The 69,106-nt window shown below is 54.5% G+C and overlaps 2 protein-coding genes and 1 long non-coding RNA gene across 12 annotated transcripts in view; 1 reads left to right on the forward strand and 2 right to left on the reverse strand.

The window, feature by feature from the left end:
* The first annotated feature begins 16,556 nt into the window (after positions 1–16,556).
* On the forward strand, positions 16,557–49,898 carry VIPR1 (vasoactive intestinal peptide receptor 1). Of its 6 annotated transcripts, none has more exons than XM_081825180.1 (13): positions 16,557–17,189; positions 28,814–28,925; positions 33,356–33,469; positions 39,416–39,522; positions 40,733–40,836; positions 41,288–41,420; positions 43,669–43,822; positions 44,354–44,414; positions 44,616–44,682; positions 45,049–45,140; positions 47,598–47,727; positions 47,975–48,016; positions 48,522–49,898. In XM_081825180.1, exons 2-13 carry the CDS (start codon positions 28,865–28,867, stop codon positions 48,711–48,713), a joined length of 1,257 nt encoding a protein of 418 aa, XP_081681306.1. In that variant the 5' UTR covers positions 16,557–17,189; positions 28,814–28,864; the 3' UTR covers positions 48,714–49,898. The 6 variants fall into 6 exon arrangements, with proteins under 6 accessions (XP_081681306.1, XP_081681314.1, XP_081681322.1 ...); XM_031018921.2 differs by lacking the exon at positions 16,557–17,189 and adding an exon at positions 18,107–18,251; XM_081825177.1 differs by lacking the exon at positions 16,557–17,189 and adding an exon at positions 18,107–18,251 and having other exon boundaries at positions 40,736–40,836.
* Positions 49,899–53,848: 3,950 nt separating this feature from the next.
* On the reverse strand, positions 53,849–59,207 carry LOC145722362 (uncharacterized). Of its 5 annotated transcripts, none has more exons than XR_014146591.1 (3): positions 56,410–59,207; positions 54,659–54,816; positions 53,849–54,196 (listed from the first exon to the last, which is right to left on the reverse strand). It is a non-coding gene; the product is annotated as an uncharacterized LOC145722362 (long non-coding RNA). The 5 variants fall into 5 exon arrangements; XR_014146582.1 differs by having other exon boundaries at positions 53,849–54,157; positions 54,659–54,871; XR_014146585.1 differs by having other exon boundaries at positions 53,849–54,157; positions 54,659–54,874.
* A 5,094-nt stretch (positions 59,208–64,301) lies between these two features.
* Positions 64,302–69,106, reverse strand: part of SEC22C (SEC22 homolog C, vesicle trafficking protein) — an 8,130-nt gene continuing 3,325 nt past the window's right edge. Inside the window, exons 3-5 of the mRNA XM_081825207.1 lie at positions 68,405–68,523; positions 66,945–67,010; positions 64,302–64,835 (exon numbers count right to left, since the gene is read on the reverse strand). Of these exons, the coding sequence (XP_081681333.1) occupies positions 64,635–64,835; positions 66,945–67,010; positions 68,405–68,523 (386 nt within the window). The 3' untranslated portion in view covers positions 64,302–64,634. The remainder of the gene's footprint in view (positions 64,836–66,944; positions 67,011–68,404; positions 68,524–69,106) is intronic.

Genomic DNA, 69,106 nt, shown 5'->3' on the forward strand with positions numbered 1-69,106 from the left:
TCTAGGAAAAGCTGTTACACAACTTCAGGCTTTGTGTGGGTGTGGATGGGTGGGGCTGGTCAGCACCCCCGCCCTCCCAGGTGCAATGTGTGCCCTTTGTTCAGAGCCAATACTCGGCCTCAGCCCTGAGAGGAGAGGAGCTGATAACCCTCCAACAGGTCCCCACACTGCCACACCTCCCCAGGGCAGTAGGTGGTGGTGTTCTCGGTGCTATGGGACCTGGCTGCCTCCACAGAAAGGACTTAGCCATCCTCTAGGTCAGTAAGGCTTTGTGGGGCTCTGAGTTCATCTATCGTCAAATGATAGCTCTCCATTAACCAAAACATTCAATTACCCAGAACCTCATCTGCCAGCCGGGAGAACCTTCCAGTGTGGGTCAGGGGCTTGTGGGTGCTTCCTGGGCCCCTGGGCCTCCAGAGAGGCCATCAGAAGAGGAGGACGAACCCCAAGTTCTAGCCCAGCCCTACTCTGTGTACTTGGAGATCTTCTGAATCCTCTCTGGGTTTCAGCTTCCTCAGAGGTGGGCAGACAATCTCTTGGGCTGTTCATCTGGAGACTGCCTCTTGGCTCTACCGTGTCTGCCTTCTGTTGACTCCCCAAGCATCCCCCTGCTCTGTGCTCTGCCTCCATGGAGTGGGGTCCGGGGGGTTAAACCCTCCTCCAAACCACCAGGTGTCTTCCTGAGGCCCTGAAGCCCCCAGCCCTCTCCAAAGCAGGGACACCTTGCAACTCCCCAGAGGTAACTGTGCTCCTCAGTCCTGGGGCCACCTGGATCTCTCAGCCACATCTCTTTTCCCCAGACGGGTAAAAAACACAAAGTACCAAGAGGGTCTAAGGGCCATGATATCACATAGTAGGAGGGAGGGCAGGGACTGGGAATGTTCAGCCTGATTCCTCACGTGACCCTCCCCAGGACCTTTCCTCTTCCCCAGCCTCAGTTCCCTCACCAATAAAATGGGCACAAACATACACATCGCCCAGGGCCTGGCCCAGACTCCCCTTAACACCTATTTAGTTCTGCTCTCTGCCCCAGCGGTCCCCTGATCTGTCACCCTCTACTCATTCTCACGCCACAGGGAAAACTGGGCCAGCTGACCCCTTCTCACGGGGAATTCGTGGAATTCCATCTTAAGGTTGATGATCAAGCCCAGACACAGCCCTCACCTACAAAGGTCTGGTCCAACAGGAATTGTGCATTCCTTTTTCTGAGCCAAAAGGGGCAAAGGGACTGAACGGCCCCTGAATAACTTGCAGTTTCCCTAGATCAGTAAAGAGCTTTGCTGAGTATGAAAAATAAGCCCCTGCTGTCAGCTGGGCTGGACCTCCAGCCTTCACTGCAGTTAGCAGCCACCGTATTTCATGGCCAGAACACAGAGTCTCAATAGTTTTGGATGCGCAGCTTCTGAAAAGACTGGTGCTAGTTTCTGAAAACAAATTGATCCATTCTCATTGGTAGACCTAGGGGAAAAAAAAAAAAAGCCCAGCCCCTTTCTAACGTCAGTAGGGCTCCATTCTCAAGCCTGGCCTGAGACCAAGCCCCAACCCTGACCTAGACTTGGCCCTGACCTTGGAGAGGCCACGAGCCCAAAGGAAATCTGAGCCCATCAAGGCAGAAGTGTTTACACCAATCATGGGCAATTACGGCATTACACATGGCAAAGGAGCAAGTATTAAACCTATGAGCTGAGAATTCTGGGCAGGGAAAACTCGATGCGCTGGACTGTCTCAGTCATGTTGGTACCCCCGGAATCCAGCCCAGACGCTGGCATGGAGTAGGCGCTCAGGAAACATTGGGAGGGAGGGAGCAAGTTGGACCCTGAAATGCAGAGAGCCTTCCAGACAGAAGGAGCAGCATGAGCAGAGATAGAGAATGGAAGCCCGTGGCAGACAGGTGGCCCCCGAGATCCCTGCCTCCTGGTGCTGACGCCTTCCTTGTGTGATCCCCTCCCTGTGAGTTTGGGTAGAACGTGTGACTTGCATCTAACCAATAGCATCCCATCCCAAAGGTGATGGAAAGTGTGTGAGTGTGTAATATAATATTGTAGTGCCCATCTTGCAGGCACCTGGGGGGCTCAGTGGGTTAAGCATCTGCCTTCAGTTCAGTCCTGATCTCAGGGTCCTGGGATGGAGTCCCCGTGTCAGGCTCCTTGCTCAGCGGGGAGTCTGCTTCTCCCTCTCTCTCTGTCCCTCCCCCCCACCCCCGCTCATGCTTGCGCACACACACTCTCTCTCTCTCTCAAATGAATACATGAAATCTTAAGGGGAAAAAAAAGAATGTAGTGTCCATCTTGCTATTGTCTGTCTCCCTTCCTGGCTTTGAGGGAGCAAGCAGCCATGTTGTGGAACGCCACATGGCAAGGAACCCAGACAGCCTCTAGGAGCCGAGGACAGCCTCCCCCTAGCAGCCTGCAACAGCCTCCAGCAGCAAGCAAGAAAATGAGGCCCTTAGTCCTAAGCTACAGGAAACTTAACCCTGTCAACACCCCTGTGCGCTCAGAAGTCAATCCTTCCCTGGTTAAGCCTCAGATAAGACCACAGCCTTGGCTGACAGCTTGATGGCAGCTTCACGAGACCCTGAGTTAGTGGACCCAGCAAACCATGCTTAGACCCGCGACTCACAGGAACCGTGAGATAATAAACGTTCATTGTTTTAAGCTGCTAAGTTTGTGGTCATGGTTACACAACAATAGATAACAAATAGAGGGCTGCACTGGGAAGTCTTGATGGAACTTCTGGTCATTGGCATAGTTGAGGACGGCTAGCAGGTGACAAAATATTGGGTCGCAGTGGGAGTGGGGGGAGGGCAGCATGAAGCAGGTGATAACTGCTACCTTTTACCGAGCACATACCATGTGCCAAGCACTATGCTATGTGCTTTACATGTGCTATCTCATTTAATCCTCACACACTCCAGGATGTGGGCACTATTACTGTCTCCATTTTACGGATGAGGAAATTGAGGTGCAGAGAAGTTAAGCACCTTGCCCAAAGTCACACAGCCGGTAAGTGGTAGAGCTGGAACTCAAGCCAAGACGCCTTACTGCATTGCTCCCCCACTCACCCAACCCCCTGTTTTAAAGCATTTTCCCACGTGACTTCAAGAGCGAGGGAGCTGGGATGTCAGTCCAAGGAACTGTGTTCTTGGGCCAGTGGGAGGCCTCGATTGGAGGGACAGAGGAGTGGCACCATCCGCTGTATGTTTTGGAAAGTCCTCTCTGACGGGGCAGGAGAGAGGGTGAGGAGGCAGGCTGTGGGAAAATTTGGAGGCTGGGGCAATTTGTGAAGGATGGAGGTGTCAGAGGGGAGACCCAGAGCCAGGCAACCTGCGGATGGGCTGGGGAGTGGACAAGAGACAAAGCCAAGATGCTGATAAAGAGCCACTGAGACCAGCAAGCCTCTCTGGGGTCAGGGCTGGATTGAAGTGATCCAGTCTGGTCCCTGAGCTTTGTCACCTCTCAGGCGGTGCTGAGGCTGAAGGAGGCAGGGCCTCCCGTCCACAGCCCCCAGCCAGTCGCTGGGCATGTTCTTCCCTCCTCCTCCAAAGGCTCCTGGGAAGTGCATTCAGGGGTGCACATGGGAGGCAGACATAGCCAGTGTCACCAGGGCACAGACCCCACCCCCTCCCAGGCTTGGCCTGGGTCCCCTTGAGCTGTCCCTACAGCCTCCACAGCCCCCACCAGAAATGACATGACACTGGACATGGACAGGAATGAGCCAGGCTTAGGGCAAATGCTATAATTCGTTTTTTAATCTGGTGATTTACAAACCTCTACGGCATCCGGGCCGCTGAGCCTCAAAGCAGCTGATCCCACACTAGCTCATGAGGGCAGTGGCTTCCAGCTGGACACTTCTGGGGCTAGCTGTCCTAAAGCCAAGACGCGGACTGGTGGCTGGACCGGCTCTCCCGGTGGTGCCCACAGGAGGAAACGCCTCGAGGGCTCAGCACCGTGGAGCTGGGGCCCAGCCTGCCTGCCTGCTCATCTCTGGGCCTGTTCTTACTGTCCCGCCCTCCCTGACTCTCCAGCAGCGGCCTCACAGAAATGTGCCCTGTCCAGAGTCTGGACAGCTTCTGGGTTTGCAAATACATCCAGGTTCTGGCAGGGTGACGTACCCCAACTCCACAGGGACAGAGGCTCTTGCCCTCGGGACCCTCCCAGACCTCACCCTATTTATCTCCTCCTCTGGCTGTTCATTTGAATCCTTTGTCATATCCTTTAACAAACTGGGGAATGTGAGTGTGTCCCTGAGTTCTGTGAGCCACTTCATCAATTTAATCCAACACAAGGAGGGGGCACGGGAATGCTGATTTATAGCTAATTAGTAGAAGCAGAGGTGACAACCTGGACTGGGCAAATTGGCATCAGAAGTGTGGTGGGTGGTCTTGTGGGACTGAGCCCTTAACCAGTGGGATCTGAGGCTATCTTCAAGTGGAAGTGTCAGAACTGAGTTAAATTGCAGGACACACAGCCCATCACAGAATTGCTTGGTAGGGAACCCAACCCCCAACCTTTGGTGACCAAAAGCATCTGAAGGGAAGTGTTCCATGTGAGTAGTAAAGGAGACCTGCAAGGAGTGGAGGATTGGGGTTTCCCCTACTGACGAGGGGAAACCTGGCTTTTTCTTTTTCTTTTTTTTAAAGATTTTATTTATTCATTTGAGACACAGAGATACAGAGAGAGAGAGCATGAGCAGGGGGAGAGGCAGAGGGAGAGGGAGAAGAAGAAGCAGGCTCCCCACTGAGCCAGGAGCCCGATGCGGGGCTCGATCCCAGGACACTGGGATCATGACCTGAGCCGAAGGCAGATGCTTAACCATCTGAACCACCCAGGCGCCCCGAAACCTGGCTTTTTCTATCCACTGTCCCAGGTCCTGCTCTCAGAGAGACTCACACTAAGACATGCAGTAACAGAATTTTGAAGCAGGGCACATGCTTGCCCCTGATAAAGACCACATTTCCCAGCTGCGCCTTGTCGCTGCGTGTGGCCGTGACTAAGTTGTAACAAGTGATATCCCGCAGAAAGCCAGCAGACGTGTCCCTCCAGGGGACTGTGTTACCTCCAGGTCAGTCTATCACCAGGAAGGTGTGCTCTCTCCTTCCCACTGGCTGGAAAGCGGAGGTGGTGGGGAGCAACCATGGGCCACGTGGACAAGGATCTTCACCTCCTGTGTGTAAGCCATTATGTGGCCTCCTCCCACACTGAATCAGGAGTGGCCGGTGTGACCCAAAGAATGTGGCAAAAGTGACTGGGTGTGACTTCCAAGACTAGTTAGAAGAGGCACGGTAGCTTCCTCCGTCTTGGTCTCTTGGACCCCTCACCTTGGGGGAAGTGAGACACCCTGACGTGAGGACCGTCAAGCAGCCCTGTGGACGGGTTGGGGGAGGGGGTTGGGGGGGTGGAGATGACTGCAGCCACATGAGTGATCTCAAGCCAGAACTGTCCAGCCAAGTTGCTCCTAAATTCAGAAGCCAGGAGAGACAATAAATGAACTACCTAAACCACTAAGTTTAAGAGTAATTTGCTACACAACATTGGATAACTGTTAGGGGTTGACTTGCATCCCCTCAAAATTCATATGCTAAAGTCCTACCCCCCAATACCTCAGAATCTAATGTTATCTGGAGACAGGGTCTTCATAGAGGTAATCTAGTTAAAATGGGGTCGTTGGGGTGGGTCCTAACCCAATATGGTTGGTGCGCTTATAAAAGGGGCAATTTGGAGACAGACGTGCCCACAGGGAGAGCACCAGTTGACGACAAAAGCAGAGATTGGGGTGATGCTTCTACAAGCCAAGCAATGCCCGAGATCACCTGCTGCCACCAGAAGCTAGGCCAGAGGCATGGGACAGATCCGCTCTTGCAGCCTCAGAAGAAACTGACCTTGACCTCAGACTTCTAGCTTCCCGATCGGTGAGATGATACACTTGTGGTGTTAAAGCTACCCAATTTGTGGCCCTGTGTCACAGCAGGATCTCCCAAGCTAATGCTGCGACTGACCCAGGTAACAGCCAAGGGACAACAGGGCAGCCAAACGGAAGGATCTGGGCCCTTAACATTTCAGGGAGGACCTCCACACAGCTCTGGCTTCCATGTGCCAAAGAAACAAATTTCCGTCTTATTTAAGCCACTGTTTGGTCTCTACCACATGCAGCTGAAGCTATATCCTAATTAATCCAGCATCGAAAACTTCCTCCCCACATGAAAAAAATGCTAATAATTTTAAGAAACAAATACAACTTCCTTCCCACATGCCCTCCCCTCTCTCCAGCACTCATACGGAAATGATTTCCGCCAAATAAGTAAATGGAGACCCGCGCTCTCATCGACGGGAAGCCTGCCTGCCTTCCACACGCAGACTCTTAGCGTTTCTTCCGCAGGACAAGCAGGTGGGATTGGGCTGGAGGAGATGCAGAGGGCCAGCTCCCCACTCTCCTCGCCGTGAAAGGGCAGCAGGTCCAGGCAGGGGAGGCACCGGGGACCACCTGCCCACCATTTGGAGATGCAGCAGAGCATCTCACAATGGGAAAATGAAGAAGTACCAGATGCAGGACAGACTCCAGCGATCAGGAGCAGAGGCCAACATGAGAGTCAAAGGAAATGCGTCTCTCGGGCAGAGCAAAAATGTACAGGCACATTCTCACTCCTGGGGGAGGCGGGGTTGCAGTACTAGAATTCTTTCTGATTCGTGTCACAGAGAGCCAGCACACACTGGCTTAAGCCAAAGAGGAATGTATAGCTCAGAAACGGCGAAGTCCACAGAGAGACAGGTTTTCGGTGCAGCTGGATCCAGGGACTCAAATAATGTCATCAGAAATCTATCTCTCACCTCTCTTGGATCCGATTTTGTGTGTACTGGCTCAAATCTCAAGCAGGTAAATATGGCCACCACAGCAGCCGGCTTATAATTTCCTGACCTATAGCCAAAAAAAGCTTCCTTCCTTCCCAAAGTTGTGGCAAAGGTTCCAGGGCTGATGCTCATTGGCTCAGCTCGGGGCATGTGACCATCAGCTTGGCTCTCATTGGCCGGGTCTGGGACGCGTACCCACGGCTGGAGCCAGAATGGCCGAGGAACCCCACCCGACCCCCGAACCGCATAAGCCAAGAGTACAGGAGCTGTGGTTTTCACCCCAACCACCAAGGGGCTGTTACCAGCAAGCGCCTGGATGATGATGGGTGTGGGCTACCTGGATGTTTTCTCACAGTGACAGAGGACTGAGGAGATGACTGCGGTAGCTGAGCGGCCACCTTGTGCCGGGCGAGAGCAGCCCGGCCATGGTAAAACACAGCCAGCCCATCCATGGGGAGGGGAGACCAAGACCCCCACCCAGTTCTGGCCCCAGGTGAAGCAACCTGGCACTTCCCCTAGACCGGGGGTGGGACATTTCTTTAATGCAAACAGTTCTGTACTTTCCTGGGGCAGAACCTCTCATGGTCCTCTGGTGGTGCCCAGTTACCCTCAAATGTGGTCTTGGCTCCAGCCCACAAGGCCTCTCTGCTCTCTGGCTCCTTCCTGTTCCCCCACTGTAGGTTACACACTCGCATGTGTGTGCACGCACACACACACACACACCTTTCCTCCATCACCACCTCCATCACGCCTCCCTGGTCCTCCATTCCCTTCAGTGCATGGTTCCCACTGAACCCCTCTCTCTGGCCTGCATCACCCCAAGAGGCCAAGCACGGCCTGCAGCCCCCACTTAGACACTAACTCGTCCCTGTAGAGGATTCTGGTCTCTCCAACTACCCTTGCTTCTTCTCCCCAACCAGATCCTCCCCTGTCAAGGCAGAGAATAGACATGTCACATATAACCCAAGGGGAGATAAGTAGTCTCATATGTGGAGCCACCACAAAGCAAGAGAGCTAACAGTCAATCAGGGTGGCTTCCCAGAGGCAGCAGCAGATGTCAGGGTTTACTTGGGCTGCAGCAGAGTTGCTGAAGTTGCCTGGACCCCTGTCCCACCCCAGGCAAGAAGAGGCCTAGGGCCAGATAGAGCTGGCAAGTGACTTGGGCCTGGGCAGGATCCAGGATAAGGAGGAAGTGAGAGAGGCTTGCGTAGCTGAGGCTATTTTTACCCAGACCCGTGCAAACAGAGGCGTGGGCTGGTCCGGCCAGTTTTCCCCTCCCCTGGTGCCTGACCTCAAAGTCTCTTGCCAGGTGAGCAGCAACCCCGGGTTGGGAGCCAGAGGGGAAGGATGGGTAGAGGACCGCCCCCCAAGTGCCCCAAGGCTCCCAGCTTTGAGGCCCTGGCCTGTGGACTCAGCAGCTCACACACTGCCTGCTAGTAACCAGCCACACGCTTTCACTCCCTAAGACAGGCAGTGTGGACTGCGGCAGGAGTCAAAGTCAGGGGTCAGCCTGGGTCAGAAGTCAAGCTGAGCTAAGCCCTGTAATCAGAGTTAGATATCACCCTGGGGTCATGGGCCACTCTGGGCTGGGATTCATGATCAGTGTCAAAGGTTAGGCTGGATCAAGATCCATGATAAGGGTAAGGGGTCCGGCTGGGGTCAGGGAGCAGTCTGGGTCATGAGTAACTCTGGGTGGAGGCCCAGGATTGCAATTAGGGATCAGCTGTGGTCAAGGGTCAGCTCTGGCCTAGAGTCAGGATAGGTCTAAGCAGGAAAAGCCTAGAGGAGATCCGTTTCTCTTGCTAACCAACTTCCACTGACACCCACTCTGGGCCTATCATCCCCAGCAGAGGTCCCCAAAAGTCTTCCCAGAAGGGATGACTGACATGAATTCAAGCCCAAAAGCATGACAAAGTCACCCCCAAGCAATGTGTGGAGGAAATCATTCCTGGCAGAAGGAACAGCCCAGGCAAAGGCACAGAGGCACAAAAAGCATGGCGTTCTGGAAGGCTTGGGTGGTGCAGGACCAGCCTCCAAGGCCAGGCTAAGGAGAAGGAAGAGACGTTTCCCCTAGAGCCGTGGGAGGGCCGCGTTAGAAACCTGGGACACAGAGGGCTATGGGTTGTAGAAAGAATCACTCACTCACTCACTCATCCGGTAGATATGAATAGATTGTACTGTGTGCCGGGCACCACTCTAGGGACTTGAAATAAGTTGAGAACAAAGTACCTGAAAATCCCTGCCCTTGGGGAGCTTCTGTTCCAGCAGGGAGAGATAGACGATAAAATGTAATAAAGTAGATTCACAAATAATTAAAGGGCACGGTACCTTGGAAAGTGGTGAATGAATGGGGGAAAGTAGACTGTGTAGGGACCCAGGAGTTCGAGGGGGGAGCTCTTTGCAGGATTCAGGACAGATACTCTGGGAAGAGCAATGCCAGCGAAGGGAACAGCCGGTGCAAAGACTAAAAAGCAAGAGTGGGCCAGCAGTGAGTTCTTGGAAAGGCAGGGAGGCCAGTGTGACCCGAGACAAGAGGAGAGGGGAAGGGCGACAACGGGGCACTTACTCAGGGTCCGCAGGCACCTGGAACTGCGGAGCAACAGGATCTCACTTGTTTTCAAATGTATTTTAAAATCACCAGTCTTGGAGAGATAAGTTAAATAACAGCACAGGGATACCATCAGCACACTCGGACTGTGGGAAGCAGGTGGACAGGACCAACCCTGTTTCTTCCAAAGAGAGTTTGCAGGGGACGGAGAGGTGGAGGGCACCTCTGTATTAAATTATAATGTGTGAACCTGATTTAAACAAACAGCTGTTTGAGTTTTTTTGTTTTTAAGCATTTAGGGGCACCTGGGTGGCTGAGTCAGTTAAGTGCCCAACTCTTGATTTTGGCTCAGGTAGTGATCTCGGGGTGGTGAGATCAAGCCCCACATCAGACTTCATGCATGATGGAGTCTGCTTAAGATTTTTTCTCTCTCTCCCTTTCCCCATCCCGTTCCTATGCGTCACTCTTGGACAGGTGCTCTCTCTCTTTAAAAGAAAAAAAAAAGCATTTATAAAGCAAAAAATAGATATTAAATAACAACAGAATATTTAATGCTATTAAGGAATGGAGGGTTAGGTGTAAAATTGTACTGTGTGATCACGCTATTGTGGTCATTTTTTTTCTTTTGAAAGAAAATCCTTTGGAGAGACATACTGAAATGTTTACAGATAATATGATAGATCTGTGACTTGTTTCCTAATGATCGAGGTTGGGATGGGGACCCAGGGAAAGAACTAAGTCATGGGGGAAACGAGGGAGCTGATTATATTATTTTATCTACTTTGTATATTTTGCAGCTCTTCTTAATAAATTAAACAAATAATAAAAATCAACCTGGCTGCTGAGATAGGAGGGGGGGGTGGGCCAGGGAGAAGCCAGAGGTTATGAGGAAGCTACTGCCCTGAGCAGGGGAGGGATGAGATGCAGATGAACTGAATGAAACAGGAAGGGGCGGGTAGCAGGGGTGGGCTTGCCAGAGAAGACTTCCCCTTGCAAGAATTCCCCCTGGCTCCAGCATTTGGCTTCCCCCCTCCTGCCTTGCTCATTCTTTTCCTCCCTCCCAAATTTCCTTCCTCTGCCCCGACTCCTAACCACCACCCCCTGCCCCCCCCCGCCTGCCTTCCCCATCCCTCCCCCATGTTTCCTTCCTCAATTCTCTTCCTCCCACCTCCCTTCTCCTCCAGCTAGCATCTTCCTGGCCTGGTTCCCAGGCCTGCGCAGGTGGTCCCACCCAGCTGCTGCTTCTCTGCAGTGGGGATGCCAGTCGCCACCCCCTTCTAGCCTCCCAGGCCTGTTCTCCCCGTGCTGAGGGCTACCCCCTCCAAGTGTCTTCCAGAGAAGAAAGGCTGTTGGAGGAGCTACTTACACTCCTCAAAACAGTACCTCAGCAGTTCTGGCCCAGCTCGGGAGGGTGGGGTGGGGCCCAACTTGGCAAGGAGACCATGACGTGGTTTTTGCTGTTCTTCTCCCTGGAAGTGAGTCCTCTCTTGGGCAGGTGATCTCTCCCCACAGAGCAGGGCTGAAGCTAGGAGGGAGCTGACCCTGCAAGGGGAGGAGAAGGGGAAGACCTCCTCGGGATTTCCTGGGACTGCCTTCCTCGAGCAGCACTAAACTCCTTGCCTGCACCCATCGCTCCCCACCTTGAGAAGGGGACTGCAGTCTATACTGGGAGGCTGGACCCTGGACACAAGACCACCGGCCCCGTCAAGATTCTCAGGCCCTGAAACCTCAACACCACAAAGGCTGGGCTAATGAGAGAGTCCTGGAATCAAGCAATAAGGCCCAATAACCAAGGGGGATAGAGAAGGAAGGGACTCCCTAATACTTTCCCAGCACAAGGCACTCTGGAACCAAAGAAAGGCTGAAGTTGTACTTTCTGCCAATCTGGTGTGATGAGGGGATCAAGTCGATATTAATTTTAATTTGAAGAAAATAAAGACAAGCTGTATTTCACGGACCTGGGACTTTGTGGACTGAGAGTCCCACCCACGTGAAGGGGATGGCAAGGAAGGGAACTGAGGGCTTCTGGCTCCAGTGAGGCCCCAGCCGGGCTGCACCAGACCGCAGACCTCAGACGGCGGTCCCTGCCCAGGGGCGGTACACCAGCATGTGGGCTGCCATCGGGATCTCTGCCCCTCTCACGAGGGCCTGGGGACCCTGACATAGCCTGTTGCCACAGGAAGGCTGTCCACACACAGTCCCAGAGAAATCAGAGGGCACAGCCTGTGGTTGGGGTTCTGATAATCATCACAGTAATAAAGATGATAGTAAGATGCATTAAGGAGTATGGGTGTCCACCCATGGGCAGAGTCAGGCCGTAAAGACCCCAGAGGCCTCCTTGCTAGACATCGGTGGCTAGGGTGGGGGACAGAAGAGGGACCAGAGACAGGCTGTCCCCACCCTCCCCTTAAGTCCCTTGCTCTGTTTGCCCAATGTTCAACCATAGCCAAGCCCCAGTCCCCGAGCCCACTCTTTGGTCTGGAAGTCACACGGTAGCTGCGGCAAAGGCCAGGTCAGACTGTAGGTCTTGCTGATGGGACAAAGGAAGCCAGCTGGCTGCTTTCCCCCTAGCCCTGCAAGGACCAGGATGATGGTCATGCCTGACATTTTCCAGGCCCGGGTTGTGCTCCGTCTTCTGTGGCCCACGTCAGCCCAACTTTGAGCCCATTCCTTTCTGGAAACACCTGGTTTCTCAAGAGCACCCTCTGTGTGACCAGCCAGGGTTCCCTCCTCCTGTCTCAGCTCCCACCTGGCAGGTGAGACTGGCCTCTGCAGAAACACCTCCTGGGCCCCGGGGCCCCCACCCCACCAGGCAATGGCTGGCAGCATCCTGTCTGAGGGCGTCCACTGACGACAGGCCTGCCCCCTCCGTTCCCCACCCCAGCGGACATGATGTGCCTCCTTTGTCTCCATTTTTGCTTCTGTGTGTATGTAGGAATGTGAATTAAACACTAAACGCTAAATTGAGTTATGTATTAACATAATTCGTAAAATTCCTTATTTGTTAACATCCAGCACATTATAAAACAGAATTATGGTCTTCTCCACTGGTGCTCTCCGTGTCTTGTTTTAATATCAGCATGATGATACCCCATAAAATATCTTGGAAAACAGTCTGTCTTCTTTGCTGTTGTCGAGCAGTTTGATTACATAAAAATCATCTGTTCCTTACAGGTTTTGGAATTCTCCTGTAATAATCCCAAACATCTTCTTGATAGACTGGACATGCTAATAACATGAACTAGCTCTCTCAAATTTTCCGTCTTAAATTCTCCTTCATTCACATGGACTGTGGTGATTAGTGTTTGTAATTATTCCTGATCTTTGATTCTTTGTTTTTATTTGCCATGTATTCTTGTCTCTAACCTACCCCCTCCCCTGTACATATGATCTTTTATTGAATTGGTAGCGTTTTCTTAATTTTTCCTTCTTCTAGCTGTTTAGGAGTTACATAGAGACCTCTTTTTTTTTTTTAATTGATACCCTTACATTTTGAACACACACACTATTCTCTCATGACATCGATTATGTTACTTACCCCATGTCTGTCTTGTCCCACCCACATTATCTTCCTTTTCCAGAATCTCTGCCTGAGATCAGCTACACACCGATTCACAGGAACACAGGGCCAGGAAGTGGGGAGGTGAGTGTGTAAATTTAGATCTCCTGTGGGGTTAGTTTGAGCTCTTCCTGGGGTGGGAGTGCTCCAACCCCCACAGGAGTCCACTGCCCCAGGAATGAGCTCTGAGAGACACCCTGGTACTGTGGTCCTGGGCACTCTCCATGACATTCATTCCCTCTGTGCCCCTAGTTACCCAGAACCTTGCCCCTGACTCCACCTCCCAACACACCCTGGCCAAGCCCTGCTCTCACACGCCATGCTCTTATAGACGGACACGCTCACATGCGCTCCCGCGCACAAAGACGTTGCAGTAAGCATTTGACCAAGAGACTGTAGCTGCTGTTAGAGAGCAAATGGGGAGTCCTCCCCTTCTAGAGTCTCCCAGAATCCCTGCACCATGACCCGCATGCCAAATGGCACGATGACAGACGGCTGACCCCTTGGACTAAACTGAGCCTTGGGATTTTGAAGAAAGGAGTTCTTTCTCAAGTCATCCCTCTGTGTGCCCAGATGGACTTGGCTCTCCCTGAGAGTAGGACCTAAGTCTCCTCTTTCTGACTCCGCAGCAGGAGTGCTCCGACTCCCTTCATTATCCATGCCTCAGTTTCCCCTCTGTGGTAGCCTTAGACACGCATCACTTGGACCTTCCTTCAAGAAAGAACTCGCCAGGGGCACCTGGGTGGCTCAGTCGTTAAGCATCTGCCGTCGGCTCAGGTCATGATCCCAGGGTCCTGGGATCGAGCCCCGCATCGAGCTCCCTGCTCAGCGGGGAAGCCTGCTTCTCCCTCTCCCACTCCCCCTGCTGTGTTCCTTCTCTCGCTGTATCTCTCTCTGTCAAATAAATAAAATCTTTAAAAAAAAAAAAAGAAAGAAAGAACTCGCCATTCAGCTGTGAGGAACGCAGTGAGCTGATGCCCCTAGAGGTGGCACTTTCAGGATCTACCCCAGCATTGGAGCTGAGGTCCTGCTCTTCACAGACAGCTCCCAGCCGTAGACTGAGCACAGTGGAGTTACTAAGGCCTCTGTGGGCCATCTCTGCTCTGGAGCTGGCTGACAGGTTGGCAGAGGCTCTGCCTGATCCTGCTCTCTCCTCCGTTATCTTTCTCAGGGTTCCCCTGCCACCTACCAACTTCCACCGTCTTAGTTCCATCGTGGCATCTGCTCATGGGAGGGCCTGAAATGATGCACCGTCCCCTCTGTTCCCTCTGAGCCCTGACCTCCAGGACCAAGGGATGGTAGAGGCCATTCCAGAACTGGTCCCCACATGTCATGTCAGGACAACTCTCCCTCCATCACCTGTGCTCCCGTGAACTTTGGTTTCTTCCTAGGTGCAGCTCTAGCACGGCCAGAATCTCCCCCCAGGGTCCCCTCCACCAAGCAGGGCTAGGTTCTCCTAGAGGCATCTGCAGAACCCGTCACTGTCCAGCACCAGTGTAGGTAGGCGATACACACGGGATAAAGGAATGCTATTTGCTGCCGGCTGTTAGGGAAGGGACAACGGATGGAACATCGTTTCTTTAAATACCTGTCTGGGCCCCACTTGCCCTCCACCAAACCACAGCTTGGGGTGAAAATGCATCTTCTCACAGGAAGAACGGGCCCCAAAGAAGGGCAAGAGAGGCTGCATGCACACAGCGATGTGGATGCTCTGGAAGGGGAATCCTGGAGCCGTGACCCCCCCAGGCCAGATCCCTGCCTGCCCAACACCCACCCCCACCCCATGCAGGCCAAAACTACACTGTGGTGCCCAGGCGCCCTTCCCACTCTACCGCAGCACCGCACCACCAGGGAGTTCCTGAGCTGGGAGCCTTGAAGCAGTGAGCGCACGACTCAGGGACGTGGGGAAGGACTGGGGGAGGCAAGGGTGGCACTCAGTGCAGGAATGAGGCAGGCAGCCAGGAAGCCAGGCAGGCTCCAAATGAGTAACTGCAGATTCTCTCCTGCCGTGCCTGTCGTCACGGGGAATGGCAAGTGACTGCCTCTCTCTCTTTCCCCCCATCTTCTGCACCCCTTGATTTCCGGCCGTCAGCCGGCAGCCTGGAGGGCTCTGGGGTTTGGGCCACAGACAGGGGATCCAGGAAGGGACACCTCAGAATAGGAATCAATGCAAAAAGATATGGGGGAGCGGGGGGCAGAGGGTGGCTGCCGCCCCCTCCCCAAGCCTGGACTGCTGAAGCAAAGGACAACTCCAGATGGGGAACAAAGATCCAATCCCCGCTTCTTACCCCCTTAGGTAATCTGCCCCCCACCCAACCCTCAGCTTCTGAAATTGGCCCCCTCCCCCCAGAAGCCTTCCCAGACCACTGGACCCGTGAAAGGATGGCTTCCCTATAAGATACCTCAGGACTCTCAGGTGATGCCCCCTGGGCCTCCGAACACAGAACTGAACAAGCGGAAACCGTTAGTAAAAAACGTGGTCAAATCTAACCTGGGCTGAATTCTTTAAGTTTTTGTTTGTGTTTCCTCTTTTCTTTTTTTCTGCTCCTTCTTTCCCTTCTGAATTTGTTTTGTGCCTTTTGATATGTAAGGAAGGGTGGGTCCCCCAGGGGAACAATTCTGACAGAACAAAGGAGTAATTTTCATGGCAAAGAATCTGCAGGGAAACTATTCTCCCTTAGTCACCTGCTTCCTTCCTGGGAGCCAGGGGACTGCCTGAGCGTGGAGAGGCCCTGCCAGTCAACCTCACTGCCACTAGCCTGCCCAGGAAGCTAAAGAGGTTTCTTGTGGACCACCCTCCCGAGCAAGGGGAAAGGCAGCCCGTCTCTGGTTAGGAGCCTTAAGATTCCCTGCTAGGCCAGTGTCAGGTGGCAAAGTGGGGTCTGGCTCCTTCCTAATTCCCCAATCTTCACCCCCATCACAAAGGACTCTCAAGTACCCAAGATCCCGGTCCTCGGAGACAGCAGAACTTCAATAGACCAAGAGACAAGCTTTAATGATGGGATTTCAGCATTCTGTGACTGGCTAGGCGGTGTGTGTACATGCGCGTGTGCATGTGTGTGTGTGTGTGTGTGTGTGTGTGTGTAGAGTGAGCAAGGGTTTATGAGAGCCAAAGCCCACGGATTTGCCATTCATGTCTAGGACTCCTAGGACACTGTGCCAGCAGAGGTGACTCCCCAGAACTCGGACCCAATTCCACTGTCCTGCTGGGGAACTGAGGCCTGAGAAGGGGTTCTGTCAGGGTCACAAGGGGAGGCAAGGACCCCTAGCTCCTGAGCCTAACCTGGCCCCCAGAAGCAGAAATGGCCAAGAAGCCTGGAGATTCTTCAAACACATCCTCCACTAAGGGGTTGGGTCCAAACCCTAGAATGGCCAGGTCAGAAGCAGAGGCATCTCCCCTGTTTCCGTGTGGCGGAAGGGCTTATGTCCAGGCCATCTGGAAGGAGGTGGAAATTGTGGAGAGTACAATAGCTCTCCTCTGGCAAGAGGCCCCAATGTCTTACCCACAGCACAGAGCCTGGCACACTGCAAGCTATTAATAAATGTGCAAGGGGGGGGGCAGGGAGAGAGGGAGAGAAGGAGGAAGCAAATGCTAGCACCCCAAATAAACCTAAATTGAGGACGGGCTGGGAGCTCATCCCTTTCAGGCTTTTCCCTGATTCCCCATAACTTCATCCCACGCCAGAAAGACAGCGGCCGGAGTGTCCCCGCGCTGTAAGGAGGGAAGCCAGGTGGGTCTGCAGGGAACTCTGACGCACCTGCTGGTCAGCCAGCTCCCGGATTTGGACCTCCTTCAAGCAGCCTTGCATCCCGCTGGGAGCCCGGGGAACTCGCCAGTCGTCCCCGCCTCTCCACTGGACACTGTCATCCCCTTATCACATTCATCCACCATCCACCCTATCTCTGCCGCCACCACCGCAACCTCCAGCCTCCATCACACCGTTCCGAGCCCTCGGAAAGAGGGCAAGGCATCCACCTGCTCTTGGTCTACAAGAAGACCTCCCGGGGCGCGGCGCTGGTTGAACCGTCGCCTCATTTTAGGGACGAATAAAATTGAGCCCTGAGGACGCGAGGTGGAGACAAGCTTGGTCCGTTGTCACCCAGCGGCCGACCCGCTCAGGCTTGGAAGCGAGGCACCAGAGGCAGGCGGCCCGAGGCCAGGCCTTTCTCTGCACTTCAGTTTCCCCGGCTGCAAAGCAGGGAAGGCGGGAGGAGGAAGTCTCCTGCTTCATTTTAGGTAGGTTGTGCAGCCTGGTCTTGAGCACCAGGGACAGATCTTCCCTCCCCGCGCGGGGGCGCTGGAACTTCGGCCCAGCCTCCCTCGGGAGGTGCCGGGGCCGAGACGCGTGAGGGCGCGGACGTGCCATCCTCCCTCAAGCACGACACTCCACTCTCTGGTCGTGAAGGGCCCGGGAGCCCAGCCAGTGCCAAGCGCGCCCTGCCGGGTCGCCTGGGCTCGGGGGGGCACCGAGGAACCCAGAGTCGGGCCTCACTCGCGCCCTTGTTTCCCCTCGCTCGGCCCGTCGGGAGGAGGGATGAGCTGGGGCGATTGAAAATGGATCAAACCACGTGCCCCACCTCCGGGTCGCTTACAACCTAGGACCCTACTCAGGCCGCAGCTTACAGCCTGGGGGATAAGAAGTGACATGTCCTGTCTCTTAGTCCGGCCCGCCCGCAGCAGTCTTCCGAGGCGCAGAAATGGGAAATGGGGAGGCTGGCTGGGAGGCTTCCTGGAGGAGGTGGCTCTGAAGGTGGACGTGGAGAGCGTCCCGGGGCGGGGCTGAGGGGGCGCGCGGGAGTGGGAGATGCCATCCAGGCGCTTGGAAACGTTGTGAGCTAAGCAGGGAAGGATGCGGCGTGTTGGGGTCTCGAGACTCCCGAGGATGCGGTCGGAAGGGGTGAAGGCTTGTGAATTCCAGGCGACTGAGGGCTGACGTGGGGGGATAGGCGGAGGGAGCGCGGGGACTCCCCACTGGCGGGAGAGCCCCCAGCCCCGCCCCACACCTGAGCGGCGGCCCCGCCTCTGCCGATCCATTGGCCAGACCCGCCGCCTGTCAGACGAGCCCCCGGGGCCCGCCTCCAGCACCGAGCTGCGCCTCTTCGCGCTGGGGCCACCGCGACCGCGCCACTCTGCCGGGGCTCCCCGCCGTCGACCGCGCGGTGCGCCGCCTGCCCGCGCATTCCCGGCGCCGGGCCGCCTGCCGCGGGTTCAGGGCGGACCATGCGTCCGACCAGCACGCCGCCGGCCGGCTGGCTATGCGTGCTAGCCAGCGCCCTCGCCTGCGCCCTCGGCCCCGCGGTGAGTGCCCGCCGGGCAGCCCAGAGCCCCGGCCGCCGCGGGTGGAGTGGGGGCGGCGGGAGCCGGGCCGTCTGTGCGCACGTCTGTGTAAGGGGAATGCGGGGCACGGAGCACCGGGTCTCGCCTCCCAGCTCAGCCTCGGACCGGATCCAGACCCGAGGGGTGGGTCCTGGTCGCTCCTAGTCCCTCCCAGCGGGGCTGAGGGCCCGCTCAGAGCGGCGATCTGGGACACCGGTGGAGGGGCGCCAGGAGAGAGCGTGCTCCATAAACTTGCCTTCGGTGTAGTGGCTGCGTTGTGCGTGGGGCGGGGAAGTCAGTGCTGGTGCAGGGTGGGGGACTGTGGTCGATTGAAATGGAAGGCCTGGTAGACAGTGGGTGGCAGAGAGGGTGGCTGTGGGGATCGTCGTTGTGTGCTGTGCCCCTCTGGAGGTATCGGCGGGGCGTTGTGTGTTACGTGTAGGAGTGACGTCTCAGCCTCAGACCCAGCGCTGGCAAAGGGCTTTTGGGATAAGGTGGCTGACGGACAGGCCCTTCCTGCGCCCTCCCACTGAGCAGAGCTGACAGGTAAGAGCCCAAGGTGGAAGGTGGTGGGCAGTGAGAGGTTGAGGGCGGTGTTTATGAGGAAGGGCCGGACATGTGCTCGGAGAAAGCTGAGCAAGGTGCACACAGCCAAGAAGCAGTGGCGTCCTCTTTCTCCCACTTCTACTTCCTCCCCACATAGGTGTCTGTATGCCTTTGATGTATGTGTGCCAGTGAGCCCCCCCCCCCCACGTGGCTGTACCCTCGTGTGTCGCTTTGGGTGGCTCACCTGTAGGACAGATGCTGATTCAGGCGGGAGATGCATGGATCATCTCCCTCTAAGATCAGGGAAGACCTCAAGACTCAATGAATCCACCCAAGCCCATTTTACAGATGGGCAAAATAAGTCCCAAAGACACCTGTCCCCCACTAATCAGTCCTGGACTGAGGTTGATTTTCTCTCTCTCCCTATCCCAAGACTTGAGGAATCTGGGTTTGCTGCTTAGTCAGAGCCTAAAAACCAAGTGGGTCTCAGATCTGACACCAGCTCAGGTTGACTGGTGGGTGGGTAGAGTATATTGATCACCTAGTGTCTTCTATCCCATGATTACCTCCCTTACCATCACCTCCATCGAAGCAGGAATCTCTGTGTTCCCATCTAGCTAATGTCTTGACATCCTGGGGATGAGAAACTCATTGCCTGTCCTGGGAGCAGAACTTGATAACAATTGGTAGGAGCCTCGCCTCCTCGCACTGAGAGGCATGAGACCCACCTCCTGAGCTCTCAAAGCCTCACCGGGTTTTGGCCCTAAGGCCACAGCTCCAGACCTCTGCACCACTTAGAGCCTCTCAGGGTCATGGAGCTTCCAGGCCTTACCCACAGCCCTCTGGCTTACCCCACTGGGCTCTGACCACTCGCATTCTCCTTGGATGAGCCACAGTTCTTGGGACTACCACTGGTACCCCATTCCCCAGCCTTGGAGGCTTCTCAGCCCAGGGGCAGGGTGCTTTCAGCAGGGTCTCCTTTCCTTCTCGGCCACATCTGCCCCCACCTCTTGAGGCCATCCAAGCCGCTCCTCCAATGCCTACGCCCCCCCTGTCTTTCCACATTTTATTCATTTAATACCCTACTCCATCACCTCCTCCAGACAGCCTTCCCTGATTGCTCCAGCCCACTCAGCCCTTCCCACTCTGACCCCACTCTTCAGCCCTACCCACCTCCCAGCCTGGGCTCTTCTGACCATCCTGTCATCCTCGCTGTCCCCCACAGAGCCGTGCAGGGCTGGGCCTGCAGAGGGAGAAGGGACGCACCCAGGACTGGATGAGGGCAGCCTGGAATGAAGGAGTCCCCACATCCTTCACCACTTCTCCCTCCTCCCCACCAGCTCCCACCCTGAAGGGACACCAGGCAATCCCGCTCCAGCCAGACTCAGGGTTGAGGGGGGCTGACGTTATTGGAGCCATAAAATGGCAGCTGCAAAAGTTCAGTGTAAAGGCCCAAGGTCTTATCACTCCTGTTTATGGTGCCTTGACCTCAGTCAAGGAAGGGGGAATCTCTGAACACGGAAGCAAAAAGGAAAGAAAACCTCTAGTGTCTCAGAAGAGGAAGTCTGCCCCAAGGCCACCTGTCAGGCCTTCCACAGCTCCTACCCCCTGGACAGCAGGCACAGGGGGCAATGCCCAGCCCAGGGACGGAAGGGGGGGGTGTCAGAGGAGGAGCAGATCCAGGTCCTGCCCTGGGAAGAGTCTCAGGCTGGTCAGGGAGAGCAGAGCCAGTGGCCCACGAGGAAGAGCCCAGGGGTGTGTGGGGTGCAGCCTCCCAGCCCTGAGGCAAGGGTCTCTGAGAGGAGCAGTCAGGGAAGGCTCCCTGGGGGAGGCAGGACAGTGCCCTAAAGAGTTTGGCCAAACGGGCCAACCTTCCACCAGAAACTATAAAAGAGCCTCTGTTGGCAGGACCAATGGGCCTGGTCCCAGAAGGAGGAAGAAGCCCCCAGCTCCCCCCACGCCCCCAGAAGCTGGGATGGCCCAGGGGTTGGGAAAGGTTTGGCTCCTCCTAACTCCTCTCTGAGGCAGGTTGCTGGCCACCTGCTCCTGAAGGGCTCAGCCTCTCCAGAGGCTGTCCACAGCTGGCCAGACCCTCTTGGCCCCCAGCAGACCACCTTGTGGGCTTTAGGGAACACGGCTACAGTGGGGTCCAGCCTCCTCTTCGAGCGGAGTGACAACCTCAGGCCCACCCGGGGCTCCTAGGGGACTGTGCTGGAAGAGTGACCTCCCCTCAGAAGTTTCTAGCCTCCCATCCTGGCGCCCTGAGTCTCAGCCCTCCCTGATGTTTCTGGAGCCATGAGAATTGGTCCTCACCTTACTCCATGGCAATGGCCAGTTGCCCTTGAGAACGTGTTTGATCTCTGTGGAAGGGCCTCGGTTTCCTCATCACCAAAGGGAGGGTGGGAATCTTGCCCCTCCCCTCCCCCCCCCAGGAGAAATAGGAAGAGAGGGCTGGGCTGGAGGCCAGCTCCACCCCGTGACTGGGGCACAATCTTCCCCCTTCTGCAAGACTTGAGGGAGGACCAAGTGCTGTGTGACCCGGGATAGGCCATCTCTTCTCTTGATCCCCCGCTCAGGAGCCCTGGGGACAGGGGTGTCTTCATGAGGTAGCCAGGCAATGTGGGGGTGCGGCTCCAGGCCCAGGTGGGTGATGGGTCATCTCAGGGAAGGCCAGGAGGAAGACAACAGCCTCCTCACATGGTGGGCAGCCTCAATGGCAACCCAACTTACGTTGAGGCTGCCACTCGCAGGACCCCTCGCTGTGGCCCCTCTGGCCAGGGATGCAGGCAGGGGCTAGGGGATTGGATGAAGCCCTGTCCCTCTCTCCCTGCCTTTGCTGCTCAACCTCCCACACTCTGCCCTCCCCAGTTGGACTTCCCAGCACAGATGTATAATATGTGCAGAGGTGCTCCCATACCTTAGATGTATTTCAGAAGTAAAAGAAACACAGCTTCATCTCTCCACCACATTATGGGTTTTTTAAATTAACGTTTTACTGTGAAAAAAATTTTCAAACATACGAAAAAGAGAGAGAGAGAGAAGAATATAATGAGCATGGAAATAGCCAGTCCTTGGGGTGATATCAGCAAAATGGCAGAATAGGAACGTCCCGTGCTCGTCCCCTCCCAATCCCTGGGTTTGACAACCGGTAACCCATAACAGTTAATATTGGCATCATTTCCCTTTTTTTGGCTGAAGTATTTTAACATCAAGTATAGACATTATGACCTTGCGCCACACGTTATTTTAAGATGCATTCTCTAAAACCAAAGGACATTTTCCTTTATCACTATGGTACCACCACCACACCGAACAAAATGAACAAGCATTCCTTAATATTTTATGTTTGGATATCCCCAAACAGCATTTGGTCCAGCACCCCAAGCTGCGTGGTGGTATTAGGGGTCTGACTGCAAGGATCCTTCTGGCCTGGGTTGTGATGAGCCTGTACAGCGAGCTGGTGGGTGGGTGAACATCAAGCCCTTCCCTGGACAGGGCCCCAGTCTTTATCTGTACCCGAGTTTCATGTGGCTCATGATATGAGGGTCTGTATCTCTTAGGAAGTGCCTCCTGCTATCTGAAAAACAAGTTCTTCCTGTATGCATCAGAAGGGGAAGAGGTCACCAACCGACTCTGTATGTCTGCCCATGCTGGCTTACAGTGCTCTGCAGGTGGCCCCCCCACACACCGTGTGTGTAAACTGAGTCCTCTTTCCCCCCGGGGTGCCCAGGATGGCTTTCAAGAGGCAGAGGATTTAAACCTGAGCCCCTACTGCTCCTGCTTCTCTGGCCATCGCCACAGTGATCCTCTACAAAGAATCCCCGAGAGGCTTTGTGTCCCTAAGGACGCCCCGCCAGAAGGGCCCTTAAAGATGGGGCCAGGCTTAACCCCCGATGGAACCTCTTTAAGCTTGTATTCTAATAATGAGAGCCCTTGCGCTGGGGCCACCCTGAGATGTGGAAAGTTCTTTCTTGCCCCACGCCCACACCAGCATCCCTGGGTCTCCCTCTTTGTCTTACCCCTGCCCGCCCCCCGCATACCACCCAGAGCTCGGCCTCTCCCAGGAGGAGGTGTGGTTGGCAAAATTTGGATATTCAGAAAGGGGAGGCTTCAGATTATTGGCAAAAGGATGTAAAAATAGGGAGGGGGGAGAAATCAGCAGTAAGGGGTGAGGGAATGCCCGACTCGAGGCCTCCCCTCTGGTGGCACAGCGGCCACCCGGCAGCTGGCGGGACCTGCAGACTGCCTGGCGTTCTGCAACACGTCCAGGCTGTGGCGAGGCCCGGGTCCAGACGCAGATGGCAAGGCCAGCCGGGCGCGAGGGGCTGGCTGGGCCCTTGGCAATGACTGCTAACCTTTCTTGGTGGTCCCCTGGTGTCCTTGACATGTGACCCTGGACACAGCCCTGGAAGTAGATGGTGCTGTCATTGTCCCCCTTTTACAGATGAGGTGGGGAGACTTGCCCAAGGTCACCCAGCCAGGAAGTGGCGGGCAGTCTGATTCTGGGACCTCTGGACTCACCAAGAGGAATTGCTTCTACCAAAGCAGCCGTAGCTGCTGCGGGCTGCCCCAGGACTTCAGAGACATTTTTTAATTTGTAAAATGTGCAAATCTGCAGTGACCGGTCAGGAAGTTGTCACACGGTGTGCACACCTGTGTAGCCACCACCCAGATCAAGCTAGCCCACGTTCCCCTCACCCCGGACGTCTCCCCTGTGCCCCTTCCCAGTAGGATGAGCCCTTATTTCAACTTCTTGGAGTGCCCTCTGCAAAGCTGGGAGCATGTTTCTCCTCTTTTTTGTGACTTCTGCATCCCATGATTTACCTCACCTTCCTGTGCCCCACCCCCCACTGCCCCCTGTCTCCTTCTCTCCTTCCCCCACTGCACCCTCTCCATCTTCTTACCAATTCAAACACAAAAGCCAGAATGAAGGGCATAGCCTGGGAAGCTGGGTTGGGGTCCTGCATGCCTTTGACCACACTGCTTTCTCTCAGGGTCCTCAGTTTCCCTTTGTGGTTCTTTGTTGCCCCATTATTTCAATGGGGGTAGGAGGCTCAAATAAATCATGGGATATGAGCTGGTGATGGGGGAATGGTAAATGGGACCACCCCTGCTCTTTATTCCCCCATTCCCCGGTCATCCCTGGCAGGGGCAAAGGGCCCTCCTCCACAAGCCTCAGAAGCCCAAGTCATTCAGGGTAGCTCCCAGGGCTTGGCAATTTGCGGGCAGGAGGTTCTTTCTTCTGTCTCACCGAATCCAACAGCCTGCTGCATTTTAGACCCCTCTCAGAAACCAGCTGCCCCTCAGAGGGACTCCTGCTCCCTCACCAGGCTCCCTTGGCTTCTACTGCCACAGTTCTCTGGCCCTGGATGAGGCTGAGGGTTCTGATTCCAGGCCAGTAGCTGTGAGCTCAAGCTCCCGTTGAGGGGTGGGTAGGACACCCACAAAACTTGAGTCAGCCCCTCTCCCTGTCTTTCAGAGCCCCGAGCATCTAACAGCCACAAATCCCAGCATCTGCACCCTACCCCAGCTCTCAGGGAGCCCCACCTGGACTTTCTCCCAAGACCCTCACAGTGAGGATAGAGAGGAGGAACCCAGGTAAGCAGGCAGAATTAACGAGATTTGGTTAATCCCTGCCCCCAACCAGAGACTCAGGATTCTCCTGCCAACATCCAGTCCGTAACCTCCCACATCCAGCCAGTACCGTGGCAGGGGACGGAAGAGGACCCAGGTGCAAGGGAGCCTAAAGACTTCCTTACTCTTGCCCGGGTCTCCTCTTCTGGGCTCAGGAACTCTTGTGATAGGGAGGGTGCTGGGGGCTCCATCTGGCCTGAAACTTCCACCTCAACCCACCCACAAGGTCAGGTGACTTGAAGCTCACTGGAGCTCAGCCCAGCAGGGGAATTAGTGAGGGCTTGAGAGAAAGCCCTGCTTTCTCCTTTTCACGTGGGGCATCAGGAGACAAGTCAGGAAATGTAGGCAATAGTAGAACTAGGGAAGGCCTTGAATGCCAGTGGTGGTGGGGCTGAAAGCTAGTACACTTGTCCAGGCAGTAACTGATGAGGCCTGGCCCCTGCCTGTGTCCCACAACTTGTCTCCCTATGCCTCAGGACCCTTTGCTGCAGCCACACCGTGTATTTGCAACCTTGTGTGTATTAGGCATTTTCAAACCTCCATGCTTCTGTACACACTGCTCCTACTTTTTGGAATGTTCTTATTCCACCTCTAATGATCAAATTTACACCTCTTCAAAGATGCACCTCTACTACCCATTCTCTCTGAAGCCCACACCCCAGCTATATCCCACCCTGGAACCCTTTCCTAGAATCAGTAGGCTTGGCTGTATCTGGCTGGGAATTTTCCAACTTAGTGTGTCTGGAGTCCAGAGGGATAATGAGGATGTTTAGCATAGGGAAATAAGTGGAAGTTCAAAGTCTGCCTGAATTCCTCAGTGATAAGGGCTACAGGGAGCTGCGCTGGCCCTGTCCCCCAAAGAGCAATGGTAGACCAGATGGCCCAAGGCAAGGTCATGGAGCAGGATTGATGTAGTCCAGACTAGTGGTCAGAGATGCAGGTCCCATCTAGGAATGTGCACTTGCTAGGGGATTTCAGGTCCCTCATTGGGTCTCTCTTTCCTCTACCCTTCTGCAGATGGGGTCTAACACTCAGCTAAATTGGGGTGAAGACTGAGCATATCTTCCAAACTACCCTCACTTTATTCAGAGACAGCCCACACTGCCAGATTACCCCAGGGCCTCCTGCCCCTCCTCTGCAAACTGCCACTCAGGAAAGGCTTTGTGGCTATGCTGCTGAGTGGGGCAGGCAGAGTTGGCTAGAGAAGTTGACCCAATATCCTTCCACCGTCAGAGAGTGGTAAGCAGAAGCTGCTAGGAACCCTATGGTGCCCTTGGTGATTGAAAAGGAATTATCTCTTGGCAAACAGCATGGCCACAGCTCTGGCTTAAGAGGACCCAGCAAAGGGGTGCCTGGGTGGCTCAGTTGGTTAAGCATCCAACACTTGATTTCAGCTCAGATCATGATCTCAGTGCCGTGAGGTTGAGTCCTGCATTGTCTCCACCCTGGGCATGGAGGCTGCTTGAGATTTTCTCTTTCCCTCTCCCTTTCCCCCTCCCCCTGACTTGCGTGCTCTCTAAAAAAAAAAAAAAAGAAAAAGAGGACCCAGCAAATGAGGGCATCTACTGTCCTGTCCTCAGAGCACAAGTCTGGACTTTTTTGGTTACAGGGATAGAAACTCAACTTACTCAAGCAATAAGCAAAAATATTGACTCATGTTGCTGGAAACAGGGTTATTTTCAGGCATGGCTGCATCCAGGGACTCAGATAATGTCAAGAGGACCCAGTTTTTCCTCCATGTCTTTATTCAGCCTTTGCCCGTGTGGCCTTCATTGTTGTGTTCCACAACAACACAAGAAGCAACAAGATGGTAGCAGCAGTTCCAACCCCTGCACCCTTTGAGGTTTCCAGTCTAGTTGGAAAGACCAAATCTACTTGTCTAATCGCTTAATCCAAAGTCCCAGGAATGAGCCTGATGGCTCTGAGCAGCCTGACTTGGGCCATGTGCGAGGCACTAAGGCCAGGAATGCTCTGATGGGCTCAAGTCTGATCACCTCTTAGAAGACACCAAGAACCCCGAGAACCAGGAGTGGGGAACCCCAAGAACTAGGAGTGGGGAACCCCAAGAACTAGGAGTGGGGAAGGAGGTGGTTTCCCAGATAGAGATGAGGATATGGCACCAGAGGAGGGTAAAGGATGGTAGAAGGCAGCAACAAGAGATGGTCTACTACCATCCATCCCATGTTCATGTTGTGGGTGGGGGGTGGGTTGTGGAGAATGGGCAGGAGACACAGGCGAGGCTGGGAGGGGGCCAGAAGGCAGAACAAACTGCATTGCTGGAGGGCAGTAGGGCTGGGAAGGCATTTTGGGGAGAAGCGCGTTCCAGACAAGACAGACCAATGGTGGGACATGAGCCAGTCCCCAGGTTCTTCTTCCAGAAGTCACCTCTGGGGTCCTCTGGCCACCCCTCTTCCCATGTCTGAGCAGCATGCGCCGGCCACAAATCACTGAAGACAGAGCATCTCGAGTGTTTGAGTCTGAGTAATGTTTTGGGGCAAGAAGGGAAGCATGTGACCCCAAAGAGGGACCACAGCTCATATCCTTCAAATCCCATGTATTTTCTTTGAAACAATTATATGAATAACCATATCCTGCTCTATAATAGATCTGTGTTACTTTCCATATGCCAAGTTTTAAATGATTTACCAGCTCATGTCTTTACCTCCATTGGCTGATAAAGTTCACAGTCCAAGATGGAACCCAGGTTCACTGTGGGGCTTCCAGGCCCATGGCACATGGGCAGGTGAGGCCTGGGTGCTGGGAAGTCTGAAAGGCATCCTGGACAATGAGACCTTCCCTTGCATCTGGGCTAGGCCAGCTGTGGTTCTTAGCCAAGTACGGGAAAGTTGGACATTGAGGACTCTGTGACAATGAGGCTCCACCAAGGCCTCCACAAGGGACAGGAGTGTTGAGTGGAAGGGACTCAGCTGTGCAGCCTCTTGAGCACTGAGTTGTCCAGCTTCTGTTTGGACCCCATTCCTCTATAGCAATGGAGAGCTCTCTGGCACCTGGGATGCTTATCCCTCTGTGGGGTCACCTTACTTAGAACAGTGGTCAAAGTCACACCCTTGGTACCAGGCCAGAAGGCAGGAAATGCTTTCCTCCATAGCCCCACTGCAACATGCCTTTGAGTCAGCAGGGGAGCTGCTTGAGGCCCATTTGAGGGAATTGAGGACTTTGTCCCAGGGCAGGAGGGACAAGATGGAAGAGACGCCAAGAGTATTTGATTCTGGAGCTGCCTTGCTGAACTTTCTCCAACGGCCCTGTTGGGGAACTGCGGCATTCTCTTCCCTGAGCAGGGAGAAGGAAACTGATATGGGGTTGCCCAGGGGTGGCAGCCACTTCCCTAAAGCCAAAGAGACTCGCAGAAGTTTCCACCGGCTCAGTGGTTCCTCCATGGAGGTCTTCACCTGCCTTTGCCCACCCAATGGTTCTCAAGACCTGTTTTTTCCTGTCTGTCCCTGGGCAGCCATCACCCATACTCACATGTTGGCCCCAATGCCGATGCCTGCCTGTCCCCCACGCCAGCAGGCAGGTCTAGTTCCATCCCTGATCCCTGGCCAGGGTGCGGCAAAGGGGAGGCTGGGAGGCGTGGGCCTTCCCATCCCTTGTCCCCACCTCCCAGGGGCAGGGACAGAGGCAGAGGCAGAGGAGGTGTGGCGGGATGGCAAGCCATCCTAGAGGGGCCTCTTGTATTTCCTGAAACCTCCCCTCCTTCATTAGATCTGATACAGCTGGAATCGTTTGGAAGCTAAGAAGAAAGCAGGTGAGGTCTGGGCAAGGAGGGCCAGTGTCCTCCTCCCAGCCTGGCGACCCAGGAGACTGAGCACAGCCTCCTGGAATGGGGACAGAGCCTGGAAGATGCAGCCAGACTCCTGGATTCCTCCCAGGCCTGGCTCCAGGGACCTAACTCCTCATAACCCGGTAGCACTAGCTGGGCCCCACTCATCCAGAGAGACTGAGGCAAGGACCCAGGACTCCCAACCCAGGCTGGAGGGTGGCAGAGTCCCGAGGGCCAGCTCTGGGCCCCAGAGAGAGGCCCTCCAACCTTCGTCCAGAGTAATGCCATAGTGCCCCCCACCCAAAAAAAGACCAAGTTATTACAGCTGCAGCACTGTTAGAAGCCACCAGGAAGCCATGACAGGGCCCTCCAGGCAGACCCAACTTTGGGGACGGCGGACAGGAGTTCTGGGTCCAATCCAGGTCTGGGTCGGGTTTTAGTCTGGGGTTGGGATTGAGGTTCTGTCTGGAACTTGGGTCAGTCAAGTGACAGGCCTTGCTGGGCCTCACGTTCCTGGAGTCTGTGGATGCGAGGTAGGCCACTGATGAGGATGACAGGTCCCCTCCCTGTCTCTGTCCCCCAGGGTGGCCAGGCAACCAACCTGCAGTGGGAGGAGGAATGTTACCATCTGCGGATGATCGAGGTACAGCACAAGAGGTGCCTGGAGGAAGCCCAGCTGGAGAATGACACAGCAGGTGAGCGCCAGCAGGAAGAGAGGGCCCCGGACCCCTCGGGGAGCCCTGCTTCTCATCACACTGTGAGCCCAGATCCAGGCACATTCTTCCCACACATGTCGGGGGGGGACGGCACCGTGGAGCTGCTGGGGGCGAGGAGAGGATGCTGGGAGAAGCTGGGGGACCAGATGGAAGCGGGAAGCCCTCAACAGGCCTCTCTGATCCCACCACCTGCCCCAGGTCTGGGATTTCCCTGCTGTTAACCAAGGAGAACACACTAGGTTGGGGGTTCTGAGGTCCAGCTCCTTCCTCCCAATCCCAGACTCTGCACCCAGGCGGGCCACCTACACACACTTCCCTCCCCAGCCCGACCCACCTTCAGCAGGCCAGATGAACCATCAGCTCATTCACTGTCCAGCTGATGAGACGAGTCACAGTCAAACCTAGAGGCTGAACACATGGGGGCCCAGTTCCTCCTCCTGAGGGGGTGTGGGAGAGCTCCAGCCTCATGGTGGGAAGGGTGATGCCAGGGGCACCCTTAGGCCGAGGCTGCCCAGCTGCCCAGAGCCGGCAGGACCATCCCATCAGATGACAGACAGCACCCTCTACCCCTGGTGCCCCGCACTTGGCACGGCTGCCCAGGGAAGGAATGGGAGGAATTAGAGACCTTCCTTTGAAAGGTACCCTTGAGCCAGATTCTGAAGGGTGGGCAGGACGTGGAGAAGCAGAGCGACTCGGGGGGGTGGGGGTGGGGGTGGGGGGTGGGAGGTGCCTGGGCAGACTGCTTATGAGGAGTGGGGGTGGGTATGGAGCTCGAGGCTCCCTGAGGGCAGAGAAGGGCCGGAGCAGGAGAGGGGCTGTGCCTGCTCTGGGCGTCCCTACCAGGTCACCTCCCTGAGGCCACACTTGCAGTTATGTAACCACCTTGCTCAGGAGTAGGGAGCATCTTTACACCCCCCGGGCTCCCCAGTCTCCTGTCACCTCTCTGAGGCTGACAGTTATGCAACCCCTCCTGGATCCCTCCTTCTTGGCCCTGGTGCCCAGAGTCTCTGCCTCCTGCATCATAAGGGAGTGTCCGTAGCCTCCTGGAGGGCCTTTACCTCCCCCGGCTCTTAAGGAAGGGCAGAGCCCTGCCTCCTGGGCCTTCAGACTAAGCCCTGGGTGAGGGGTGGCCAGACCCCCCACTGCCTATGCGCCACCCTCCACCCTCCAGGGCAGGGAGGCAGGAGATGCGGCAGACGGGCCTCAGCGGGCCCCCGCAGTGGGGTCTGGGGCTGCAGGCAGCCCAGAGAAGCCCAGACCCCAGAATTCCAGGCCCCACTGCAGTGCCTCCTAGGCCCCGGGGGCAAGCCACCCTCGTGATCCCAATGAGGTCATTGCTGGCACAGGGCACCTGTCGGGTGCCAACATCCTGTCACCAGGAAGGCGGCCTGGGATCCGAGGAGGGCGAGAATGCGTCTGTGGGCGATGAGTCTGCCCGTGACCTTGTGGGGCTCTGTGCATGTTCGTGCATATCCAGACGTGTGCTCTTGGCCCACGTGGGTCTGGAGCTGCCTGTGCCTCTGGGATCTGTAAAGCCCCATGTCGGACTCTGAGTGTCTCTGTGTGGCAGGGGCATGTGTCTCTGTCAGCCTGGCTAGGCCTGGTGCACTGTGTCTTTGTGTGTTGGTTTGTGGATGTGTGTGTACGAGTGTGAATATCTGCAGTATGCCCACTCCTATCTCTGCGTGTGTATCTCTGAGCTGCATGGGTCTCTCTGTGCCTTTGTTTGCTTGTGCCTGGTCTTTCCATGTCCAAGCAAGCATACGTGTATGTGTATTTGCATATACGGCTGTGGGTCTTTGCGTCTGGGAGTGCGCGTCTGTGTGTCTGTCGGTGCGCACATGCCTATAAAATGGCAGAGCAGAAGCCCCCCGCCCTGCCTCACCACCTCCCACCCCAGGCTCCAGGCTTGCTTTCTTGCTGATGTGGCAGTCCCCAGGGGGCACACACAGCCAGCCAGGGCCCTGCATCTCTGTGGGCCTGGGGACATATGTGGTGGGGCCTGTGGAGCCTCTCTGGGGCATGCACAGAGACAACAGGCTCTCCAGATCGCTGGCATTTGCTTGCCTGTCACTCCCTTCTCAACTTCCTGAACCTGCTGCCTCCTCCAGGAGGCTTCCCTGACCACATGGCCTTTCTTCCCTGGCTCCCCTGCCATGTCACAGTTCACAGCCCAGTCTGGTGGTGTTGAGAGTCCTTGAGGCCAAGTGCATCCTCCCGAAGGGCAATGCCCAGTCTCCCTCTCCCTGTGCCGCTCCTGGGGAAGCTGAGCTCAGGGCCAGGGACCCAGCTCCGTGCTGAGCTCGAGATCCAGAGAGCTCAAAGTCTGGCGGGGACCCAGACACAATAACTGGCCTACAAAACAAGGTGTGCCCAGCATAGTCAGAGGGCTAAACAGTCCAGCAGAGCAAAATTCCCCACAAGAAATGGGCCTGGAGCCCTTCAGAATGGGAGGAGTGCAAGAGGTTTCCTGGAAAGGGAGCGTAGGAACGTGTGAACGGGCTGCACCATTCACCAGCGATGTGACCTTGGGCTAGTTACCTTATTGCTCCATACCTCAGTTACTCCTCTGTAAAATGGGCGGGTTAAATAAGTTGTTTATTTAAAGAGAGTAGAACAGTGCCTCCCAAATACAAAGGCTATGTAAGCATTTGCTGATATTATTAACAGGGCCTTGAACGGCTAGCCGGAGGTGCCTGGCCTCGTGGACCCCTCCAGGGCCTCCAGAGAGGCTGGCACAGGAGTGCAGGAGGGACTGGGAGCCAGAGGGAGGCCACAGAAGCCTCAAGACAGAGTGGACAGAAGTGGTTGGGGCCCCCAAGGAGGGGAGGCTGTGCTCTCTGGCCAGGCCCCGCAGATCCAGGTGCTGTCAGCCTTCAACCTCCGCCCTCGCCAGGCTGCTGCAGCCCCAGAAGGCCCCCTTCCCCACTACCAGCCCATCTGGCACTCAGGTCCAGCCTCCACTGCCCCCCCACTGCTGCAGCCCCAGAAGGCCCCCCCTCCCCACTGCCAGCCCATCCGGCACTCAGGGTCCCAAGTCTCCTCCCCAAGTGGGCACATCCTTTCAACTCCTCTTCCCAGGCCCCCTTCTTGAGAACTTATGAACCTTCGGACCTCGGCTGGGCTGGGCTGGATGCAACTGGCACTGACTTTGGCTTGGGGTTGGGTTTCCTGAGAAAATCTATGGGCCCGGCAGGGTTGCAAAGAAACAATGAATTCTCCCCCAGGCAAGGGGATCCAGAGGAGTCCTAGTCCCTCACTGGCACCCAGACCCCGAACAGGCAAAATCATGCATCTGCCTATTATAGCAGACGCCTAGGGACCCCGCTGTGCACCCTTCACCAACCAGCCCTCGGGGCTCACCTGCAGGGCGGGGTTTTCTCTGAACTCACCTCCTGAACGCCACCACCCCCCAGTGCAAGTCACAGTTTGACTGGGTTGGGGGCATATGTGTTGCTTTTTTAATTTTCTGAAGACGCCTCAAGACCTAGCTGAATCCCAATCTCCCCACCACCCCATCGTACCCAGCACCTCCTTTTATGACAAATATTTTTTAATGTCTCCTTTACTATAAAACGAAATTCAGGACATGTGCATTCATTTTTTTTTTTTAAATGAAGTTCTGGTTGTAAAAGAAAAATAAAAAGGGAAGTGATTTAAAATGAAATACTGTGCACGTGTTCAGGCACGATCACACTGACAGATAAGACATAGTCTAAAGATTGTATCTGTCCTTGTACATTCTGGAAATGTGCCAGGTAGGTTGACCTAGACGGTGGTTGCTTCCCTGACTCAGGTCCACGGGCAGCGTTGCTGGAGGTAATGTGATTTTCCAAAACCTTAATAATGTTCAACATGCAACAAAGCACAGTCTTCCCTCCCTTTACTCAGTTGCATTTCTGGAAAACCCCATGTATGTTAAATCTGTACAGTAAGTACCTGGTGTTTATATGCGAAATGGAGTAAGAGTCTAGGCTCTGGTCATTACAAAAGGTTTTCACCTACACAAATGCCCAGGGGCTCATCTGAAAGTCTTGCAGAATACTACACAATTAATTATTGTGTGACACCTTGCAGGATGTCTGCCTGACATCCCTGGCACTTGCCCATAAATGCAGGGTGAGACCCTCAATCTCAAACAAACAGAACCCCCACCACCCTTCCAAACACCCCCAGGGGCGCTCCATCTCTCGCTGAGGACCATGGAGCTGTAGTCCTGCAGCCCATCTGGACAGGCCCTCTGCAGCCTGGGCAGGGTGGGGCCAGCTCTCTCAGACTGGAGGTTCCTCCAGGTGGGACCCTGGAGGAGGAAGAAGAGTGGGCGCCTGTGGGCTCAGGCCCCAAGGCTGGAGGAACCCGGTGACCGCGCTGACCTGTGTGTCCTCTGCCTTCCCCCCTTCCGCCATCAGGCTGCAGCAAGATGTGGGACAACCTCACCTGCTGGCCAGCCACCCCTCCGGGCCAGGTGGTCGTCTTGGCCTGCCCCCTCATCTTTAACTTACTTTCCCCAGCTCAAGCTCAAGGTAAGAGGCCTGGATCGAAGCCAGGGAGGTGGGGCAGCACAGGTGGTTCCAGCTGGAGTGGGTCCTCACCTGTCAAGGAAGTGAGAAGGCAAAGGGCAGTGGTCAAAGCGGCTCGAGCCATCGGTGGGGGGCTTCCTGGAAGAGGTGTGCTGGCATCAGGTCTTCGAAGGATTCATGGGATTTGATGAGCTCTTCACATAAAAGATAAGCACGTGGGAAGGGCTCACTAAATATTTGTTCAGCAATTGATAACCGATTGACTGACAGATGCATGACTAAATTATGGCTCCCATGGTGCCGACGACATTTTGGGCTTTGCTTACACACCTTGTCATGTTCTGCTTCAGTAAATGTTCTCATAAAAGGCAGAAAAGAAAAGGAGGAAAGGAGGAGCCTCTTTAGGAACTGGGCTTTCTTGCTATCCACTAGCTAAGGAAGCTTCCAGCATATATTCAGCCATTCTTTCATTCCGTGAACGTTTCTTAAATATCTACTAGTATGATACGCATGGGCTAGACAAACACAGGGCAGGGAGCATTAGAACAGCCATGCTGTCTGCCTGGCTCTAGTTGAAGAGACATTTAGCATGAAAACAAACACATGTCATAAACGGCGAGGAGTCCTGGCAAGGAGAAGGGGGTAAGGCACAACATTAAGGCAGGTGTTCATGGGTAGAGGCGGTGATACTTCAGCTGCCGCCCGAAGACCTGGAGGTAGGAAAGGTCCTGGGTGGGGCGATCACGGAGAGGGACAACCAGCAGCCCACGGGATGGACACCAAGGAAATGCAGCGGAGGCCCCAGGGTGAGCAGAAAGAGCTAAGGGGAGGGAGGAGAGGAAAGAGACCGGCGGCAGAAGCCCTGCTGGCCCTGAACACGGACTGAGGACTTGGACTTTTTCCTAAGTTCACTGAGAAGCCACTGGGGTGGCTCCCCCTCCTCAGTAGGGGACTGACGTAGTCCAATTTAGGTTTAGGTTTTTAACCGATAATTCAGATTTCCATGAAAGAAAGGATTCTGGGAGTGCAATGGGAAGACCCAGTCACAAGGTAATGGTTTGGACCTGGAGCATGGCAGAGGAGAGAAGTGGGAAACTTGCCTAAGAAGGGTGTGCGTGACTCATGGCAGGGAGTGAGGGATCCAGCATGTCCTCCTTGGGTCTAGGTTTGATGAGCTGGGAGACTCATCAAAGACTAAGGGAGGAGCAGGTCTAGAGTGGGGAGGACCTGAGGGAGGAGCAGGTCTGGAGAGGGAAGGACCTGAGAGAGGAGCAGGTCTGGAGGGCGGAGGACCCAAGGGAGGAGCAGGTCTGGAGGGGGGAGGATCCGAGGGAGCAGCAGGTCTGGAGGGGGAGGACCCAAGGGAGGAGCAGGTCTGCAGTGGAGAGGACCCAAGGGAGGAGCAGGTCTGGAGGGGAGACGACCCAGGGAGGAGCAGGTCTGGAGTGGAGAAGACCCAAGGAGGGAGCAGGTCTGGAGGGGGAGGACCCAGGGAGGAGCAGGTCTGGAGAGGGGAGGACCTGAGGGAGGAGCAGGTCTGGAGGGGAGAGGACCTGAGGGAGAAGCAGGTCTGGAGGGGGAATGACCCAAGGGAGGAGCAGGTCTGGAGGGGGAAGGATTAAGAGGAGCAGGACCTAGATAAGAATTCAGAGGCTGAGCAGAAAGACTCTTGGACATCTCTTATTCCAGGTGGCCTTTCCCTCTCTGTACCTGTTTCTCTGTAAAATGGGGACAGGTGGTGGGCCAAAGGGACTCTTTGTTGCAGGCTGGTTTTGCACACCCCCCCTCCCCCTCCGCCCAGTGCTCAGTGTCATGACCTCAGCAGTGAGAGAGATATGTCGGTGCCCTCCCTGAGGAGTCTGGGAGCAGTCAGAAACGTGCCGTAATCCAGGCCAGCTCTCACCTAGCCCAGCTCTCCGGGGGAACCCAGCACCTGGGCAGGTAGGCGATGAACTCCGGCAGCTCTGGTGTGTCCAATCCGCAGAGCCTGGCAACCAGCCTTCTCTCAGATCCCTGGAAGTGCCTGCTACTCGTGTTCCTCCCTGACACTCGGCTAATTGCATTCCTCCCGACGGCTTTTCCTTCTGTCCCTGCTGGAATTGTCAAGGCAGCTCCTTCACTTAAGAACCTGGATGGTTCTGGCTAGCCCCCCCCCCCCAAGGCTGCCAGCCTCATCGAGGCCCACATGTGCCTTTGTGCAGATGAGAAGGCAGCCCCTCCTCAGCCTCTCACCAGAACCCACCTAATGACAAGTTGAATATGAGGTAGACTGTAGCCACCATGTTTATCAGCCAGATCCCCTTGTGCAGTGAACAACCTGCACAGCTATACCTGGTGGCCTTAGCCTCTGAAAAGGGTGGAGAGAAATAGGAGACCAGGTTAGGGGCTAAAAATGGAAGGGAAAGAGGGCGTGTTTTCCTGGGAAGAAGGTGTGAGCCAGTGACCTTAAACTCCAAAGAGGGAGGTTTGCGAGAAGGCAAGTGTAGAGCGGGGACAATGCCAACCCCAACTCTCACCCCTTTGGGTAACAGGACTGGGGAAGGAATGTCCTCCCTGGAAGTATTGGAAGGGTCGTAGTTCTACAGGGAAAGCTGAAGACACCTGAAGAGGATAAAGACTGTAGAGTTAGAGAGAAGCCATCTCCCCAGGCTGGGTGGTAACAACCGTGGAGGAGGAGTGTTGGCCAGGCAAGGGACTGCTCATCAAGGCACCAAAATGTCTATGGGGGCTTAGTCCTTTGATTCCTGGTCTTCACGTCTTTCATCTGTGGTGTTTTTACCTTGAAATATTTGAAGAGACATTTTTTAAGAGTGACAACTAGGATCGATGTTTTCGTTGAGAAGACTCCACATGGGCTGCATTACCCATGTCTGTGGGTCTGTGGGACACCTCCTCGCCCCACTCCACCCCCTGCATCGTGAAGCCCTAGATAAGAAAGTCTTGACGCCAACCTGAGACGTTTGCCCCGGCTCACTGGGACGGGGCACCACTGACAGGATTTCAGCCGGAGAGCACCATGGTCAGAGCTAGGTTTGAGAGCAATCTCCTCAGCTATCTCGGGGTTGGGGGCGGGTTGGAGGGGACAGGAAAGCAGGGAGACCCATCAGGAGGCTCCTGCCTAATTCCGGAGAGAGAAGATGGTGGTGGTGGTGAGGAAGGGTAGCTGGGATGGGACTGGTGACTGATGGGGGAGGGGAGGAGAGAGCAGCAGGAGGAAGCAATTCCCGTTTCTACTTCCATTCACTGAGCTGTGCTTTTCTCATGGAGAGCCCAGGGAGGCGGGGAGGGAGGGCAGTGACTTCTTTGTGTGACCCAGTGAGCCGCAGGAAACTGGGAGACTGTGGGGTTAAAGTCCCTAGCCCCTCCCTTTCCCCCTCCATATTTCCCTCTACACACACAAGTTCTACTGGTTCCCAGGCCCAGGCTGGAGACAGACTTTGGACTGCTTCTTGGGGTCTCATGGTGGCCACCCTTGAGAGCTCTCTTCAAGAATAGTTCCCTTGGAGACCTGGGCCACAATCCCAGGGCTCTACAAAGAGGCCACCCAACCCTGAAGATGACCCGCTATCCGCTCCCATCCCCCGATATCTGGGGCAGCCAGCCTTCCAGGGGACAGGGTGCCCCTTCAGCCACTCTGGGAGCCCAGAAAGATGCGGAGCCAGGCTAACCCACGACTGTATCCCAAGCCTGCTCCCTCCTTGCTGTGTGACCGTAGGCAAGTCACCCGACCTCTCTCAGCCTTGGCATCCCCCTCCTTCAGTGAAACTCGTAATAACTCCTAATGGCTAGCTATAACACAGTCACATTTGCTGTCCCCAGCGCCTGCGGTGTGGATGCTGATGGGTCACCTAATTCATGATGGCACCAGGTGTCCGCTATGTCACGGGCCTGGCCTCACTGAGCCCTGGTCCTTCTGGCCAGTGAGGAGCTCAAAACTTGAGGCATTGGTGTCCCAACCTCAAGGCTGGCTGATGTGGCCTTGTTGCCTTTTTTGACTTGCCCCAGGCCCCCGGTTGGTGGGGGAAGTCCGCACAAGAATCAGATCCTGGGAGGGGTCCTCGGTGAGGTCCTGAGATCTGGGGCTGAGGCAGGCCTGGTTGAAGCCTACCCAGGCTGCATGGGGGGAAAACTAAGGGGCTGAGTGAGGCTGTCTCTCTTGCCCTGGGAGCCTCTTGCAGCAGGGCCGTTGGGAGGCCGGCACAGAAAAGGGCTGCCAAGTCAGGAACTGGCCCAGCCCGACACCTCTGCCTCAGCGGAGTCTCTCCTGCTGGCTCCAGGACCTCGCAGTGGGAAGAGACCCAGGCCGGGCTACTCCTCCCTGGCTGTCCCTCAATTCCTTGGCCATCAAGTAGGGTGGTTAAGAACCTCTTTCAAAGGGTGGCCAGGAGGATTTCCAGAAATAGCGGACAGGGAATCACCCGGTCGGGTGTATTCCAAGCCAAGCTGAGAAATATTAAATGCACATGCACAGTGACCCTCCCCGAGCTCTCAGGATAGCTCGACTCCTCCTACAGCTCTGCGCCTGGACACCCGAAACAAGTCCTCAGGTCCCCTCAGTGCAGGCGGGGGCAAGGTCGCCTGGGACGACTCTGGGGATCACACCTGCCGTAGCTTCTCCTCTCCGTGTGGCCTGGGGCAGGTGACCAACCTCGGGGAGCCTGGCTTCTCCAGCGGGAAATGGGATTCCCTTCCTCACCGGAGGGTTGAGGGAATCCAGTAAGACGCTGGGCCTCAAGTGCTCTGTCCGGTAGCAACAAACGAAGGTTCTCCAAACTTGCCATTGTGCTGGAGCTGGTGGTGGTGATGCCACTTGGTGCTGATGCTGGTGACCCCAGGGATGAGAGCGGCTGGGCTGCTGGTGGGGAAGGAGCTACAGGGCGAGGACATTAGGGACCCTTCTTCTTTCTCAGCTCTTCCTCATCTCACCTCATCATACTCTCCCTCCTCCTCCATCCCTTTACCTCCTCCTCCTGCCCCTTCTCTCTCCTCCTCTCCTTCTCCTCTCCCCGCCTCCCTCCCACCCCAACAAGCCACCTTTCTCCGGGACTCAGCCCTGGGTGCTCTTTAGTGAGTCCTGGGCTCTTCTCTGGCTCCCCCATTTTCTCTGCATCCCCTCCCCAGGGCTAGAGAGCGGGCCACCACATGGGTAGCCCTCACACCACAGGCCCCCTTAGTAGGTCCTGTCCCTTTGCTTCAGCTTTGGGCCTCTGAGGACAGTGGAGGATGCCACAGCCCTGGAGCCCCAGCCGCAGCGAAGTTCAGCCCCAAGATCCTGCAGGGCTGTGCTGCTTGATCAGCCCTCACACACGCCTCTGCCTTTCCCTGGCCAGGACTCCCTGCTTCTCCACTTAGGATTTCAGACTTGCGCCCTTATCAGGCGTCCTCCTTCCTGCCTCACCTTTGGTCCCTCTCCAGTGGCATGTCTGAGCCACGCTGGGTGAGGGAGGAAAGCAGGCCCGTCGGCCCAGGCAGACTGACCCAGGAGGAGCCCCTCGGCCCAGCCAGAGGGCACCTGTCAGTACCCACTGGGCAAAGAAACCCTCTGCCACACCAGCGCCTGTGGCCCTGTGACAAGGGTGAACACTCAGCTCATGACGAGGGCCACAGGTCATTCTGTACCAAGAATCCAGGCTGTGACGAGGATCACTTTATTTATTTTGCACCGGGGTTCAGTTTCAGACATGACAAGGGGCAGGGCTGAGCCCAGGAAGGTCTGCTCTGACTGTCACTCGTGTTGGAGGGTCCCCCTGGGCAGCCCTGGAGGAGATTTTCCCCACCCCAAGTCCCCCATGATGCCCCGGGGTCTAGGGCAGGGCGGCTGGAGCCCATCACAACCGGGGGTGGCAGGGATAAGGTGAGCTCAGAGACAGCCAGGCCCCACGCCTACTCATGGACTCACCCTGCTCCCAGCCTCAACCTCTCTCTTCTCCACCCCCGCCCTCTGCCCAGGCCGCAACGTGAGCCGTAGCTGCACCCACGAGGGCTGGACGCACCTGGAGCCTGGCCCCTACCCCGTTGCCTGTGGCTGGGATGACAAGGCATCAGATTTGGACCAGGTGGGCCTCAGTGCACCCCTGCCCCACCCCCCACCCCCCAGCGGGCATCCACCTGCAAGGCTCCTCCCACTCTCTCCTAGCAAGGAGTAAGGTTGCTGTCTGTGTGGAAGCCAGGACTCCAGGTAGGGGGGGAGGCTCCGCCCTGCCCAAGCCTCCTCCCTCACCAGACCTGCACTTCCAGGGGCTCATCCCCTTGTCTCTCCCTGACCTGGAACAGGAAGGGGGCTTTCACGAGGATGACGCAGAGCAGCAGAAGCTGAAGCAGCATCCCCCGGCTGGGCCACCCCAGCGCCTCGTGGGAGCCTTGCTCCCTCCCTAGAGGGGACAGGCCAGGCAGGCCTCATCTTCCCGTCTCATGCAGAGGAGAAACTGAGGGGCAGATCCTGGAAGGACCACCCTCAGATACCCAGCAGCCAGCCAGGGACAGGAACAGGGACAGGACCGTGGTCCTGAGTCCCAGGACAGGGAGATGCCCTGGAGCAGGTGAAGATGTGCTCACTGTATGGATGTGGGCCCAGGAGCCAGGTAGGGATTCTGACAGGAAGGTAGAGTGTAATTGGAGTCGTCAGCTAGGAGCCCCTCACTGCTTTGGTGTGGGGACACAGGTGTGTACATGTGTCTGTCGGCTGTGATGTCTGTCCCACCCCCAGACACTCTTCTCAGAGCTTTCACTCCTCCCACGAGGGCAACTTCCTCAGAGGCCCTCAAAGCCCACCAGCTCCTCAGGCAGGATCTAAATCCCCTAAATCCCACTTGACCACTTGCCTGGACTCCGGCAGGGGTGGGACGTGGAGAGTGAGAAGGGAAGGGCCCAGTGACCAGGCGTCTGCATGTGTGTCCCTGGGGAGGGCACTGGGGAGGCATCCAGCAAGAAGCCCTTGGATTCTAGCTTCGTCCTGCCACCCCCTGAAAGGCCAGATTGCCCTCACCCTGCAGACCGCTGCCTCTGAGCCCACGGGGGCAAATTACCCGCGGTGTCTTCTTTGGCACCCTCATGCCCTGCAGCCTCTCTTGCTGCACAGGGAAAGGGCCTCATATGGAGTTTGAAGGGCGAGAGTGTTGGGCTGTTGGGGGACCAAGCCCTGGGCCCCTTCATCTGCCAAGGCAGGGATGGGAGGCAGGGTGTGTAGGGCACACACCCCTGCCAGTACCCCCTAGATGAGCCCCCCACAACTCCACCTCGGACACCCCCCCCCGCTCTCCCCTGTAGCAGCAGTCCATGTTCTACAATTTCGTGAAGACCAGCTACACCATTGGCCACAGCCTGTCCCTCGCTGCCCTTCTCGTTGCCACAGCCATCTTGAGCCTGTTCAGGTGAGGTCTAGCCCCAACAACAAGCCTCAGAGCGGACCCAGCCAGCTCGCTTCTCTGCTCGAGCCCAGCCTGGCCCAGTCGTGCTCTGGCCCCCTCCCCGGTCACCCCCCTCGCACCCAGGCAGCACACAATCCCTGTCCCCGTCCCCTGCCAGGCCAACATCCTGGGGAGACAGCAAGCTGCTCAGAGTGGTCCACCTGTCTCAGCCTAGTCCCCACAGGATGGCGCCGAGCCCGGGATAGGGCACCAGAGGGTGGGGCCGGCCCTGGAGGCTGAAGCACTGGGAGGCCAGGCTGCCCTGGGGCTGGGGTACCTGTGGGCGGGGCCTGCACTTGGAGGCCACATGCTGCCCCTGCCTTACCCTTGCGCGCGTGCGCAGAGCACTGGACAGTGTGGTTGGGGTGGGGGTCCAAGGCCCCTGCAGCCGCCCAGCTCTGCCCGCCTTGCTCAGGAAGCTCCACTGCACGCGGAACTACATCCACATGCACCTCTTCATGTCCTTCATCCTGAGGGCCGCCTCTGTCTTCATCAAAGACTTGACCCTCTTCGACAGCGAGGAGCTGAACCATTGCACCATGGGCTCGGTGAGAACCCTGCCCAGGGCCACCTCTCTCTCCCTCTTCCCCTTCACCTTCTCACACTTGATCCCTCTTCTCCCACTTTCTCCCCCTTTGGTTTCTCCTCCTTCCTCTTCTCTCTGTCACCAAGGATGGCCAACCCCCCATCTGCTGCCATCTGCAGCTCCTTGAATCCCACTCCCCTCCCAGCAGCAGGAGATGGTGTTCAGCTTCCCCGGGAGCTCACAGATCTGCCCGTGCCCATGACAAATGCCTCTCCTGGGTGGGAAATGCGACATTTTATGGCCAGAGTCCACAACCCCCCCGTCCCGCCACTGTTGCTGACTTCCCAAGTGACCTTCAGGAACTCCCTGCCTCAGTTTCCCCATCTTGCAAGGACTTCCAAGCTTCCTTCCTACACCCCTCCACCCACCACCACCACCTGGAGCCAGTCCAAACACACAGCCCTTCTATTCCCTTTTTCCCCTGCCATCAGCCCCGTTCTGGGCCTTCCTTGGGAAGGGAAGTTAAGAGAGTGTCTAAAGAATTCATTGCCCATCACTAAGGGGTCCATCTCCAAGTGATCGTGAGCACTGGGCCCCCTCTCTGAGTGCCCCAGAGCTAGGACAGAGAGCTCAAGACCAGCCCTGGCTCCCACCTATTCCTATGATTTTTATGGCCAAGGACTCATTGTTTCATGAGGGACGTCAAAGGCAGTGCATTATTTCGGGGGTCAGCAATACCTTCTCCCCAGAGAATAAACCTATGATGGTGGAATCTCGGGCATCTTGACAAGAGGGAGGGAAAACCCAGGGTGGCCACCCTGGCCAATCCCAGAGCTCCTCAGAGGATCCCACCCAGGAACTGGGACCCTGGGAAGCCAGGAAGTCTCCAGCACACTTGTTAAGGAGAGTTGTGGAGACTGGCTTCCCAGTTCATTAGCAACTATCTGAAGCTTTTCTAAGGCAAGAAGCAGAGATAGTTGTCCTGTTAAAGAGATGAGCTATTCTAGTTGTAAAGCAAGTGGGGGAGGATGGGGGACACCAGCCCCCCTGTAGCTGACAGGACTGGAGTGCCACCCGAGGAAGGAGCCTGCAGCCAGAGGGACAGGAGAGCAAGCTGCTATCTGAGGATGTCTTAAAGCCAAGGGCACAGGAAGGAAGGGTGGGCACCTGTGTTCCAGGGAGGCGTGGAATCTAGAGGGCTTCCTGGAAGGGGATGGCTTTAAGCTCTGGCTCACAGCTCTTTGGGCTTTCTCTGAAATGGAAGACTGTTTCTGGGAGAGGACAGAGGGCCCAGAGGACCTTCTGGTCATGCCAGGTGGGCCACCCAGAGCCCCTGATTGCCCTACTCAGGGATCCCCTTGACTCTCCCGTTGTCCTCACCTGCCTGGGGAACCCACTCTCCTGCCAGCTCCTCTGCCCCCAGGAGGAATGACCATCCCTTCCCTCTCCTCTTCTTCATTTCTACTTCCTTCTCCTCTTGCCTCTTCTCTGCCCTCATCTGTCCTCAACACTTCCATCAGGGCCCCACTCCACAGCCCGCAGTGCATAGCCCCACACACTCAGGCAACTCTTGCGAACTCAAGCAAGAATTCTCCCTTCTTCCAGCTACCTTCAATCCTTATTGCAATAAGGTGAATGAGTGGGTGAGGAAGGGGTTAAGTGAATGGGTAGGTAGAGGGATGGCTGAGTAAGTCGGTGCATGGATGGCTGTGTAGGTGGAAGGATAGATGGGTAAAACAAGAAAAATTGGATTGATGATTGGTAGGGGGTGGGTGAGTAGATAGGTGGATGGATGCATGACTTGCTGGATGTTTAGGTGGATGGATGCTAGTGGGTGTCTAGTAGGTGGAAAGGTAGAAGAATGGAGAGATGGATGGGTGAGTGCATGGATGGATTGATAGATGGGAAGATGAATAAATGATCAGTGGATGCATGGATGGTGGATGGACAGACGGGTGAGCTGGTAGTGGGTATCTTATGGGTAAAGAAATGGATAGGTGGGTGGGTGGGTAGATATATAGAAGGAAAATGAATAGATGCTAAACTGATGGATGGATAATTAAAATTGCAAGCTTATCCCAGAATATCAGATGATCTAAAATCAAGGATAATGGGAAAACCACCGGGGACATTTCTAAGGGGACAATGCAAAAACAACAGAGAGATTAAGTTGGCCCTGCTGCACTGTGTTTGTTGCCCCAAACAGACTGGGGGAAGGCAGGGGACTCCTGTGAGCCCCAGTGAGCCCCTTCTCTGTCCTCCCCTTGCAGGTGGGCTGTAAGGCAGCCATGGTCTTATTCCAGTACTGTGTCATGGCCAACTTCTTCTGGCTGCTGGTGGAGGGCCTCTACCTGCACACCCTGCTTGCCGTCTCCTTCTTCTCTGAGCGGAAGTACTTCTGGGGGTACATACTCATCGGCTGGGGTATGGTACCAGGGAGGGCTTCCAAGCTGGGGACAGAAGGGGCGAGGCCTGGGGAGCTCACTAGGGGGTGGGTGCCAACCCTGCCTGCACTCTTAGGTCTCCCTGGGCTGTGGGTCCTGCCTGCCAGGCTCTTGGCCAAGAGTTGACAAAAGTGCCCCAAACATCTGACCCTGGGGCAGGTGCCCTCAGGCTGCAGCTGCACCTAGGGCTGATCTGTGGGACAGGTTCTGTGAGCATCCATTTCCCCTTCAGCTCCTGAAACACAGGGTCACTGCTAGTCTGTAAAGTGCCTCCGTCAAAATTAGAAAAAGATTCTCCCTTTGGGTGGACACAGCCCCTCAGGCATAGAGCTCCACCCCCTCAGTGGAGTGAGTATCTTTGCTCAGTGAACAACCTATGTAACTGCAGGTGGCAGCCCTGGCAACCCACCCTTTCCTCCCTCCCTCCCTCCCTCCCATTCTCCCTGGTTCTTTCTCCTAAACCTCTCCCTTGTGCCCTCTCCTCTCTTTCTCTCGCCTTTGGCCCTGACAGGGGTGCCCAGCACATTCACCATTGTCTGGACCATCATCATGATCCATTTTGAGGATTATGGGTGAGCTGCCACCCCACCCCCTCCCCCTGGCCGCCATCGCTTGGGGCAGATCCCCTGGGTGGGATGAGGGGGACCTGGGAGCAACAGACTCTGGGCCTGTAGTTTCTAAACGGTTTGGGGGCAGAGCTGGAACACCAGGGAGGGTCTCTGAATCCGGCTACGGACAACTGCTTTCATTCTCCCCCACCATGCCCTGTCCAGATGCTGGGACACCATCAACTCCTCATTGTGGTGGATCATAAAGGCCCCCATCCTCACCTCCATCTTGGTAAGGCCTCTTCCCACCACTTAGAGATGGGGAAACTGAGGCCCAGCTTGGGTAGTCAACTTTCTTCAGGCCACACAAGAGATCCATGTCAGGGTCAGACCTGAAACTTAGGCTTCCCAGTGCCTATGCAGGATTATCCCCATCCCTTTCCCCATCAGTTCTTCCTCTAGGGTAAAGAAAATGGACTGGGAGGCCCATTCCTTAGAGATGTGAAGTAGAGTTCCCAGATGGCCTGCCCAAAGGGGGAAAAGCTAGGGAAGAGATAAGATGGACAGGCAGCAGGGTCCTGGGGAAAAAAAACAGGCCATCAGCCCAGGGAGCTGGACACCCCAGCCTCCCCTCTCTGACCTTGACCTCATCCACCAGGTGAACTTTATCCTGTTTATTCTCATCATCCGAATCCTGGTTCAGAAACTTCGGTCCCCAGATGTTGGGAAGAGTGACAGCAGCCCGTACTCGTGAGTATGCCCTGGGTCCCCCAGTGTCCCCATCCCTGGTCTTCAAATCTGCCCACATTTCCTTGAAGTTCTCCAGGAACTTTGGTGACTCCGGAGTCAGCAAATAGCCACCTCCCTCTTGCCCACCTCCACCCCCATGACCTGGCTCAGCCCACAAGTGTTGCCTGACCCAGGCCCCCCCCCTTCACCAGGGCTGCTTCTCCTGCAGTCACTTACCTAGCAGGTGATCTGACCCAGGTATGCACCTGCTGCCAAGCCAGGGAGCTTGAGAAGACAACAGATAACCTGTGCTTTATTCACACCATGTGCCCAGTCCCTGGCATGTGCCTGGCACAGAAAAGGGACACGGTAAATGCACAGTAGATGCATGCCCCGGGGGAGCCCCCAGGTGCACAATGAGGTAGCCACATTCAGGATGCGGCAGTCCCCAGTAATAATAACACCTGCGGTTTATGTGTCAGGCGTGTGCTAAGGGGTTTCCACGCATCGTCTTATATCATCCACACAGTCCCCTATAAACTGTTCCCATTTTACAGGTGAGGAAACAGACACGCGCTCCCTCCTCTTCAGGGGTCTGGGAGCGTATCGCCATGGCAGGGGAGGGCATGGTGTCCATGGGACAGTGGTCGTGCTCCTTGCTTAGAAAGGTGTGAGGGCTGTCCTCTACTCCCGGGAGGACTGGAGAACTAGGTAGGGTTTCATGAGAACAACAGGGCTCGAGGACAGAACTAAAGAAACATGGACATGGTGGCTGTGGGGAGGTGAGTAGGGGTCTGCCTGCCTACAGATGGGAATAGGAGATGGCTTATCAGTGCTGCGGAGACCAGACAACCCTGGGGCGCCCCATAAGGGCCTTCCAGTCCTGGGATTCTGGACTGTTCCTGGCTTGGCTTCTCTTTGGGGAGTCTTGTGCTGTGGTTCTAAGATTCTTGTCTAGAATGTCACGAGCTGCTGGATTTAGGATTCTATTCTGGAATCCTGTGATTCTCTCTGATGAGACTAAGGCTCACGTTCCCGGTGTGACGGCATTCTCCCCTGCTGGGTGCGTAGGAGGAGCTTCCCTTCCAGTCTGAGAACAGAAGGCCCTGCAGGGCTCTGTCCTCTGCCAGGGGGCAGCACATCAGGCCTGTGCATCCCTATCCTTTGCTTTGCCTGTGGGGCCCTGTTTTCCCCAACGTACAACTGCTCCAAAGAGCTCGAATCGGAAGCAAAGAGAGCTGGTCATCACCAGGTCCCTGTGGGTGAGACAGAAACAGAACAGCTGTTGGCAGGCAGACGGGGTGGGGGGGAATGGGAGATGGAGCTCCCCGCTGAGGGGCTGTCAGCTCCCACTCTCCACCTCCCCATAAGCCTTCAATTTAAAGAAAGCCTCCATCTGTCAACCTTGGGCACGTGGGATAGGTTTGTGGCCCAAGAGGGATGGGCAGTGCTCAGGATCTTGGCACGGCTGGGAACCGGGTCCAGGAAGGAGCAGGAGGGGCATTGCCAGCTTCTCTGCCCCCAGTCGGCTGTGGGACCTCAGACCCAGGACCAGGGTTCCCCAGACTGACTGCCAAGGCAGAAAAGATAAAGGCAGAGACCCCTGCCCCTCAGACCTCTCCCAGCCAGGGAACCATGGGCTCACTGAGCTGCCTGGACAGGCTCTGAGCTCAGGTGGCTGGGAGGCCTCAACCAGGATGAGCCCTGCTCCATCGGAGAGGGAAGAGTCATTCAGAATGAGTATCAGCCCTGCCCAGCACACAAGGCTGGTGAAGGAGGCGCTGGCCCTTCCGAGCATGCTGGGTGTGTATTGGTGTGGGGAGGCTGGGAGAGAGGGCAGCAATTCCAGAAAAGGTGGCAGCTCCTAGAGGAGTGGACGGCAGAGAAGCCAGAGACAGGGAGCTGTACTAAACCAGGCACAAACTTGAATGCCCAGCATCCTCCCAAGTGGCCTTGGGCATATGTGGTCAGCACCCCAATTACAGAGACTTCCTTCCCTAATGTCCTCATCCCCAGTAGAGAATTGGTTTCTCCTGGATGCACTGCATTTTATAGCACCCAAAGCACTTCTGAATTTACAGTGGGCCCCGTGTCTGTAATTTGATCCTGTTGAGCAGACATTTACCCCACTGTAAAGATTAGGGAAACTGAGACCAGGAGAGGGGGAACCAGATCTCCTGAGGGCTGAGAACATCTCTCCCTTTGCTGCCATAGAGCTTGAAAGACTATGTCTCATCCTCAGGGTTCAGTACTGGCCTCCTTTATAGTCTCTCCTCTAGAAGGGTGAGAATAGAGTTTCTTTCTCCCTCATGCTTCCCTCCAGGCTAGGAGAGCTGAGGGGCATGAGGGAACAGGCACTGCAGATCTGGAGCAGGAAGAGAGGTGCACATAGTATTTCTAGGAGCCAGCAGCCCATCCTCACACATCCCGGTTGTCCCTACCTCCTGTACCCACTGTCTGCCCCTCTCCTGTCCCCAGGAGGCTGGCCAAGTCCACCCTTCTGCTGATCCCCCTGTTTGGAGTGCACTACTTCATGTTCGTCTTCTTTCCCCACAACTTCAAAGCTGAAGTGAAAATGGTCTTTGAGCTCGTCGTGGGGTCTTTCCAGGTATGAACCGTCAACCGAAGGCTGCATTCTTCTCTGGGCTTTAAGGGTATTCAACCTGGGGCCTTGGCCCCTTGCCAATGGCTTCCATTTTTTTTTTTTTCACTGTAATAAGTACTGATTAAGCACCTGCTGTATGCTTAGCTCTTCGGTTAACCAGGGGAACACAGGGGCCAGGGCCAGGGGTGGTACAGGGCTGGGGGCTCCGGGAGTCTGTTTACCTCACCTCTCCTGCCCCCTTCTTCCCCAGGGTTTTGTGGTGGCCATCCTCTACTGCTTCCTCAATGGCGAGGTAAGCCCCTCCCAGACCTTGGTGGGCCAGGCAATAACACTCTGGTTGGCCCAGGGTCTGGAAGCATTGATGGGATATGTGCAGAGCAAGGATGGGTTAAATCTTGCTACTCCGAGTGTGGTTCTCAGGCCAGAAAACAGGTGGGGGCGCACACCTAGGACCTTGTTAAAAGGGCTGATTTCTGCCCCCACCCCGCTCCCCAGACCTGCTGACTTCGCATGTGCATTTTAAGACACACGCGCACACACCTGGGATTCGTGTGCACATCAGTTTTTTAAGCAGCTGTGTGCGGCGAGTGGAGGTGGGGGAAGGGGGTGGGCAGCCATCGGTTACTGTGGAGTCCTGGTTACAAAGCACAGAAATCCATCCACTCAGATGAGCCCAAATGAGCTGGAGGGCAGGGATCGGAAGAACGGGAATACAGCCACCCCCAGGCAGCACCCCTCTCCCTCCCTGGACTGCACTCTGATCATCTCTGCCTCCCACCTCCTCCCACTCCCCCCAGGTACAGGCGGAGCTGCGGCGGAAGTGGCGGCGCTGGCACCTGAAGGGCATCTTGGGCTCGAGCCTCAAATACCAGCACCCCTCGGGAGGCAGCAGCGGGGCCACGTGCAGCACGCAGGTGTCCATGCTGACCCGCGTCAGCCCCGGCGCGCGCCGTTCCTCCAGCTTCCAGGCTGAAGTTTCCCTGGTCTGACCGCCCGGCGCCCAGGGGCCCAGGGCGGCCCCTCCCGGCCGCACCACCCACCCCCGGGGCGGCACCGGGGACGGAGGCCTGCCCGGGCGAGGCCAGCCCCAGCCCTGGGCTCGGAGGCTGTCCCGTCCCCCCTCCCCGTCCCCCCGCCCCAGGCCACGGTCCAGACGCCCCTAGAGAACTCTGCCCCAGCGTTTTCCTGAGGAGAGGAGGGCGCGCAAAGGCGGGTGCGCTGGGCGCTCGGGCCCCGGGCAGATGCGGGGTGGAGCTCAGTGGTCAGACTCCTCCCCCAGGCGCCCCCTCCGCCAATCAAGGGCCAGAAGTGCGCAGCCGCTCGCGGGACTGGCGCGCAGCGCCGTCAGGAGCCATCCCGGGAAGGCCGCCGCGCGTCCCCTCACGGTGTACGTGGGACCGGGGAGTGCGCTGAGGACACGCAGCTCGTGCGCCTGAAGGCCACCCGCCGCCGCCACGGCGACAGGGCCTGAAGTTCCGCCGCGGCCGTCAAGTTCCTTTGGGTTAAGCATTGCCATTCCGGCACCTCTTGCAAGATGCAGTGCCCTCCCCCAGCGCCGCCCTCCGAGCTGCCCGCGCGTCCCGGTGGAGGCGTTCCTCCGCCTCACGCAGGTGCGGTCCTGCGCGTGGGGTGCCCAGCGTCTCCACGGTCCCCGCTCAAGTGGAGTGGTCCCAGGATGGCCGGAACAGTCGAGACTGCCCTACGGGGCTGTGGAAGCTGGGAGAACCCGGCTGAGAGACGCGCGCACTCCCGCGCCCCGTGAGCCTCGCGTACTCAGGTGGGGAGTCCGGCCCCGACCTCGCAGGTGAGGAAACAGCCTCGCGGAGCGCGGTGCCTCGCCTGTCACGCAGCTGGCGTTTGATCTCGGATCTGACTCACCGGAAGGTGAAAGCACAGGCTCTTTTAACTGCTGCACTTTATATATTGTAACAAACTGAACCCTCACTACTACTCCTTCCGGACTCCTGGCAACCCCGTTCCCACGCGACCCAGCCTGGAGTGTGGCTGCGGAGGCCTCTGGCCCGTGTGGCATCCGGACCCGAGCCTCTGGTCGTAGCTTCCTCCGTCGACCCTGCACCCTGTGGCCACGTGGCCTCCTGCCCGCGCCCCCGCTAGAAGACCCCCTCAGTTCTGCAAGCAGGCTTGTACGACAATAAATGGTGGGTTGAATTGGCTTGGTTTCTCTGGTGGATGATATTCCCATGTGGCTTCCAACGGACAGCCGTTTCCCCGCATTCAGAGGAGGGGAGGTCTCCGGGGCCCCCGCCGCCACCCCTCTGGCTTTGGATGGGAATCCGGCACTTCCAGGGGTGGAGCACGCAGTTCTAAAGGCCTTCAACTCATGTTTCACTGAGCGGTACCCTCTGCCTTCTGAGAGTGATGAAGGTCCTCACTCTCTGATGAGGACCCTCGGATGAGAGGCCCTGGTATCCTAAGGCCCTCATTGTGTCCCCTGACCCTCTAAATCCAACCAAGAGGAGACAATTCCATTCTTGGACCACTGCAAAACAGCTGCCAGAGCTGCCTGTGGTCGCCAAAATGGTTAAGTGGGAGCATTTTCCAGGCCACAGTGATGCCTGCAGACGGGGAGGGGCACGTGGGGTATGAGCCGACAGTGTTGACATTGCCCAGAGTTCGGCTGAGAGGAGATAGATAGAGGACAGAACAGACGTCACCAGAATGAGTGACAGAGCCAGTACGACTAATGGAAAAGGTTAGATGCAGAGGCAGGAGGGCGAAATCGATGTCAGTTAGCAAGAGGTCTCCAAAGCCACTGCCTGACCTGACCCCTTGGCTTCCACTTCCTGCAAACTTGCAAGGAGGCTGTCTTGCTACAGGCAGGTTCCAGAGACGTTGTCTACCAGTAAGGTCCAGAAGACCCAGCCCTAATCTTTTAGTCCCAGTTCTGATTCAGACGTTCTCATAGATCTTGAGCAGATCCCCGTCTCTCTCTGGGCCTCAGTGTTTCCACCTGGTGGCTGGCTAGACTTAGCTCCTGGCTAAGGCATGAGAGGCTAAGGAGGAAGGGGCTGCCCAGAGCCCTCTGCCACCAGCTCTGTCCTCTGGGCTCGGGGAGGACAGCAATGGGAGGGAGACCTCCAAGCAGACTGGGAACAAGGGATGCACAGAGAACAGAGGCTGTGAGAGAACAAGGAACAGTTCTCTGGAACTGAGGGATGAGCTCAGGCTGGTGGAAGGAGTGGCGAGGGGAGGAGGGGAAACAAATGGAAAGAGTTAACAGATTCTAGAAGCAGGGCATTTGCAGAGGAAAGGGCAGCACCTCGCCTGCCAAGTCAGGGACCCCACAGGCTGCCTGGGCTATGGGAAGGCCAGGAGGGGCCACCAAACCAAGCTGGACCCAGCCCGTCCACCACAGTGCCTGAAATCGACCATTAGTGAGTCATGGCTTCAGGGTAAGGAGAGAGCCCTGGGGAGACCAGATGTATCAGCCAGGAGGGTGGTAAGTGAAGCAAACATGGAGAGACCCAAGACACGGGCAGCAAAAGGGAGGACTATCGGTGGGGTCCTGCCCTGAGAGGTGGCAGTAGGTGAAAAGCCCAGTATTGGGCATTCAGGAACAGAGAGAACCTGAAACAATGTCTGAAGCCAGCAGAGACCATGGGCAGACATCCCAAGCTGCCTATGGAGGGGGGGGTGACCCTGGAACAGAATTTCTCCTGTGCTCTCTCTTCCCTCCAGCTGCTCAGTCTCTCCTGCTTCCTAGGGCACTCCTCAGGCCAGTCTAGCTCATCTCTGTTGCCACCTGGTGGGTACCTTAAGGACTTCACCAAAGTTGGCCTTTGGGCCCCAAACACCAGGGTTCAGGCCCCTCCCCAGAAGGCCAGGTGACACAGAGGGCAGGCCTCTCTCCTCAGCTCCATTTCAGAGTGAAATACAAGAGGGAAGAGGGAGTGAGTTCCCAGGACTGGTGAGCCCAGGGGCAGCCTAGGATTAGGGAGACCCAGGGCCTGGCCCTCAGACCCAGGTCCCTGACTTTTGTGGCACGCGGTGATCCCTGTCCGAGTCCCAGCTGCAGAGCTGGGCCTCTCGGGCGCGCATTAGGCCCTGACCCTTGACTGAGCCCTGACCCCAGTTTCCTGAGGGCAAAGCCCAGTTAACTCAGGCGGGTGCCTCCTGGAAAGAGGAGCAAGGAGCCCCCCACCATCCCGGTGCAGAGGACCAGCATCAATTCGATGGCAGAGGCCACCATGTGGACAGTGCTTGCCACTCTAGGACACAGGCTGAACAAGGAGGGTGGGCCAGTGTGCCAGCTGAATGGATAGGGAGCAGCTTCCCAGGTGAAGAGACATCGGGGCGTCTCTGAGGACTAAGTAGGGATCTCTAGGTCCCAAGGGGGCATGATGGATGCCAGGGACACCCAAATCCAAGTAAGCAGATGTCTGCGGTTGGCCCTTAGCAGCAGGAACCCAGTGAAGGCTTCTTAAATGAGGCCAAGGGGATGAGTGTGGACTTGGGGCAGACTGCTCTGGCTGCCCGAGAAGGGCCCCAAGGGTAAGTCGAGAAAAAAGGTGCCCACCCACCATCCAGGTGAGGGAGGAGGAGGAGGGGGCTTGGGGAGATGATGACCCCGTTTGGCACATGCTTTATGTAATGTCTGTGGGATGTCTGGGGAGAGCCCTAAGGCTACTGAGCTCAGGATCTAAAGCAACAAGGCGCAGGCAGGGGTGGGGAGACCAGGACAACTCCCATGGGGGAGGGGGCCCAGCTGCGGGCACCCCCATCTAGCAGCGCTGGGCCCAGTGGGGTGAGGAGTCAGCGTCAGGCCCTGCATTCCCACCACTTGCCCAGGGCCTGTTTCCTGAGCCATGACCCTGCCTCCCCCCAGGTCCCCCCATGTGGGAACAGGAACTGCTCTTATCTCTCCCGAGGGAGGGGGCCGGAGCCACAGCTGACAGTCATTAAACACCCTGATCAGGCCAGGGATGGCGGAGATATTAATAGCCAGGAGTCAATGGCCCAGGAGACACAGCCTCCCAGGGAGAGGGACAGTAACCTCGGCAGGCCATGGGGATGAGGAGGACGGGTCAGGAGGCCATCCTGGCAATGACCTAGCCTCCATGCAGGACAGCTGGGGTAACCAGAGTCCAGAGAAGGGAAGGGACTTGCTTGGAATCGCCAGTAGGTCATTGGCAGAGCCCGTCCTTGAACTCAAGTCTCAAAATCCCGGAGCCCTGCTTCGTCATATGGATTGTCATAGGTGAGAGTCATCCAGAGTGCCCTGTGTGGAAACACAAGAGCAGACCTAGCAGGAGACACCAATTCTTTAGTCTCTTTATAAAGATCTCGGCATCTTGTTCATTGTGTCTTTTTTTTTTTTTTTTAAGATTTTATTTATTTATTTGAGAGAGAGAATGAGAGAGAGTGAGTACATGAGAGGGGGGAGGGTCAGAGGGAGAAGCAGACTCCCTGCTGAGCAGGGAGCCCGATGCGGGACTCGATCCAGGGACTCCAGGATCATGACCTGAGCCGAAGGCAGTCGCTTAACCAACTGAGCCACCCAGGCGCCCCGTTCATTGTGTCTTTTTTGCATTGCTTTTAATATTGCATTAAAATTTTATTTATCCTGCTTACTGAATTTTTATTTTTATTTTTTATTTTTTGCCACCTCCTTAAATTTTGCATCTAAGACAAATGCCTCATTTGCCTCAGCCTGGTCCCAGCCCAGCTCCCAGAGGTCCCAGCATCCCTGGGTCCCAGCATGTCAGCGTGGAAAAAACTGAAGCGTTCTGAACCAGCCTCTACGTGGCTCAGAGGGCAAAGGTCCTGCCTGGGCGACGCCTACTAAAAGGCTCTGGGGTTAATGCAGTAGCTCAACCTAGTAGTTTCTGTCTGTCTCCTCTGGCATCCTCTGTATTTTGACTTTCATCCATAGACGTAGATGGCGGTCAGTACCCCAAGCATCATGTTCTCACAGAACCCCATCCAGTGGCAGAGAGAATGTCTCCTGTGTGACTCCTTTTATCAGAAAGAGAAACTATCCCAGAACCCATCTTCTGCACACTTTCCTCAGGGTCCTGGGCCGGGACCAGCTCACATACCTAAGCCCTGGATACAACTTCCAGAAGGAAAGTTGATCTGATAAGGAAGGAGGGGTGGGGAAGGCTGCTGACTCTCAGTCTCTTTCTGGATGTCTCTTTGGGTAAATACATGGCCTTTCAGCTTCCCTCCACCTGAGCCTGGTGGCACAGCATATGGTAGAGGGGAGGAAGCCCAATCAGTCAAGGTTAAGTGCAGGGAAGACAAAACACTCTGGGTATTTTGTGCAGAAAGATATTTAATGTAGGGAATTACATGTAGAAAGGTTTGTTGGAGTGGAAGTTAGGGCACACTTCTGCCCTGTGGTGGGTCACGTCACCCCAGCTGCCACCTTGCAGGAAATCATTGCCAACCTCCTAGTTGCACATCCACGAAGCTGATGACAAGAAAGTGGAAGGAACACCGTGTCCGGCTGCTGCAAAAACTCATGTCTGTCAGATCCCACCCAGCAGCCACCACGCTGCAAGGAGAATGGCCTCGGCCTCCCTTCTGCCTCCCAACCCCCTCCTGCGGTGCGTCCCTCTGGCAGAGCCTAGGCTGCGTCCAGATCCCCAGCAGCAAGGGGGTGCTGGGAAAGGGAGCCTTCAGCCTTCCAGCCCCTGCAACACATGGGAATATGGAAGGGGCAGAGGGATGCCGGGTGCCAACGGATGCTTTCTAGCACAGAGGCCCAGGTGGCCATGTAGCCTGAGTCCCCAGAGGGAGAGCCTGGGACAGAAGTCTGTGGCCAGGAAATAGGAATGGGGGACAGAGAAGTGGGAAACGGAGATGGGGAAAGCCAAAGGGAAGGTGGGTTATTGTGCCGGTCACTGCTCTGATCATCTATGAGGAGCAGGTCGGGTGCCCCTCAGAAGCGCCCTCCCTAGGGTCCCATTACCTGCGGGCTCCCACCGTCAAGGGCTCGAGGTCCGCCCACGTCAGCACCCCGATACTTCCATGCGTGAGTTCTCCGGTGGGTCCCTACCATGGCTTCCGAGGAACTCTGGGCAGAAAGTGTTGATAGCTGAGGTAGGGAACAGGTTATTCCTGTAGGAGCTGGAAAAAGTAGGTCCATAGGATACGAGGCAGGCAGTCCAGTACGGGTGGCCTCCTTCTGGCAGAGACAAGGAGCCTTGCACAAAGGTCCTGGTGCTACCCTGTGTACTAGGATCCTCACCGTGGCCGAGCTACCCACAGCCTGCTCTCTTGGCTGGGGCCCCGGGGCCTGCCCTGGCAGATCCAGCCCCACCTGGGCTCACTGTGGCCCCTCAGCCAAGCCGCTATCCAGCCCGGGGTGCGAGCCCCCCTCACCTCCCCACTGGCCGTGGCGGCGCCATCATGCCAGGCTCACCGGCTCTAACTCAGCCATCTTCCTCATGCCCCAGGGAGCACGCAGGAGCTTCTGGATCCCTTCCAGGCCTCTGGGAGCTGAGGGAGGCTGGGTGGTGCTCACTCCGACTTTCTTGCGATCAAATCCACAGCTCTACTGTTTTTACCCAGTAGGGCCACCTGAGGGGCACCAGGCTGCGTGGGAGGCTGATTCCAAGTGCAGAGTGGGACACACACCCCCTCCACTTTCATAGTGTAGGGTTCCCCCCCCACCTCAAGATTTCATCCCAGAGGATGAGAACAGGACATGTCTGAGAGTTTCCTTCCTCACCAGCTGAAGGTGGGTTTTCCTTCCTCCCCCACCCCCATCCTCCCTTCCTGCTCCCTGAGATGGCATTCATCCCCCACCCCTGCCTGTCCCCTGGGTCATAATGATGGCGTGGCTCCAGACGGTGAGGAGATGAGAATTATATCGGTTTAATATCTTCAAGGTATGGATGCCATAATATTCATTCAGCAAATAGCTACCGAGCGCTGACGGTGTGCACAGCGTGACCAAGGCCCTGCCCTCACAGCGCTGACCCCCCTAACGGAGGAGTCAGATCATAAATGAGGAAATTACTCGAGGATGAACAGTACAGCACAGGGAATGTGGACAATAGTATCGTAATAACATACGGTGACAGATGGTGACACTTAGTGCGGTGAGCACCGAGTAATGTACAGAATTGTTGTACACCTGCAACTAACATGGTAGGTCAATGATACTCCAATAATCAAAAAATAAAACATAAACCACTGATGCTCACAAAAAATAAATGAGGAAAATTACAGAAGGAAGAAGGCAAGATGAGGGGCTAGAGTGAGGGGGTGCTCTGTTAGTTGGGATGGTCAGAGGAGGTCTCCCCGGGGGTGACAGTGAAGTAGAAGCAAGTCATTTCCCCTTTCCGATAATGCTGCAAAATCAGAGGATTTTAAACCATATACACCAGAGCCAGGGCCCAAGGCCTTAAGATCCAGGTCAAAACATGCAGCCCCCTGCCTCTGCAGCAGCAGCCTGAGCGGTATGTGAGGAGAGTGCATCTTGGGGGCTCGGGGGCTCACTGCTTCCTGAGTGACCAGGAGGGGATGCCCGCCTGGACACGGGGAGGCTTGTTTCTTGTTGCCCTCCATTGCAACAGTGACCAGTTAGGCCCACAGACTCTGTCTGGGCGTGGGGACCAAGAGCACGCACCTCCCACCCTTGCAAATCCCAGTTCAGTGTCCCCAGTGGTGCCCAGTGACACAGAACAGGTAGCTCTTGAAAAGACTAATATTTACTCTTTCAAACGGAAGATGGCACAGGCCGTTTCCTGCGACCGGCGTCTGGCTCGCCTCATGGGATGGACGCAACAGGAGGCACGACGGGAGACAGGCGGATGTCCCTGCGGACACCAGCACCCAGGACGAGACAAGGTCTCCGAGATGGGGACAGCGTGTTCCAAGGTCCCGGCCGACTCATCGCATCTCGGTTTGCACACCTTCACAGTGGAGTGCTCACTATCTCCCTGAGCCCTGCTCACCAGCCCTGTGAGAAAGTTCATCCTACGGCTAGCCCTGTGTTCCTTGCTTCTGGCCCCTGCTCTTACCCCTGGGGCCTCAGAAAATGTGCCTAGAATAATCCCTCAGGGCAGTGGTGGTCCTGGTTAGCTTCACCCGCCCAGACTCAGTCCCCTCCGGCTTCACTTCCCCAGGCTCATGCCAGGGAACAGACTTGTTTCTGGGGTGGGAGGAAGGCCTTGCCTTGGGGGCACCTCCGTCCCTCCTGCAGCTGTGTTCCTTTTTCCCTGAGAATCCCCTGTGAGAGAGTCCTTCAGCTGAGTGCCTCATGTGGGAAAGAGTCTCCGCCAGGAAACTACTGGTCAGACAGCAAGAATCTGGGAAGGAGGGAGTCCCCTGTGGCCAGAGCTGGCTCACCCATCTACTTTCCCCTCTTGAGTCCCCTCCTCTCTGCTTTCTGCCCTTCCCCTCCCCCACGGTTCCAGAAGCCCTCCCTGACCATTATAGCCCCTGGCCTCGGCTTCAGTTCCCCCACCTCGCCCACTGGAAAAGCCTGGAGGCTCAAACACTCTGGCAGCATTTGGGGCTAGAGCCCCCGCAGAGGTGGGCCTTCTGGGCCTCAGTCCAGTGAGTGCTGGGCACACCCAGGGCAAGATCGCCAGGGGCAATGCAGGCCCCCAGAGTTCACCCAGGGCTCTCAGACCTGACCCCTGACTCTAGCAAGCTTTCTCTCTTTTCTTTAAATTCCTTATTATCCCTAACTCACATGCTCCTGGCCCCTTGTAGGCAACCACTCAAATGTATTTAACACGTATCTTTTTTTAAAATATGTTCTTACAAAGTATTTTATCATTTCGTGTGCATATATTTCTAATCATATACACTTATTTTTCTACTCAGTTCTACATTTTAGAGATCCATCCATGCTGCTGCATTACATCTAAATCTGGTACTTCTTCCTGCAGTGTGGTGCTCTATGGTGAGCCTGCACACTTGATCTGTCCATGGGAGACACAGACTGCTTTCTCCCAACACAAGTAATTCTTCCGTAAAATTTAACTTCATACCTATCCCCTCAAGGATCTGTCAAAGCATTTCCCAGGGACATAGAACCAGGAGTGAAGGATCCAGTGTGCACATGAAATTCGGGTAGGTAGCCAGATTCATTTGCTAGAGCCTCCATAACCAAGTACCACAAACTGGGTGGTTTAACAACAGAAATTTTTTTAAAAGATTTATTTATTTTGAGAGAGAGAGAGCACAAGCAGGAGGGGCAGAGGGAGAAAGAAAATCTCAAGCAGACTCCATGCTGAGCGTGCAGTCCCACCCGGGGTTCAATCTCACGACCCTGAGATCATGACCTGAGTCAAAACCAAGAGTCTGATGCTTACCCGACGGCACCACCCAGGCGCCCCTAAACAACAGACATTTATTTTCTCATGGTTTGGAGGCTGGAAGTCTGAGATCAAGGTATCGACGGGATTGGTTTCTTCTGATGCTTCTTTCCTTGGCTTGCAGATGGCTGCCTTCTCCCTACCTCCAAATACAGACGTTCTGGGGGTCAGGACTTCAACATATGCATGCGGGGAGAGCACAGTTCAGCCCACGACAGTGGCATTGCCCTTCAGATGGCCTGTGCACGAAGTCCTATATCCCCCCACACCCTCCAACACTTGATGCCATCCAGCTTTCTAAGTTTTGCCAAACTAATAGGCATGAGGTGATACTTTACTGTTGTTTAAATATGTGATTCTCTGTAATTCTAATGATTTTAAACATCTTCCTATGCTTCTTAGCTTTTTGGGTTTTTCTCTTCTGTAAATTGTTCATTTTTCTACTGAGCTTGCTGTCTTTCTTGCTGACCTACGGCTATACAATATTCTTTACATACGTTAACACGAGTTTAGGCTTTACTACTGTGTGAGAGTCTGTTAAAACATACTCATCATTTATTCAAAAAAGATCTTTTTATTACATGAAAACAGTAAGAAGCTGTATAGTGATCCCTATTGGTTTCAGACATTCTAAAGATCTCCTCCCATTCGTTTAACTTTGCCCGTGACATCCTTATTTGCATGCAATGAGATTAATCATTTTGCCTCAAGGGTTGTACCTGTAGCATTTTTCTTTAAGTGCACTTTTCCATCCTAGGTCACAAAGGTACTTTCCTTCCTGTTCTTCCGTGAACTTCCTAGTGTTTGCCTTGCACATCCGACCCAGCAACATCGGAGAGCAGACTGCAGAACCAGGCAGCGCCTCCCCGCCAGGGGCACCCAGGGGGACCCCTTCCTCTCTGAGCCTCACTCCTCACTGGCACTGCTCGAGGCCGTTTGGCAGTTGTCACGCGGCGCTTCTGCTCCCGGGCCCCATTAGCGGGTGGAGCTCAAGAAAAAGGAAGGCAATTCATCAGCCTGCACTGGCACGCGGCCCTCCTGGCGCAGCAAGGGCATCTTTCATGGGCCAACATCCCCTTTTCCTCTCTGCGGTGCTGCGGTATGTAGAGCACCTTATTCCCAGCCCAGGGGACGCAGCTCTCGGCTGCACTGTCACTGGCCCCCTCGGACAGGCCTCAACTTCCCCACCTGAGCAACAAGGGGGTTGAACCGGGTGGTGTCCCAAGGCTCTGCCAACTCACAAATCCCAGAACCCAGTAACTTAGTGTTTATTTTGGAAGCTTCTGCCCTCCCCACCCCACCCCCCACCCCCAGAGTTTTTCACTCAGGACAGATGGTGGAGAGAAGCTGGGAGCACGCATTCCCCCAGTGTGTTTGGGATATGGGCAGGAGAGGCTGGTGCACTTGCTTACTTTCTGGGAATTCTGTCGGCCGCCGCAGGAAGGACCTCTGCAGAAGGGGGCAGTCCCCTGGGCCCGGAGCCTGACAACCGGCAGGCCGCTGCGCCTCCTGCTGGCCTCTTGGTGGCGGGGCTGTCCTGGGAGAGGAAAACTAAGCCGGTGCTCAGAAATCTAGCGCAGGGTAAGGGCCGGCTCACAGGCACAGAGAAGCAGGAGCAGAGCCTGCAGAGAAGGCAGGCCTCCCTACCCACCCCCCCACCCCGAGGGCTGCTATGTTGGCTTTGCCAAGGTCTCTCCTGGACCCATGATTGCATTCCAGAGTCTAGGCATTAGTGCTAAGGACTGAGGCCGTGCAGCTGTCCAGACACTGGACAGAGGACCTGAAGTCCACCTCTCTCAGCATCCCCCCTCCATTATGCCAGGCCCACATCACACCCTCTGGGAAAACAGACCTGTCGCTCAGAACTTTTTACACGAATACACGCAAGTTAATAAGCACCTTAGATTTATTCTCCTCTCACTTCTGAAGCCACCTTATTTGATTTATATATACATGGTATATAAATGGCTATACAATATTCTTTACATACGTGAACACGAGTTTAGGCTTTACTACTGTGTGAGAGTCTGTTAAAACATACTCATCATTTATCCAAAATAGATCTTTGTTATTACATGAAAACAGTAAGAAGCTTGTACAACATGGACAGCAAGCGTTCAAAACAAATATGTGAAGTCAATGGTTTTGCCCTGGCTAAATCAGCCGCAACCTTTTATGCTCTTAGTAGAAAAGTCTATTAAATAAAACAGAATTCTGGGGGGTCAAGTCATATGAGTAATTCATGAAATAATACTTCTGAAGTAACTAACCCTGGGATCACCCGAGGGTTAAAGAAGGTCATATGTACCAAGCACAGGTTAGAACAATGGATTTGACCATTTTACCCTAAATAAAAGGCGCTTGTGGGCAGCAGCTCTGCCATCAGTACACATGGGCAGATGTTTCCATATCCGGCCATTCCCAGACCTCACCGACGAGCCCTTTTCCACAGGTTCCCTGCCAAGACGTTTCCCCAGAAACAGAAGTCTGATGTCACTGCTCCCAGATGGGAGAATCAGAACTCTCCTCATTTGGGTCGGGAACGGACCCTGAGGTTTGCTCCAACCCGCAGAACCGGCCTCCCTGGACCCTGGAGGGCCCAACGCCAATGGTACCAAGAGCTCTGGGACTGGAGGGCAGGAGGCAGGTTCAAGGAGGAGAAAGAGAGGCCACTTCCTTTCTAGAGTGAAAGAATGAGTCCATTTACATTGCAGTCTTGATAAAATGCCCATTTTTGTAACACCTGGGAGACACGGCCACACCGTGCTGCCTGAAGTATGGACCTCCTTGTATCGGGTGAAAGTCTTTCTCCTCCTGCCCGCGACCAAGGGATTCACCCAGTACTCTCCTCCACTAGGCTTTTAGCCTCATGAGAGCATGCCGGGGGAACTGCCCAGCTGAGGACACTGAGGCCCGTGGGCATGACTTGCAGGGCTGAGTGGAAGAGTCAAGCTGATCCCCAGGCCTCCCCGATCTCTCACGGGCACATCTCCTCTCTCTTCCTCCACCATTATTAACACAGCGCACAGTGGAGCTTCCCCGTCCCTGGGCAGGATTCTGTGCAGGAACATCTGGAATGCAAGCCACACCAGAACAGGGGCGCACATCTGTCCCCGCAAACACTCCCACGCCTACTGGTCCTCACCTGTGCTGCTCTGGGCATGCATGGCAGCAGGCTCCTAAGGGCCACCCGTCCTGCATGTTACAATGAGTGGCTGACTCCTTCAAGGAACAGCAAATAGCAGCCCTGGATGGTGCCGCATGCGGCCCCAACATGTCCCCGGCTCTGCTTCCCATCTGTCTCCTGCTTTCCACGCTGGCCCAACAGCTGGCCCTGCTGGGTGTCATCTTTGACTCTGAGCACCAAAGTGCTACTCCCCTCTGAGCGTGGACTCCTAAGTGTGTGCTAAAGCTCCCAGGGGCAAAGAGGAAGAGAGCCGGGCCTCAGTGCAGTCTGCCCCCACTCTGAAGCTCCTGTACCCACCCCAGCAACTACACTCAAAGATGGCTTTCTCATCCCTCCAGAGATTCCAGGTTCAGCCTGTGTGTCCAGGGCTGGAATGTGTGGGACAGACATGAAAGAGGCAGAGGAGTCTTGGAGAATGGGGGCACCTAGGAAAGGAACAGGGAGCTCCAGGTGAGGTGATGGAAATGAGGCTGAATGTTTGAATTTCAGCACTCTTCTTGACACCCTTTGGCCGACCCCTTAAGGAGCTTTAAAGTGGTGGGCCTTGCCTCACGATGCCTGCAACAGAGTTCACAGGTAGTAAGAGTGCAAGCCTGGGAAGCAAAACCAGAAGCCTCCGGTCACATTCCTTCTGCTGCTGGCAGTGGGGCCTCCCGTACTGAGAGGAAGTGCCACCCCAGATATGCCCCCGGTTGTCTCCACCCAGGAAAAAGAAACTCAGGAACGATCCTCATCGCAGTAAGGCTAGCCTAGGGAAATGAAAACCAGAGTCTGCGTGTTTCTTTGACCAGCATACTTGGGGAAGGGAAAACCCTTTGGGCCTTGGGCCCTTGGTTGGGAAACCCTGGTCAAGAGCCCTGAGCCACATTCCCAGCCCGATACAGTAGATGGGAATAACATACTCTGATATTAAGATCTTGCAGCATCTGATCCCAGAAGGCACTTTGAAGGTTTGTTTCCAACATGATTTCATCTATTCCCAGATCTACCCCTGCGAGGTCGGTTGGGCAGGTAGCATCGAACCCCTGGGAAAACAAAGTGCTAGAACAGCAATGAGTCTGTGGGGTAGTGAGGATAACTCCTGTGATGGGGGGCCAGCTTTCTGGCATCAAGGATGACACGGGTGGGGGGGGGGGGCACAAAATTCCAGGCCTGAACCAGCCTGGGATTTCCCTTGGACAATATTCCCAGAACTTCTTTCCTATCACTTGTCTCTTCCTCCAGTGAGCTGAGGCTTCTTTCAGCTGGATTCTAGTTAAACAATGTTTATGTGGTCATTGTTTTGTACTGTTTGTGCATCTTTTCCTTTTTGTTTGCAAAAATCAATCTCAAACCCCATGTAGATGCTAATTGATGATAACCACATTCAACCAAGTGTAGATAACCTCCCTGCTGGTGTAGGAAGCATTCACCAGGAGGGACTCCTCTTCAGGGTCTGCTGGATGTGGATCACAGGCTCAACCCCAAGAGCAATCACATCTGGGGTACAGGGCTACACGGCAACACCAATAACACAAGGGCTTGAAAAAAGGAAAAAAAAAAAAAAACAAAACCCACAATTCACTTGTAAGCTGTTCTTACCAACTTTTAAAGCCTTTTTTTTTTTTTTTTGGTGCTTCTAATGTTAACAAGGATTTGTCTCCCTTCCTTGGCTTCCCATTCTATTTTACCATCTCTTCAAAATTATGTCCCAGAAAGCCTTTAGATTCACCTGCTGGGTATGCAGAAGATTATGCAGATACAGAATCGAAGGAGAGACAACTGTGAACTTGACATCTGAGGATGGTGCCAATATATCTTTCACATCCAGATACTGTTTGATTAAAAATAGAAAACTGTATTATAAGAAAATAAAATGACTGCAGCAACATTTTCCCAACAGTTGCCAGTCACATGAACTTGTTTTTCTTAAAGTGACATCAAGTAGCTCAATAGCAATGCACTAACAGCATACAACCAAGTACAACTGAATTCCCTAAAACAATATTCTTGCTTTCCCCACGTACTTACTAACTCTTGCAATGGTTTTCAACTTTTAAATACTATCAAAGTGGGATTTTTTCATTTATCAAGACCACATAATTCAACCCAAAATCCCATGCAATTGCAGTTGAGCTATTCAGATTCCAGATTTCTACCAAGAAGAATCCAAAGGGCAAGCTCGGAAAATGGCCTCCTGAATGGTACTGGACAACCCAGGCTGAAATTTCTGGAGACCTAAGGGATCTTATTTAGAGCCCCATTTCGGAAAGCTGTGATCAATCAACTATTTTGACAATGAGGCAAGAAAAGTAACTTTGCAGAGCACAGGGTTAGTTATATCTTTATGAAGCTTTAAAAAAGTTAACACCTACTTAACTCCTGTTCATAAAGAATGAGGCCCTCGATCTAATTATGATGACTGGGAAAGGTGTCGAGGAGTAATTAATCTGGGAGGGCTTCTGGGAACAGGTACACAGGGTCAGGCATTGATCATCATTAAAATGACAGGCACTCGGCTGCCATGTACAAGGCTGATGACAATAGTTTTTGTTTTTGTTTTTTTCAATACCACCTGCATCTGTAAGGTGCCACTATGTGAATCTATGTGATTCACCTACTCCGGTCTGTGGCCCACTGCAAAGAATCCTGAAATTCTCAGGCTTATAAGCTCAGGCTCATACTCATAAGCTATGATCCAATAACACTGGTCACTCAATTTTTAAAATATTCAGATATACCCTGCAGATAAATATAAAACATTTCTGTACCCACACAGCCCCACCACCATAAAAAGTTATATATAAATTAAAGAAATTCAGCTTTCTTAACCATTTTCTCAGCTTAAGTTTGTCCTTTCCCTAAATGAAGATAAGTTCACAATTTATATCCAAAATACATTTAAATATTCTAAAGCTATCATATCGGACTAAGTTATCAAAAAATGTAAACAAAATTTATCTAGCTTATATTTCTGAGCCATATTTTGAAATCTTTAATTCACCCTGTACTGACCCTCTACAAAAAACTAGCCAAGTCACATTTAGACTGAAAAGCTGATACGGGTTTTAAAGTAAGTTTCCTCAGAGACAACCGCCAGCTACTAAAACTAGTGTTATTGAATCTCGTGCTTTATTGCGTCATCCAAAACAATTCCGTTCTGATCTTCCAATAATGCTCCTTGGGAGTGAGCCCCCAGATTCTCACCTAAGGAGAGGTGCGGACCTGGAGATTCGGCCATAACGCTCAGCACAAAACCGGGCCTGGGTCTCAAGCCACCTCCTGCCTTCCACTGCACCTGTTAAAAATCCCCCAGTTTCTCGGGCTCGGCCTGGTTTGGTTGAAGGGAACTTCAAGGGTGGAAACTTGAGTCGAGAAGCCAGAAGGGAAACAGAGACGACCCTCCTGAGAAAGCCAAAGGATCCATTTGTCATACAGCGTCGCCTTCAAACTCCGCAGTCAGACTGCTTCTCCTGAAGCTGCCTGGTCAGTATCTGATACGAAGACAGAAAAGCCACCGCTATGTGGAAGAGGATTTGCCAGACGTTCCGCAGCCCGTGCAGGTACATGTTGCCCAGGCAGATAAAGAGCAGCAGGAACACCACCTTCATAGTCCTGGCTGGACTGTAGAACAGGTACAAATAACACTGAAATGACACCGTAAGAGGCAGTCCAATCAGAGATGAGGAAATGGCCATGGGTCGGATGCAAGATTCCCGTCTCGCACCTGCACTCACATTAGCTGATTAAACCGAATTCATTACAGTGCAGCCTGGACGTGCTGGGTAAGCTGCTGGTAATCACTGGGTGAAAGTGGAGATTCAGAAGAGAGAAGAGAAGTGAAATAGATGTCACAGGAGGAATGAGGACACGACACTCGTTAACACGTTTAAGAAATACAGACAGAAATGCCCTAGCTGGGGGCTGTGGAGAAAGAAGAGATGCAGGTAAAGGGAAGGGAGCCAGGCCAAGACACCCCAACAAGGCTGACTGACCTCCAACTGGATTCTTCCTTCAGGGGAGTCATGACAGGCACGAAAGCCAGGGAAAAGAGCCATGCTTTTATCATTCGTTTTTCCTGAGTTACAACTACATCAAGGACCAATGTTCCCCAGACACGCCCTTTATCATGTCTCCAAAAACATCTCTGACACAGGGAAAGTCTCACAGCCAGGAGAGTCTCACGACCGGTATTTTGTATAGGGCTATCACACAGAAAAGAGACCATTCTTGTTCTGCAAAAGGTAAAAAGCAGCTTTTTGGTTCAACGTTGAAAAAAAACAAGAAGCACGTTCTCAAAACCCAGAGCAATTCAACAAAGGCTCAAGCTCCAGTGGGTGGGAGAGAGGTCCCCACTGAGAGAGCTATCCAAGTACATGAATGCAGTTGAGGGAATGAAGGCCGAGGGGTAAGACCCCACAGCCCTGAAATGCAGGCTTTGGGCACCTCAAATGGCAACACCCAAGGTTCTGGAGACTTGATTTCTCAAAAATGAGTGCATTTTCAGTCCTGGGTTGAAAATTTCTTTTGACACAATTATGTCATTCTTAAAAAACAGACCATTCTAGGACAGATGTGGAAGAGAGAGGAAGTGTCCTGAGAACAGAAATTTTAACTGAAAGGGGAAAAAAAAAATAAAAAAGCTTAAGAATGTAGAGAAAGTACTAAAGTCCTAGCCTTTGTGGAGGATGAGGAAAGGAAATTACAGTCAGGTTTTTCTACTAGAATTAACTCTGCCTATAGGAGATTCAAAAGCTCCATTTTACTCCACCCCTTAAGTATGAAGTTTGCTTGAAAATAACTAAATAACAATCAAAGCCCACTATTAATGTTGTAATGTTTATCTCACCTCCCAAGGACAGATTTGAGTCAGATGGCATTACTATTAAAAACAATTTTTGGGGGGGGCGCCTGGGTGGCTCAGTTGGTTGGGCGTCTGCCTTCGGCTCAGGTCATGATCTCAGGATCCTGGGCTCGAGCCCCGTGTGGGGCTCCCTGCTCAGCGGGGAGTCTGCTTCTCCTTCTGTCCCTCCCCCCTGCTCATGTTATCTCTCTCTCTCCCTCTCTCAAATAAATAAATAAAGTCTTTAGGGGCGCCTGGGTGGCTCAGTTGGTTAAGCGACTGCCTTTGGCTCAGGTCATGATCCTGGAGTCCCGGGATCGAGTCCCGCATCGGGCTCCCTGCTCAGCGGGGGGTCTGCTTCTCCCTCTGACCCTCTTCCCTCTTGTGCTCTCTGTCTCTCATTCTCTCTCTCTCAAATAAATAAATAAAATCTTAAAAAAAAAAAATAAATAAAATCTTAAAAAAAATTTTTTAACCTAGTCCTGGTTTAAAAAAAAAAAGCACATATAAGTAGTTGTTACTTCTGCAGAAAGACATTTCTATACTTGGACTGCCCTGACAATAAGTAAGACGCTGCTTCACATTAGTCAGGCTCAACCCAATCCCCACAGCAATCTCATCCCTCCCTTCTTGGGAGTCCAATCCAAATTCCTGGCTTCTGTTCAGCCATTGTCAAAGGCTCTGTGGCCTAGGGCAAGTGGCTTTCCCTTTCTGAGCCCAATGTTCTTCCTCTGTAAAATGAGACAGCTGGACAGGATGGGCCTAGGGTCCTTCCAGGAAGGACCTGGTATTGTCCATAGCATGCCTCGGTGGAACAAAATCACATCAAGAAACTTGCTGATGGTTCCAACAGAAGAACAAAATAGGACCATGGGGTTCAACCCACTCACCGAAATGTTAATGTTTCACCCACCTGGAAAATACAGGCTACAAAAGGAATAAGAAAAGCCAGAATATTTCCAATTTCCTCGTGGACAACCTAAAACAAATATAAGAAACACAAGAAAAGGAATATTCAGATGAATGGAAACACTAGGACGTGAAGCCCTTCACACCTCATTCACTCTGGTATGGCTGATACTACAAAATCGCTGGCTGAAGGAGACATAAGTCCCTGTTTATTTACCAGAACAAGGGTTGGCATGCAACTGTTTTCAACAGCCTGGACAGACCATGCGCCCTCATGTCCCTGTGCATCTGTGCTAAGCCCCCATACTGGACTGCCCCCCAAACACCACTACCTCTCACAATCCTACTCATCTGTCAGCACTCAGCCTTCCCGAATTCTGCCCACCTCCAGGCACCGCGACCTCCTTCGTGATGTCACCACACTCTACTTTACCATCCTGTCGGCCAGGCATCTGTTCTAGTGCGTACGGACGCTAGGTAAGTATCTGCGTGTGAATAATCATACAAAATAGGAGTGGGAACCACAGCACACATTGGCTAAAGACAGGATGTGGTGACAGGCGGTCACTGCTGCCACTCTCCACACAGGTCAGCCTACATTAGTCTCCTGAGACTTAGCCTCAGCTGTGCTTCGGACTTTGGCTACCACAGTCACGGCTGTGAGCATTATGGCTCTATTTTTAAAAGTAGTATCTAGGGGCGTCTGTTGGCTCAGTTGTTAAGCGTCTGCCTTCGGCCCAGGTCATGATCCCAGGGTCCTGGGATCGAGCCCCGCGTCGGGCTCCCTGCTCAGCGGGAAGCCTGCTTCTCCCTCTCCCACTCCCCCTGCTTGTGTTCCCTCTCTGGCTGTCTTTCTCTCTGTCAAATAAATAAAAAACCTTTAAAAAATAAAAAATAAAAGTAGTATCTATCTGCTTATGCCCACAATGATTCTGTACTTTTTAAAAGTGTTTTAAATACTTGAAAATTTAGAAAAAAAATTATTTTAAAAGCACTGAAATAGAAAGTTGCTTTGATTGGAGCAGATTGGCAAATCAGCTTCCTGGTGCTACAGTTCTCTGACAAAGACACAGGGAGGGTGGCATCTGCATGAGAAAAATCAGAGTAGGTGGCAACTTTTCCCAGGGGGGACACAGCCTGAACCTCAAAGTCTGAGAATCAAATTTGCTCTTGAGCAATCGGGCCCCTGCAGTGACTCCCGGGGGCCCCAAGGATGCCCCCGTAGCACGCTATTTCTCACCAGCTCCCCCGGCAGGCCCCTCTGGCTTCTGAGGACAACACATACAAAAGAGCAAGTCTCATATTTGTTCAACCTACTATAAAGAATAAACTTGAACATAAAAATCGTATTTTAATTAAAAATTTTTGAAATCTTTCTGCATAATAACCTTGTAAGTAAAGTGTATCCCCACCAGTTTCTTCCATCATAGGTCCTTCCATTTAAACTATAATAAAAAAGGTTACCTGTAAAGAATGTTCTGCGAGGTGAATCCCACGGATGAGATTCAGAGCAGCACACATGATGTTGAGAATAAGCGAGAGGACACCCAGGGCTGTCACTGGTTCCATTCGGAAATTAGGAGCTTCACAATTAAAAAAAATAAGTGTCTAGTGAAAATAATTTCTATATGAAAGAAAAATAAACAAAGACATTAACTAGACCTCCACTAATGATAGGCTCAGTATGTTAAACACAGAATTACAAACGTATTAATTAAAAGCAGCTGCTGTTAGAGAGCATAAAAGGCGAGAAATGAAGGACAGAATGGAACTGGGAATCCGAAGTGAGTTCTTCCAGAAAGAGGTCCTTCTCTGAGTAAGCACAGGTTTTTCAAGGCCTGATTTTCTTTCTGTCTAAAGCAGTGGTTCTCAGCCAGCGGCGATTAGCCCCTCAGTGGACATCTGGCAACGCCTGGAGACATTTTGGGCTGTCAACACCGTGGACAGGGTGTTACCAGCATCTAGTGGGTATAGGCCATGAAGGCTTCTCAGCATCCTACAATGCACAAGACAGCCCCTCACAACGAGGGATTATCCAGTACAAAATGTCAATACGGCTTAGATTGAGAAATCTTGATTTAAAGCAATTTATGGCTTTACTTGTAAATGGGTTGTCAAATTCTGACAGCATTTCTATCATATACTTCAACTCTCAACTTCTAAACA

This window comes from Leptonychotes weddellii, chromosome 1 (genome assembly GCF_054177405.1).
Source record: "Leptonychotes weddellii isolate Sample4059 chromosome 1, ASM5417740v2, whole genome shotgun sequence".
Taxonomy (NCBI): Eukaryota; Metazoa; Chordata; class Mammalia; order Carnivora; family Phocidae; genus Leptonychotes; species Leptonychotes weddellii.

Coding starts and splice junctions, on each gene's coding strand:
- VIPR1 (XM_031018921.2), top strand. CDS start 18,174: ATGCGTCCGACCAGCACGCCGCCGGCCGGCTGGCTATGCGTGCTAGCC. Junction 40,837..41,287: donor GCCATCTTGAGCCTGTTCAG/GTGAGGTCTAGC, acceptor CGCCTTGCTCAG/GAAGCTCCACTGCACGCGGA. Junction 45,141..47,597: donor AGTGACAGCAGCCCGTACTC/GTGAGTATGCCC, acceptor TCCTGTCCCCAG/GAGGCTGGCCAAGTCCACCC.